Source organism: Phacochoerus africanus, chromosome 2 (genome assembly GCF_016906955.1).
Source record: "Phacochoerus africanus isolate WHEZ1 chromosome 2, ROS_Pafr_v1, whole genome shotgun sequence".
Classification (NCBI taxonomy): Eukaryota; Metazoa; Chordata; class Mammalia; order Artiodactyla; family Suidae; genus Phacochoerus; species Phacochoerus africanus.
In genome coordinates this window covers 150,132,131-150,204,219 of record NC_062545.1, presented here as the reverse complement: position 1 = coordinate 150,204,219, position 72,089 = coordinate 150,132,131, and positions in this window count along the sequence as shown.

Sequence of the window (72,089 nt, the reverse complement as noted above, 5' to 3'; positions counted from 1 at the left end):
CTCTGCTCACAGTTTAGATTCCTGGGATCTCCAGATTGGGAGCCCATGTAACCCAAACGTAGATCAAAGGCTTCTCTGTGTTCTGCAGCCCCGCGTTCTCCCTGGCCTGGACTTAATCAAGTGCAGAGTCAGAGCTCTCCCGGCCATGGAAAACAAGCTTCAACTTCAAAGTCTTTCTCTATAAAAATGTGAATCTACATTACTCCAAAACCCACCTCACTGTGATTTCCATTTATACCTTCATCCTGCGTGTCTAGCCCCCACCCCAGAGCTTGTAAAATAAGTTACATTTCCTTCGCTTGCGGTGGGATGTCCTCAAATGTGCCATCAGGATGCCTCTCAGACCTCTGCTTTCCCAGGCTGACCATGTGCAGCCCTGCAGACTGTGTGCTGTGCATTACCTTGTCCAGAGCTTCTTGCATTTTCACCTTTGACTTTCGGGAATAGTCCAGCGTGGCAAAGACCCTCTCTCATCCCCAGGGAGAGCCCTCCAGATGCCCCACTTCTATAAAGGAAGTCCCAGATCACATCCACGCTTGAATGTTGTCTGTGTTTTGGTAGTGACTTCATGAGACTTGTCAGTCACTCTAAGTGTGAAGATAAACTGCTTTCACAACAGTTGGGGCATGCAGGCTGGCTTGCACAGGCTCCCTTTTCTCACCTCTGATGCCACAGGGAGTCCAAGTGTGGAGGCTGACATTCAAAGGGCAGGATGACACCTGAGCCCTCTTGGGAAGTGGGTGAAAATCCACAGTTGTGAGCAGAGGATGTGTCGGTTAGGCTTGAGTGAGAGAAACTCAGGCTCGAATCCACGCTGCCCCTATGAGGTGAGCACATCTGGGTCCCACTTCTTCAGCTTTTTTTGGGTCTGTGCCCACAGCATGTGGAAGTTCCTGGGCCAGGGATCGAACCCAAGCCAGTAATCCGAGCCACTGCAGTGACAATGCTGGATCCTTAACCCACTGAGCCACCAGGGAATTCCCCATTTCTTCATCTTTAAAGTTGAGTCCATCTGACGTGAATACCATTTAAGGATTTTATTTATAAGACCTCCAATTTATTGAACAATGTCTCACTCAATAACTGTTACAATGATTTCCTTTGATTGAAACAAGGGTATGAGATAGGCATGTTGATACTCAAAATATTTAATAACCTGCACAGGTAAAAATGAACCAGAATAATATGGATGTGGATGGTGGATGTAGCCATAGATGCGGCAGCCACATACCAAGCGGATATCCATCAGCCTTGGAAGTTGGTATTATTGTCATTTTGCAAGCAGGGAAACACATCAGTGAGTTAAGTGTGCCAAATAAATTTCTATATACTTGAAACAAGAGGACAGCTCAAGCATTTGGGAGAGAAGAAATTTCCTTCACTGGCTGTGCGTTGGATATTTGGGTTGGAGTACCGTGTAGAAATACGTCCGCTACCAATGCACCTATCTTTTAATCTTTGAAAAGGTTCAGTGTGAAGCCTGTCTCATATCAGGCTCTAAGGAATAGCATCACATTTTCTAAATATGCAAGTGCCTTATGATTTGCAACATTTTATAACATAATAATATCAGTACTGTCATTGCTGACATGTTATTTCAGCACAGTGGGAGCTGGCCACTGTTTAGACTGAGGAAAGGAAGACGATGAGGATGGAGTGAGGCTTAATAAATGCATTCCCAAGACCGCACTTGCTGTGCTTGTGGAGAATGACCCAGAGTAAATGCTGAAAATGTGTGGTGTATCCACGAAAGTCTTGAGGGTAAATGTTGAAGCTATCACTGGAATCATACACGCTGATGTTAAATTAAAGTCAACAGCACTAGGGAATCTGCTTCAGAAATGCACAGAATCCATGAGCTACAATGTAAATCTAGAGGTTCCTACTGAACACACACCTATGCCTTTTAAAAATTTAAATATTCAAAATGTGCTGAGCCCCCAGGCATTTGTATCGAAATACATTTCAAATCCCATGACATGTATGCCCTAAAAATTAACTGTCCTGGTTCTCACTGGTGGAAACCGACTCTTTTCTTCCGGTGTAATTTCCATTCATATCATATTAAAATGTTCAAGATGCATTTTCTGTCAAAGAAAGTATCATTTAATAAAATTTTTCACTATTCGCCCATATGGAGATGTCAGACGCTGCTAATATAATCCTCAAATTATCGCACAGAGAGTCTTTAGGTTAAGAGATGTATTTCCTACGCCGTAGCACAGAATAGCTGGTTCAGTCTATTCCCAGGGAAACCAGTCTGAGTTTTGTTTTCACTCTATGTTTATATGGTGTCATCCCTAGTGAGAGACTTTTCTTTTTTCTGTTACTTGTATTTACCCTATAGGCATAGAAATGGAAAACATAATAAAAATATAGAAGATTCCTTGATTTTGTAACATCACTTATGAGTGATTTTCAGGTTTGGGAAAATGCACATTCCTAGACCCTGCTGTCCAGTTCTAATTTAGGTCTAAAGAGTCCTAGGAGTCTGCAGTTTGACAAGTGCCCTGATTTTTTTTTTTTTAACATACGTAGTGTATAGTTAATGCTTTGAGAATTATTGCTAAGTGCGTTGATACTACTTACATAACACTATAGTCAATGTAAGTTTTCTTCCCATTTTTAAGATGCCACTGAGTCAATTAAGTCTGATAGGTTTTATTCCTCCTTTAACCTGTCCCTGCTTCCATCCATGCATCCATCCATCCATCCATCCTTCTGCTCAGCCATCCATCCTTCTGTTTATCTGTTCACCCATTCGTTCGTCCATATTTTTAAGCATTTTTGAAGAGTCAAAAGAAGTTCCATGGTGGTGCAGTGGGTTAAGGATACATGGATAGATAGATGCCCAGGGACAACTTGGTAGATGATGAGCTTTCTAAGGGACGTAAAAAATTTTATTTGTAGTTTTCAAAAGAGGCCATCCTTTCATCTTTTACAAAGTTCACAAGAATTCAATCAGTACTACATAACTGGGTAAGAAAGAAAAAAATATACATACATATACCACATTGGAGCTAGTGGGGAGGTATTCCAACAGTACATTTCCTGATGCACTTTGTGATTTGGAAGAATTTGCTAAAAGCAAAGTTTTAAGAAAGTAGAAATCTTTTCCAAAATTACAAATGAAATCTGCTTTTGTGGTCAACTTCATTTAAAGTCCTGATTTAGGGGGGAAATGTAGATTTTTAGACCTCCTTAGAAATTACATGTATAAATGAATATATTTTCCTCTCTTCAGATGCACTTAAAGCAATTTAACATATCAGAAATTCCTTTGAAGAAAAAAGGTGTTATGCAGATGACATAAGTAAAATTCTATTAGACACAAATGATTTTCCATGCAATAAAGTATTAATGGATCCAGGCTTATTATTTTTGTTAAAAATAGTTTTTTTAGGAGTTCCTGTCGTGGCGCAGTGGTTAATGAATCCGACTAGGAACCATGAGGTGGCGGGTTCGGTCCCTGCCCTTGCTCAGTGGGTTAACGATCCGGTGTTGCCATGAGCTGTGGTGTAGATTGCAGACGCGGCTCGGATCCCGCGTTGCTGTGGCTCTGGCGTAGGCCGGTGGCTACAGCTTCGATTCAACCCCTAGCCTGGGAACCTCCATATGCCGCAGGAGCGGCCCAAGAAATAGCAACAACAACAATGACAACAACAACAACAAAAGACAAAAAAAAAAATAGTTTTTTTAGGCTTTATCTTTCCTAATTAAAAATGTACTCTTGTTTATCCACCTTCCTAAAAAAGATGCATATACTAGAATTTAACATTAAAATTGATACTCTGTGTAATTTATTTTGCACAAATTCCTTGCCAAACTGAATTAATCTATCCCAAGATGAGAAAACAAAGAGGGTGATGGGGAGTGAGATGTCGTGATATATTAGAGCAAGCACTAGACTGCTAGGGGGGGTCTTTCACAAATCTCTTGAACTTCCTGGTCAGTAAAAGGAAGGATCAGGTCCTTAAGATTCTCTCACCACAGCAGTGACAATGCTGGATCCTTAACCCACTGCACCGCCAGGGAACTCCTTGATTTCTTTTTTAACTATTATTTTAAATCGCTACACAAAGTGCAGCCACAGCAAATCATAACATGAGTGGATTTTGTTTGCCAAGCAAATTCTGTGTTTTTAAAATCCTCATGCATACACTCAATGGAATGGTCACATATTAGCCTTTTCAGTAATGTCCACATACACAAATAGCAGTCACAGTCACAAGGAGCATCTCTAATATAAATGAGTAGAAAGAGCCACTGTGAACACCCAGGAATGTGAAGGGAAGAATTATAATTGGTACAATCTCTCCTCTATTCAGATGGACATCTTGACTCTCTTCACTAGTAATGGAGATGTTGCCAGTATCTACGGAGAGCATCATGGTATCTAGCAGAATATTTAAATTATGTAAGTTTAAACGTCTAACCACACTTAGCAAACTCTTCTTTTTGGAAGAGAGATGGTGGAAAGAGTGAAAATAGATCTCTGATATTCACCTAGATCTCAAAGGGACACCGGTCTAGGTATACAAACCACGTATCAGACTTCCCCAGACCCTATGCTGAGAACAAAGCCCCCCACCCCCTGCCTTTTTAGGACCCTTCTAATCAATACTGACCAGGTTCAGAGAAAACCATCCTTAATTAAGGGAAGCCATGGGTGACTTGGATGACCTCCTTCAGAAAGAGCTGCAATAGTTGCCCAGGTGATGGGGCAAGAGGTGTCCTCACCCAGGACTAGAACCAAACACCTGAAACCTTATGCAGCTATGCCCCCGGGCCACTTGGCAACAGCCTCACAGACCTTAAACCACAACAGAAAGAGAAACACATTCCAGGGGGGAATACTGCCTTCTGTTGTTTATTTCCAACCATGGTGCTCATAGGGCAGAGTGGGTTTGTTTGTTTACATAAATCAATTCATTTTATACTTGAATTCTTCTAGTCAAAAAAAAGTGATCTCTTTTATGTGCATTTAACGAAATACCTAATAACTTACAGTACCATTTTAGTTTCCTTTTCTGTTTCTATTTTTTTTGTGTGTTTTTTTTTAGGGCTGCACCACAGCATATGGAGGTTCCAGGCTAGGGGTCGAATCAGAGCTGTAGCCATTGGCCTACACCACAGCCACAGCAATGCCAGATCCAAGTCTTGTCTGCAACCTGCACTACAGCTTATGGCAACACTGGATCCTTAACCCACTGAGCGAGGCCAGGGATTGATCCTGCATCTTCATGGTTTACTAGTGAGGTTCATTTCCTCTGAGCCATGATGGGAACTCCTATTTCTGTTTTTAGTTAAGCTAAAAAAAAAAAAAAAAATACTTTTTCTAAGATTTCTGGGTGGCTACTTAAAAACTTTTTTCTATTGTGGCAAGACATATAAATACAAAATATGCCATTTTACCATTTTTAAGTATACAGTTCAGGGTTAAAATAACACTCACAATGTTGTGCAACCATCATCACTACCCATTTCCAAAACTTTTTTCATCACTTGAAAGGGCAAATTTAAACTCCATAAATATGCAGTCCTCATCTTAATTAAGCAGATAAAAGAATTAGAAACTCTAATGGGTGATCAAGGTGATATGTTTACTATGAACACAAAACCCTTGGGGTTTTGAACTTATGAAGCCCACAGCTCAAAGCAATACTCAGAATTAGAGCTCAGGTCATGTCCACACTCACCTGGGCCCACCGGCTTCTGAATTGGTTCCTATTCTGGATACTTTGGTGTTCACTGGGTCAGGTCATCTGGACACCTTCAAGGCTCTCATTGCCTTGAATTCAGCTGGTCTTAACTTGCCCAGTGTTCATTTTTTGTTTTGTTCTGAAATGACTTCTTTTCCAGAAAATACGATACATCAAATACAGAACAAGATTTAGTACCATGTTACACCACCAAGGAGCATTATTTCAAGTCTTAAAAACAGCAATTGCTTTCGTCTTGCAGGATAAATGAGGGTTTGCCATTTTCCTGGATCCAGGGCTGGGAGGGCAGTGGGGCAGCCAGGTTCAAGTTGGGACCAGTTCTGTGAGCATCTGTCACTTTTGCCAACCTGTTCAAGTCCCCGTTTGTGAGTCCCCTGATGTCCAACTGTCACCCACTGAAAACAGAGAAGCTGGAAGGGTTGGTTGACTGCAGCCCCTGACCTTGCCCCTTCCCAAGCTCTTCCCGTGGACCTGGGGCTGGCACAGTGCATCTCTCTAAGAAGGACTCTGCCAGCCTCAGGGGGTCTATATCTGTGGTAACGGTGGGCGGGTTGGTGAATGACGGGGGAAAAAGGTGTTCCCATCTCCTTTTGTAAACTATCAAATCAAACGTCATTTCTGGCTTCCAAACAGTATTTTTAATGAAGACATGTTTTCACCGTGTAAGCACTCAGGAAACTCTCTTTAGGAGTGGGATGCTTCCAGGATGTGTAATGGGAGGTGTTTTGTTTCACTTACGCACTCGGGAAAAACGCTGTGAGTCAGAGGAAAGAATAAATTATGCAAGAAGAGCAGTGTGTGTGTGTAAGTGTGTGTGTGTGTTGGGGGGGGACTCTTATGGAGTTATTGGTGTCAAGATTTGGATTTTTTGCCGCTTGAGAACACTTCTAACCCAAGGTACCTGATGGTCAGGCCAACCTGTCTGAAGCTCCGCCCACCACGATGGTGGGCGGTGCTCCAAAGCATTCTTGCAACCAGGCCAGTCTCAGGCAGCTGATTATCCTGGACAAGAGCAGGCATCTGAAACGGAGTTCTTTCTTCAGTCTTGGATGAGAACATCGCGTTATTGGCAGATTTGGACCAGATTTGGGTGAAGCAAAGAGAAGAGGAAAGAAGAGAAAGGAAGGCCAAGAAGACAACCGGAGACCTGGCAGTGCACCCCCAGGAGGACGGTGAAGGCCCCACCCCCCGTGGCATTGTACCCAACCCCAGCTTGCCCCCTCCCACCCCACCCTGATTGCCCTGTGGGCCCTGAACTAGGGACCGAGGGAGACCACATCTTTTCGAATGAGGCAGGGTCTGGACACAAACATATTCCTTCATACTTAGATATTCCTGTGGGGGCAGGAGCTGCTTTGAGTGTTCCAGAACAAGAGAAATGGAGCTGTGGGCCTGAGGTTGTAGGTAAGTGCTGAGTTACATGGGGAGGAAGAGGGTGCTGTGTGGTCCGGCCCAAACATTAGGGCAGGTACTTGTGATGTACTCATTACCTGCTACCAGCAGAGCCCCTCGAGCCCATGGTAACTGCAGGGGAAGGTACAGAAGGAAGAGTGCGCTGGGCTGCACCCAGGCTGGGTGACTGGAGCAAGGTAGGAGGGGTGGGGGACCACATGGCATACAAAGGGACCTTGACAGTGGCATTTAGCCGCCAAAGCTCAGGGGAGGGGCTCCTCTATCCTGCTCTAATCAACGCTCTCCCCTGACACTCCCAGCTCCCCCCAGGAACTTGGAAAACATGTAAGTCCCTCTGGAACAGGTGCCTGGGGTGGGTATAAAAGGATTACGATACACACAGGCTGGTGGTTGGAGGCAGTGATGACAAGCTGACCTCTGGTGTCTTCTAAGTGTCCAGAAGCACCTTCAAGGCAGTGTAACCCCCTCTTCTGCCATCCAAGAAACCAAGACTTAAGGAGGAGATGTAGTGACGGTGCCCAGCCTCCGTCTTTCCACTATGTCTGGTCATAGACCAGTTCTCCAAGGTCTGCGATGAGATTCTCTCACGGCAGAAAGAAGCAGAGCAGAGTTGAGAGTGTGGAGCCCACTGCTTGGCCATCCAGGTCCAAGCCTGCCTCCCCTCTTACAGTGGGGATGTCCCAGGCAGGGTCATCCAGGCTTGTCCTCTTGGCGATAAAGTGGAGAGGAAGGTGACCGTGGTGCCCACGGGAAAGGATGCACCTGGTACATAGTGACTGGTCACTAAATTGTAGCTGCTGTGGTTACAGAAATTGTGCAGCAAAGCAGAGGTGGCTGGGGCAAGGCTGGAGAGTAGGAGCTCTGAAGACAGATTTGATTTCAAGTTTCTACCGGGCCCTGTTGCATTGAGATGGGGGCAAGCAGCCTGCCAGCCTGGGTTTCCATCTGTGACACCTGTGCCTGGCTGGGTGGGGGCACCGGACAGGAGGGCTGTCAGGAGGGAGGCCTGTGGGGGCAGGAGCTGCTTTGAGTGTTCCAGAACAAGATAAAAGAAGGCTGGAGAAGGAGCGGAAAGAAGTGTGGAAGATGTAGATGGAGTAAGGGGAGCAGCAGTGGGAGGAGAGGAACAACAAGAGAGGGGCCTGGGATTTTGTACCTGGTCGCAGGTTCAATACCAAGCATGAGTATTGGTATTGAATCCCCATGAGCTTCTAAAGGATATCATTCCCTAGAAATAAAAGGGAGGGAGTTGAGGAGCTTAAAAGCACAGGTTATGATTGGGTGTGTGTGCATCTTTGGAGTGCTCTCTTTCCCAAAGCAGATGTGTAGTCGCTATTTTGCAAAAGAGAGTCTGTGCTGCTTCCCAAAGACAAAACCGCAGCCCACTGACTGGCCCTTGCCTGCCTCTGTCTGCAGAGCCAGCCGGGGGTTCTGCCTTCCCTCCCCCCTGGATGCAAAAGCAATTTTGAGGGCTTCCGTTCATACAGGCACCTGAACTCCTGCTTCTTCATTTTTAATTTAGGAAAGATATAATAAGCAATTCACCATCAGTGAGCCAGCTCACATTCTTCTGTGTAGGAGCATAGAGAGCCTGAGCATTTTCAGGTTAAAAGAAAAGGTATCATCTGAATTTGCAGTGATGGGCCAAAGCGGCCTTGAAAAGGAGGACCTGGAAAACCAGCAACCCACTGTGACAGGGTCTAGGGACCCAAATTTTCTCTTGATTTCCCTTGAGGGTGAAGATGAAGTAAATTAACTAAGACAATTTGAAATTAATTTGATAATACTTAAACATTCGTTATGTATTCAGGTTTCTCTTCTGGTTGCATGAAGACAAAAAGGACAATTCTATGCCTCTTAGAAACAAATTTGTCCACCGTGATCTCTATGCTTGAATTTGTACCTAATCCCTCAAAATCATGTAAGATATCAATTAGCCCTGCTGAAGGCTTTCTGGTAGGAAGATGAGTAAGCAAAGACGTATCATTTCACTGCTGTTTTATCTCGTGTGGGGGGTCTCCTTTACTTTCTTTCCTCAAGTACTTGCCTTCTGCTAAGATTCTGCACACGGGCATCGGTACAAGTCAGAACCCAGTCAGTGTGAGTGTATTGAGCCTCACAGGTTCAGCAATTCATTATGAGCTGCATGGGGTTTTGAGTGGCATACGACCTCTGGGTGCATCAGACTCCATGAGACAGTGGTCGCTGTCTCACTCAGTTTGTTAGTGACACATCAGGCCAGCCTCTGGACACACCAGGATTCCAAGTTCAAGCATATTTGTTCACAGGGTATAGAAATGTGGAAATAAGATTGGGATCTGGTCATTCTCAGGGTGGGGGGGTGCTTAATGCTCCAATTGTTCCCACACTAGGGGCTCCGTGTATGGTATAAAAGTGGAGTGAGGGGAAAATGCCATTAGTCATGTGTCCAGAGCCTTGGCCCAGGGTCCCAGGGAGGAGACCCATGGGTGTGTGTGTACTAGGCCTTTTGGGAAACCCAAGGTGTTGGCTGGTGGGAGGGGTGGAGCCCCCCATATGGAGAGCTCAGGCATGGGGGCTTTGTGGCTGTCGCCAGACTCCATCATAATAGAAGAGGCCATTCGACACCACACCCCTAAAGGTCTGATTGAGGATAACCTGGCTTCTGATGGCCCTCCTTCCCAAAGACTAGATGTCGCCACTGGGTTCAGGACTTAACTTGTCACAGAGGATGATATAGCTGGGAAGACCGAGGGGTATGAGTCAGGAAGCAGAAGGGAGGGGGCTGTCCTTACCTATCTAGTGGCAGTGATGGAGAAAGGGTAGGTGCCAGGCTGTGTTTGGGAATTCCTCCACCTCCTGCTGTGGACCTATGGGGTGTTTCCTGTTCCCTGCATACAGACTTAAAAACCTGAGAGCGGTCACCAGGAGAATCAGAACTGTCCAGTAACAACATCTAAGGATGGTCAGTGGCAGGTGACATCATTGCTGAGGGTGACATCAGTAATGAAAGGGACGATAGCAGTTGTTGGAGAGAGATCCAGAGTCCGTAAGTGCCTGGCAGACAAAACACACAATATGATCATCCATGCATAGAGATGGGGGGTTGTGTGTCGGGGGGGAGGGCTCCAGAAGGAGTTTCAAAAGTGGGAAGTGTGGGGAGAGGTCCAAGTCGGGGTCCTGGACCTGTCTACCACAGTGGGCTTGCATGCCAGGAGATAATAATAAAAGTCTTTTCCATTCAGCTTTAAAAGTATTTTTTTGTGGAGTTCCTGCTATGGCATGGTGGGTTAAGAATCCAAATGCAAATTCCTGCTGTGGTGCCAACAGGATCAATAGTGTCTCTGCAGTGCCAGGACTTGGGTTCAATCCCTGGCCCAGCGCAGTGGGTTAAAGATCCAGTGTTGCTGTAGTTGTGATGTGGGGCACAGCTGCAGATAGGATTCACTTCCTGGCCTGGAAATTTCCATATGCCGTGGGTGTTGCCCCAAATATATGTGTGTGTGTGTGTGTGTGTGTGTGTGTGTGTGTGTATTGTAAAAGTAATCCATCGTATTCTGGGATTAGGTATTGGAGATGGTTGTACATCCTCGTGAGTACACTAAAAACTTTTTATCACCACACCTGCAGCATATGGAGGTTCCCAGGCCAGGGGTCTAATCAGAGCTGTAGCCGCCGGCCTACACCACAGCCACAGCAACGCCAGATCTGAGCCACATCTGTGACTTACACCACAGTTCATGGCATCATTGGATCCTTACCCCACTGAGCAAAGCCAGGGATCAAACCTGCAACCTCATGGTTCCTAGTTGGATTCGTTTCTGCTGGGCCAAGACAGGACGTCCAAAACCATTGAATTATACTTGTCACAATGGTGAATATCATGGTATATGAAGTCATTTCAATCAAAGAAAGTGAATCATCATAAAGTGGTTGAAAGCAATTTAAAAAATACTAAGTGGGAGTTCCCATTGTGGCTCAGCAGGTTACGAACCCGACTAGTGTCCATGAGGATGTGGGTTCAATTCCTGGCCTCGCTCAGTGGGTTAAGGATCTGACTTTGCCCTGAGCTGTGGTGTAGGTAACAGATCTGGTTCAGGTCCCTCGTTGCTGTGGCTGTTGCGTAGACTGGCAGCTATAGCTCCAATTCGACCCCTAGCCTGGGAACTTCCATATACCACACCTGTGGCTTTGAAAATGAAAAATAAAAACAAAAAATACTAAATGGTGTAAAGTTAAAAATGGCCACTTGCTGGGTAGTTCCCGTCGTGGCGCAGTGGTTAACGAATCTGACTAGGAACCATGAGGTTGTGGGTTCGATCCCTGACCTTGCTCAGTGGGTTAATGATCCAGCGTTGCCGTGAGCTGTGGTGTAGGTCACAGATGCGGCTCGGATCCCATGTTGCTGTGGCTGTGGTGTAGACCGGTGGCTATAGCTCTGATTAGACCCCTAGCTTGGGAACCTCCCATATGCCGTGGGAGCGGCCCAAACAATGGCAAAAAGACAAAAAAAAAAAAAACCGCAAAAAAACAAAACAAAACAAAAAACGGATCTCTTGGATCCCTTCAGTGACCTACACTTTCCTCGTTCTCACTTCCCAAAGGGAAACCATGTTACTGTCTTCCAGAAATTCTCTCTGACTGTGAAGTATACATGTGCACATATGGAGGATCAAACTATAAATGGTATTCTGCAGCTTGCTCTTTTATGTAACAATCGATCTCTCCTTTTCAGTATATATGAAAACCACTAATTTTTAAATAGGTGCCTGGTATCCTGCTGTACTGTTATTCATCTAACTGGTCCTCTATCAAAGGGCATTTAAATGTTTCCAAAATGTTGCTCTGTATCTACCTAGTTCTGCATTTATGAAAGTTTACCTGTGGGGTGGATTCTTAGCAGTAATATTGATCAAAGGACACGTGCGCTTAAATTTTAATAGATGTCACAAAACCGCCTTCCAAAAAATGTCCCTAAGTACCCAGTGCCCTGGCAGGGCCCATTTCCTCACATGCTCTGGGCCCATGTCTTTGTTCTTTGAAGAAGTTTCAAGGACCGCTTGACTGGGGTGGAGGGGTGCACAGAAAAGAAGGGAGGGCTAGGGAGGGAAACCAGCAGACTTCGTGGCTCAAACTAGAACAGCTCTATTTTAATTTTATATAAACTGCCATTCTGATATAAGGTTTTTGATAAAGGGGTTCAGCTTTAAAAAAGGGATAGCAACAAGGACCTACTGTATATCACAGGGAATGATACTCAATATTGTAAAATATACTCAATATATTAAAATATTCAATATGTTAAAATATTTTAAAATAATAAAAAATTATTTTCACTCTAAGGGAAAATAATCTGAAAAAAATATATATGTATAACTGAATCACTGTGCTGTACATATGAAACTAACACAACATTGTAAATCAACTAAACTTCAATTTAAAAAAAGAAAGATAAAGGTTTGAAAACCATTGCTGGTCCTATAAAGCCATATTCCCTCCCTCTTCCAGAGTCTCATTTCGTCCTGCTGTGGCCCCCAAATGGTCCTGCAAGCTGCCTTGCCCCAGGTATTCACCCCCTTGGTATTCCCATCCCCAGTGTGTAACCAACCAATAGCCTAATGGAGAAAAGATGTCGTGAGATGTCCAAACTGTGGCATCTGAAGACACTGCAGCTTCTGCCTTAAACTCTGATCTCGCACTCATTCTGGAGGGAGGTGGCCACCAGTAGGACAAACCAACAGCCCTGAGCAGACTTCACTCGATGTAGGTCCAGCCAGCCTGCTGTTGAGTCACCATTCTGGAAGTGGCCTGCAGGTGACCACAGCCCCAAGGGACACATCCATGCAATCTCTTTAGTGATCCTGAGCCAGAACCACCAGCTTAATCCGGTGCTAAATCCTGACCCACAGGAAAAGCAAAAACAAACAAACAAACAAACAAACCAAACAAAAAACCTAGAGAATTCCTGTTGTGGTGCAACAGAAAAAAACCCGACTAGTATCCATGAGGATGTGGGTTGAGGATCCGGCGTTGCCATGAGCTGTGGTGTAGGTTGCAGACATGGCTTGGATCTGGCGTTGCTGTGGCTCTGGTGTAGGCCAGTGGCTATAGCTCCGATTAGACCCCTAGCCTGGGAACCTCCCTATGCCGCAGGAACGGCCCTAAAAAAGATAAAAAGACAAAAACAAAAAACAAAAAACAAAAACAACAACAAAAAAACTGTTCCCTTTAAGATTTAGATGGTAAAGAAAAGGGAAGGTCCTTCAGGGTTTGCTTAGGGCTTGGAGACGATGCTCACTTTTCACTTTGTAAGAAGAGGAAGGAGGGATGAAGTTAAAAATGCCATCTATGGGGGATAATGGATAGAGAGAGGGGTAAAAAAGAGAAGTCAAGTTAAGGGTGAACTAGGGTAAGGATAGGTTTAAGCCCCAAGACAGGACAGTGAATTGTACTCTGGACTGCACTTGGTGCTCAATCCATACACATGGAGCCATCGGATGTTTGAGTGGGGTCGGTCCAAGGGGGCCAAAGTAAGCATGGAGGAAGGTCAAGGCTGGGGCTCTACAGGGCGACGGTGAGAACCCCCTGGGAATCCAGGAGGTAAACCCAGTCCTATCTGCTGAGGGATTTCGGGGGAGTAAGGGGTCTGAGAGGTAAGGAGCAGAACTGTCCCTGAGGAGAGAGCTCAGAGTCCTGTGCAGTGAGCGCCCAGGGAAGGGACAGAGAGGCCCCGGGGGCTGGGCCACCACTGACTTTTCTTAATCAAGAGCCAATGCCTTTTGTTTCCCTCTGGAAGGTCCTTGAGTCCCTGTGAGGCCTGGCTTATCTACGACAGTGGAGGCTTTGTGCTTCTCTCTGAAATAAAACTTTTATCTTAAAAAAGAAAGTGTATCCAATGCAGTCTGTCCTAATCACCATATTCAGAGCTTCCTCAACTCTGGAGGGGAGGGCGCATGGGCTCTGGTTCCCTGGGGCACAGGGGAAAGTACCAGTACTGCAGAAGCTGACTCCTAATTCTTTCTTCCCTATCTCTCTTATAATGTGTCAAAGATACACAGGAAGTTTAATTCCAAAACTTGGCTTTGATTTTTTTTCCAGCTAAACATTGGGAAAGACCAGGCCATGTGGCTAGGGAAAGTGAAACGTGGATTAAATTCCCAAACATGTGGGGCAGCGTTACAAAAGGGCCCAGGAATGCCAAGCAGGGCCGGGAGCATCCGCAGCTGGCACAGGTGTGGCCTGCTTGGGAGGAGATGCTTCCCTGTGTCTAGGGCTTGAGGGAGAGAAGCTGGCTGGCCATGACTCACAGGCCTCTTTTTGTTCTCCGAAGGCCGGAGTGAACTGAGGACTCACTAGAGGCCCTGCGCTCCCCCAGCAGGTCCAGTCAAGCTTCTTTGACCCAACTTGCACTGGAGCCTGACAGCAGTCTCGCAGGCTCAGCGTCCGGGCCCACAGGCTAGGGATACCCTTGCAGACGGAAGGGCGGGTTCTGAACCAGGTGAGATAGGGAGGAGGGCCCCGGCGGTCACGTGACCGGCAACATGAAAGCAATTTTGTTAACATTCTGGGCTCCAGGGTCGCGGAGCATGGCCGGGGCCCCTTAAAAAATCCACGGGTCGCCTGCGCCGCGTGTGCCTACAGATCGTGCAAACTCCCGGGAGCGGAAGGCGGGCTGCTCTCCCGGTCGCCCAGTCGCCTAGCCTGGAATGAGGCCACCACCCGGCAGGTCACCATGCCGGAGTACGTGCCCCGGCCGGTGGCCCAGCGGGACTCGGGTTTGTCGCCGCACAGAGCAGGGGACACTCAGGCCCTGAGGACGCCGGCCCCGGGTCCCAGGATCGCCGCCCGCTTCACAGCCGCTCTGGTGATAAGGGGACAGATGCCCGCGACATCCTAGTAAAGATGTGGGCTCAGCCCACCAGGGAGGCGTTGGGCTGGGTTTTAGGCGGCCGCTCGGCTGGGCCAGGGAGGGAACCGTTCTTCCTGGGCCCGCGGCTCCAGCGCGGCCTCCATTTCCCGGCTCTGCGCGGCGGCCTTTGTCTCGGCGGGGCCCGTGGCGCCCCCTGCTGGCCGGCCTGGGCCGCGCCTCCTCGGCCTCTTCCGGATCTTGCTAGTTTCTCTGGAGGCCGCGACCACACAGACAGATATTGTGCAGTTTTGCTCGCTGCAAAGGAGATGCTTGCATGGCTGTGCCTGTAGCCCTTCAGCGCCCGCGGTTCCCCTGTCAACTCAGAGGCGGCCAGACAGGAGCGGAAGCTTTGCTGGGAGAACCCCGTTTCCCTCTGCAGCTTCAGTGGGGCCGAGAATCCTGGGCTTGTGCCACAAAGCTTTAGAAAATGGCTCCATTGAACCTTTCCAGAGATGTTCCCCAAGCCGCAGAGGTTTGGCCATTTGAAGCCCTTTTAAGTCAATATACCAAAGAGCTTTAGTCTGGATTAACTGCACAATGCCAAAATTTCACTTTTAAAAGCACAAGGACTAAGTGCAACCTAAGCGTATTTGTAAACCAGGCAAAACAGGCACTTGGGAGAGCCCTCCTCTCCCCGCACCCCTCCCTCCATCCCATTTTGTGCCCTTTGCCCAGAGCCTCAGGAGCCAAAAATCCTGGCAACTCTCTTCTTCCCGCTGGCAACGGCGAAGTGTGGGCGCAAAGAGGTCATCTTTTAAATCTCTGAAGGATTCAAGTCAGTGTGTGTCACGGAAAAGCACACTTCCCCTCAGCTCAAGGTGGGGGGAAGCCTAGGAGGGTCCCTGGTGCAAGAGCTGGACCTAGGAGGGCCCTGGTCAGGCGACCCCACCTCTCTCCATCCCCCAGCACATCGCAGGTTCTCGATAATGAAACAAGGATTCTGCCAAAGAAATCCACTACGATGCCCCCGGCTTTCTAGGAGCAATAAATGAAAGTCTCTTATAGTAAGAAAAAAAAAAAAAAAGATTGATGAAGTCGTCAGGGAGAGGCAGAGAAAACACAGCCTAATCCAGCAACTCAAGACAACGGTGCAGAAGCAATTTGCTTCTGAAACTCTAACAGGAGATGCTTTAGCACTTCCTGGCAGCACTGCAGGAGCCAGCAAATAAATATTTCCACATGGAAGAAAATGGTCCTTCAAAACATGGCTTCTCCCATTCAAGAAAGAGATACAGCAAGGCTCCCCCACTTTAGTGGCAAAGAGCATCCTTATTTATTTGTTCCAGTTTGGAAACTGTGTGCCTTTCCATTAGGATTCTCGGATGTAAACACTGGTTCCCCAGTGAATTGAATTAGTCCGACACCCCCTCCCCCCCTTGCCACTTGGCTTCAGGGAACAATAGAGGAGCTTCTGGCTGACAAATTACGCCTTCATTTAATGCTCTGATTATCTGGCAAGTTAAAAACAGTCATATTAAAAGCCTGGACCTGCCTCATATTTAATCTGTACTTGTTACTTTCCTCCATTTCTGTTTGTTCCCCAAAGATTAAAAAAAATAATAATACTAAAGATGCCTTAGTGTCACTTGTGTCCTGAGTTTGAAACCAGTGAGCAACCAGGTTGAACATGAAACTGATGGTGGCCAAAGGCTGTCACCGGATAGCATCATCCACTGTTCACACAGACGGCAGTTCCTTCTTTAATAAAAATATTCTGGCAAGCGGCTGTGAGTTAAGGCTTCCTTCTGCCGCTTGCCCAGGTTGGAGGCGTCTCCAGGGACAACAGCACGGGGAAACTTCTCTGCTCTATGGTTTCAGAGAACACTTTTCAGCCTGGCTTCAGACCGCTGAAATGAAAGTGAATTATGCTGAGCACAGACGAATCATGTTTAATTCAAGTGAAATTCATTCACTCATTTGTTCTATAAATATTTATTGAGCTCCTCTTTTGCAGAAAAGGCGGTCCCTCCTGAAAGGCCACGGTTCCTTGGGCGGGTGGCGACCCCCACGTGGCATGGACGCCTGGGTGCCTGTGTGCTCAGCCTGGCCCCTTGGTGTCTCTACACGTTTCTACACATACTGATCCCAGAGTTGTAGGGTGGTTTGCTATGCTTTTTTCAAGAAAGAAAATCAGGCCCTTGTCTGATTGTTTAATGACGCTGCTTGTTTCATCTAAATTTTAACACTGAACCTAGATCTAGCTGAAATCGGTTAGTGGCATTTAACAGATGATAAATATAGCTTCTTGGCCGGGTCGCCGGAGTATAAAATCTGAGCCTCCTTTTTCCATTTTCAGGCCGCGTTTTCCCAGTAACCCACGGTCCCCTGCTCCTTAATGAGGAAGGACTCCCTCCCGGCTCTGTGCCCTCATTCCTATAATGTAAACAGCTACTCATGGCTCCTATTTCTCTTTGTTCAAACAAACAATAGCCTTTATAACTAAGAAGAAAATTAGTATCAGGTGAAAGCCTCATTTTAGGGCACTTAAAGCATTCTCTCTTTTCCAGAAGAACCACGTCCGTCAGCAATTTGGAGAAGAATTCACATTTAAAGTTTGGAAAGTGGCAGAAAAAAAAGGTCTGTGTTTCATGATGCATAGACGCCCTTGTGGTTGAATTTTAAATATATTTTTTTTCTTTTCTTCTCTAACTTCTTAACTGAAAAGCTGGTAGTCAGGGAATAAGGGTGGTCAAGGGTCTTGGGGTTCAGCAGCCCCCTCCCAGCTTTGGGGGCTTGTGGGAGACCCACTCTCTTCGTCACAGCCTGGGCAAAGCCTTGATGTGGGGGAGATTGGGTTTCTTCGCCAAATTAAGGGGTTACACTTATTGATGTCTGAGAAGTGCTTGGAAATGAAAGATGAGCTAAAATATGCCCCGAAGCCCCTGATTCCTCTCCAACATAAAAGGAATCTCTTCCTGCTTGACCTCAAGTGCTTAAAAAACGCATCATGTGATTCGACACTTAACTCCTTGGGTCACGTAGGAGGGACTTTGTAAACTTTTTCTGTTATTTTATGAAATACATTCAGTTGGGGGCTAAATTTCAAGTCATCCAGGGTCATGCATGTCAGTGGGTAAGCCCAAAACACTGTCTTGCTGCTCTTTTTACATCTTGCTCTTTGCGCTTTTAACAATCGTTATTCTGGAAGTCTTTGGAACAAGACCAATGAGCTGATCCTTTGCTAATCATCAGTGTTTTCAGGGTCAGAAAAAGCCTTACACTTTATTTTCACAGAGTTTTTCCAGTGATATGATATGACTTTTCTTCAGGTTTGTGGTGGAATTTGATGTCTCCATTTTGTATTCTAATATCCAATAGAAAAATAGATATTAGGAAATACTGAAGCGTTTTGGGGGGGCCTCAAAATGGCATTTCAGATCTGGGATTTAGTGAAATTAAGCAGCTCAGATGGATAAGCAATTATTCTTCATTTCTTTAAGGCACAGAAATTGAGACTAGGTTACAGCAACTTCATTGTTTTCATGGAAAATATTGACTACATGAGGAATGGAGTCACATACCTTGTAAATACTTTTGTCCATTTAGAGTGATGAGAAGCTCCACATTAAAATGAGATGGGATGAAAAGAAGAAATAAGAAGGAAGTTAGTGTGCCAAGAGAGTTCATATTGCAGGAAAATCCTTTTGACTAGAACCAAGGTGGTGATTAGATGGGCTGAATTGGGTGCATCATTTTGGGGCCAGCCGCATGTGCAGGCCTCCGTGTGTTATCTTAAAACATTACACATGTGGCTCTGGCTTCCATAAGTTTTAGGCTGCCCAAGGCAGGAGCCACTGTCTTCCCAGGTAGGGCCAATTCATTTGATTTTGTGGGGGACCAGTAGGCTGACAAAGAACACTGGGTGGGGGTCGCAGAGACATCCTCTCCCAGCGTGGAAGGGGCATTTGGAAAGGGCAGGCCAGCCCCTTCCTGCTAAGGGGGGAGACAGGCTGGGCTGCAGAGGAAGCCCTGCCCCTGTCTTTAAGAACTTGGGAATGATAAGTTAAAAATGATGGAAGCAAAGTTCCTGTTGTGGCTCAGCAGGTTAAGAACGTGACTAGTATCCATGAGGATGCAGGTTCAATCCCTGGCCTCGCTCAGTGGGTTAAGGATCCTATGTTGCTACAAGCTGCGGCATAGGTCTCATATGTGGCTTGGATCCCACATTGCTGTGACTGTGGTGTAGGCCAGTGGCTATAGCTCTGATTTGACCCCTAGCCTGGGAACCTCTGTATGCCCCACATACACAAAAAAGATGGAAGGGAACTGAGAGGAAAAAGGAAAAGAGGAAGAGACCCAGAGGCCCAGAGACGGGACATGTGATGACAGGGGCCAACCTCAGGTGATGGGTCTTAAGAACCCCCAGAGGCTAGAGGGAAGCCTGAGGCAGATACCCCCCTCACAGCAGGAAGGAACCAGCTCTGTCTACACCCTGGTTTTGGACTCTAGCCTCCAGAATAGTGAGGATGTATGTTTTTGTTGTTTTAAGCCACCCAGTTTGCATACCAGCTCTCAGAAATGGACATGGTGGGTGACCAGACCAAATGCAGAGTGGGACAAGAGCATACAGGACAGTGGGTGTTGGAGTCTGTAACCTGAGGTTAAGCCCAACCTGTCACTTGCTTTCATGCAAACTTTAGTAAATGACTGACTCATCCTGAAGACTCACTTTCTGTTTTGCACCATGGGGGTGACAGTAATTGCACCCACATCATGGGCCGTAGGATCCCTGTTTTCTTTTTGCATCAATACATACTTATGTTGGACTTTCTCAGAAACAAAAGACACAATCGCTTCACAGAAGGAAAAATGCTTCCTACTGGGAACTGCAGATAAAGATTTTGGATAAAGCCTAATCTTTACTTTTAGGGAATTTAGAGATAAGTAGACAATGATCCTTGGTCCAGTGTAGTGAATATTATTAAAAATAGAGTGAAAACCTGTCACCTGCTGCAGTGTCCCAGCTTCCTCTTGACCAAAGTCAAAAGGAAGCTGAACCTGCTCTCCTTTGCCCAGAAAGCCAGGGCTCAGGCACGGCACCAGGACCTGGCCAACTGGCCACCCACACCAGGACTTTGGAACTGGAGATTGTGAAGCAACAACAAAGGAAGAGTTGGAGTTTGTTCACAGCCATCACACCTATGTCCAGGCAGCCCATGCTCTTCTTCTCCGGCTTCCGGTGAATTTTACAAGTCTTGTTCCCCAGCCTCCCTTGAGCCCCTGTTATCATTTTAACACATTTATGTGTATCTGAAAAGCTCAGACTTATCTTCAAATTCATATGGAAGTGCAAGGGACAAAAACAGCCAAAACAGCAGTTCCTGTTGTGGCTCAGCATGTTAAGAACACAACATAGTGTCCGTGAAGATTGCAGGTTCGATCCCTGGCCTTGCTTCCTGGATTAAGGATCTGGCATTAAAAAAAAAAAAAAGTGATAATGGTTAAAAAAAAAAAAAAAGGATCTGGCATTGCCGCAAGTGGCAGCACAGGTCACAGATGCAGCTTGGATCCCAAGTTCCTGTGGGTATGGTGTAGGCCTGCAGTTCCGGTTCAACCCCTAGCCTGGGAACTTCCATGTGCTGAAGGTGCAGCCCTAAAAACCAAAAAAAAAAAAAAAAAAAGCTGTCAGAATAATCGTAACAAATTAAAACAAAGGTGGAGGACTCACAAACCTTGAATTCAAAACTTACTAGAAAACTGCAATAATCAAGACAGTGATCAAAAGAATAGACTTGGGCATTCAGAAATCACCCCATATATCTAGGGACAATTGATGGTTTTCAACAAGGACACTAAGACAATTAAATGAGGAAAGAACAGTCTTTTCAATAAATGGTGCTGGGACATCTGAAAAAGAATGAATTTGCATCCCTACCTCATACCATATACAAAAATTAACTCGAAATGAATCAAAGACCTAAAATACAAGAGGTAAAACTATAAAAGTTTTAAAAGGAAACATTGGTGTCAATTCTCATGAATTGGATTAAGCAACAGTTCCTGAGATATGACACAGAAACCACAAGGAACCAGAGGAACCACAGAAAAATAAATTGGATTTCACCAAAGTTAAATCTTTTTGTGCCTCAAAGGTAGTCTCAGAAATTGAAAAAATAAACTCACAGAATGGGAGAATATATTTGCAAATCATGCATCTGATAAGGTTATAGCATCTTACAACTCAACAACAAAAAGAGACCCCAGTTAATATGGTAACAGATCTTATAGATCCTTTTTCAAAGAAGATATACAGAGGGTCAGTAAGCCCCGAAAAGCTGCTCGCATCATTAGAGGGATTGAATTCACAAGAACAACGAGATACCCCTTCACATCCACAAGGATGGCCAGCAAAAAAGGCCAGATAGTAACACGTGTGGGTGAGGATGTCGAGACATTGCTGCTGGTGGGGATAGAACATGCTGCAGCTACTTTGGAAAACAGTTTGGTTGCGACCTCAAGAAGTTAAATGTTAAGTTACGTCCCAACTCAGCTATTTGACACCTAGACACATCTGTTAAGAGGACTGAAAACACATTCAGACAAAAACTTGCACACAGATATTCAGAGGAGATTATTCATAAAAGCCCAAAAGGGAAACAGCCCAGTTGTCAACCAACTGACGAATAGATAAGTAAAATGAGGTATGTCCCTTTGGCCCTAAAAGGCCATCAAAGGCCTAAGTACTGATCTGAGACCTCAAAAACATTTGATGAAGGAAGCCAGTCACCAAAGGAAGATCAGAGCAGCCAGGGTTCCATGGCGAGGGACAGAGCTGCCACCAGGGGCCAGGGCCACTTCAGATCTTCTTTGCATGCTTCAATCACCTGGGATACTGGTCCTAAAGTCAGCTGACCAGGGACTTCGTCACGCCTGCACAATCCCTCTGCAGCAGCAGCACTTGGGTCAACAACGGCATAAGGGTTGTAGCCTGGCAGGGATGCATCACAGAGTTGTCCAGAGCCACTCGTGTTTTCTTTCCCCAGTGGCAATGGGGCTTCCCGTTTCTGAAATTCTGAATGCTCATGGTTTAAGGATTTGTCTGTGGCCCAATGAATGGTTTCTCTGATTAGGAAACAGAGGTGGCCACCTGACCAATTCAGGTCTCTTGAGTCACTGAGAAAAACAGGAAAAATTGTCATTGGCTGGGGCACTTGGCAAGAGAAATGGGGTCCTGAGGACAGAAGGGGTATAGAATGACCCAGGGGCACTGGAGGCTGGCTCCTTCCACCCATGAGTCCAGTGGCACATCTGCTCAAAGACCAAACATAACCATTCTATGTGTCAACTGGCCTGGGCCATGTGGCCCAGATATGTGATCAAATATTCTGCTGGATGTTTCTGTGTGAGTGTTTTGGGGGTGAGATTAACATTCCAAACTGGTGGACTTCACATTAAAAAAAACCTTATAGGGAGTTCCCATTGTGGCTTACTGGGTTACGAACCTGACTAGTATCCATGAGGATGTGGGTTCAATCCTGGGCCTTGCTCAGTGGGTTAAGGATCTGGCATTGCTGTGGCTGTGGCACAGGCTGGCAGCTGCAGCTCCGATTCCACCCCTGGCCTTGGAACTTCCTTATGCCACAGGTATGGCCCTAAAAAAAGACATTAAAAAAAAAAAACTTTCACAGTGTGGGTTACCTTCCAGATTACCTTCCCAGGTGGGTGCGCGTGTGTGTGTGTGTGTGTGTCTCTTGGGGGCGGAGGGGAGAGGTGGGTGGGCCTCATCCAATCAGGCCAAGGCCCAAATAGAGCAAAACCTGACCTCCTTCTCTGAAGGGAGAATTCCTTAGCATTCAGCCTTTGGACTTGAGCCACAACCTCATCTCTCCCCTGGGTCTCTAGCTGATGGTCCACCCTGCAGATTTGGACCTGCCAGCCTCTACAATTATGTGAACCAATTCCTTAAAATAAATCTCTATATACTATATACATACACATCCTACTGGTTCTGTTTCTCTGGAAAATCCTGACCTATACTCTCCTCTATAGACAGGACCAGCAGGCTCTCAGATGGCTCAAGAATAAATATTTGGGGAGCCCTCGTGTATAAGAACCTCAAGCCATCAAGATGCTGGCTGAAGGCAAAACAAACGCTGTGGTAGAAGGAAGGTTATAAACACCAGTTCTGGCCATTGCAGAAACCGTGCTGGAGCCTCTCTGGGTATTTCCTTCCTCACTATGTCACATAGATACTTGTGAGTTATTAATTTCCATTTTCATTCCTCTCCGTCCTCTCCCTCACTGAGATATACACAGTTTGTTGGCAGCTGACCATAATTTAGTGTGCAGATCTCAGAATAGCCAGACAGCACACGGGGAACTTGAGGAGGGAGGCGCATTGAGGATGGGCAACGGGTGACTGTTGAGGCTTTGGATTGTTGCCTGTCGGTGAAGGAGTGGTCATAATTTTTGTTTGAGGAAAGGAGAGTGGCACTGCATTAGACAGAACGGGTTCGTTGTTGTTAGAAGTGAGCATCAGGGAAGAAGAGTGTGTGTGCACGTGTGCAGGTGGGCATGTGTGCAAATCTAGAAGAGTTGAAATAGTTGATTAAATGGGCATTTGTCACCTCTTTTGTCCTGGCTGAATCCCCAAGATGTGCTGTTCATGGGACGCAGGGCACAGCAGTCCCTATGTAGCTGAGACACAAGTAAAACTCTCATTCTCCCTGCCCCATGGTGACTGAACTTGGACACCAGACCTTGGCAGGACCACTGGATGCTCTCATGCGGATCCTGGACTCATTGACGGGAAGGGGTACTTAGAATCCATTCACAGTCACGGTATTGTTGTCCGGTGCTAGAATCTGGGCCAGACTTTTCATGCAAGGAGAGAACCATGCTGCTTCCTGCTCCTTGACCTCCCAGAATTCCGGAGTTCCTGGCAGCTTTCTGCGTCCTCAGTCAGTTCTGTGACCCTTTCCCCATTCAGTACCCCACAGATGAATGTCTTGTACTTAAGCTAGCCAGAGGTCATTGTTCTGGTTGCAGCCAAATATTGACAGCAGGTGGGTTTGCTCTGGGGGCTGTGGGAGCCCCCAGGAGGGAAGCACCAGAAGGACCGGGCCTGATCATGAGAGAAAGCTGCCTGGCAAGGTAAGCTTGCTTCCTGAAAGGGATCTAGCTATTCTGCTTCCTAGGACACTACTGGAAGGAGTGTGCTTTGGAGTTTCCGCTGTAGCAAAATGCACTAAGTATCTGTCATTGCCACAGCTGTGGTGTAGGTTGCAGCCGCAGCTTGGATTTGATTCCTGGCCTGGAAACTTCCATAAGCTGCAGGTGCTACCAAAAAAGAAAAAAAAAAGTGTACAATGGCAAAGATGGAAGTTGAGGTATTTTCCTAGCCTTCCTCTTTTTAAAGATTTGGGGTCAACCTTAACCCCTACCATCTTGGTTTATTCCTTGTACAAAGAGTGTGCCTTGTGGTACTGCTGCTGCTGGGACCTACTGAAAGCCTTCTCGCCTGGACCTTCAGAAGCCATGGGGTGTTCCTAGGAGGATTAGCACATAATACAGGCCCCCAATATACTGGAAGAATTGGGAGATCATAATATTAAAAGGTGCACCTCTGGAGAAAAAAAAAGCCAAGCAAGTGTCTCTCATTGCATATTGTTACAATTAGATCACAGCAGATTTGGCACACAAACCTTTGCACTTGTGAAATCTAGTTGGGAATTTTACAGGCTCACCAGAGCATTAAAACGTACCATCCCCAAAATGGAGTCGGTTCTTATGTAGCAGGTGGCCGAGATTGTGGATTGAAGATTTAGCACTTCAACCTGCATCTCTTGCCTCTGTAATCAGTGTCCTCTGTGTTAGGACAGTTGCCAGACTCCAGCGGTTTTCTGTCTCGTGGTGGTAACATCAGAGGAGGGAACAGAGGCCAGTAGGGGGCTGGCCACCTGTCTGGGAACTGGGGGCTGAGACTGAGCCCCTGGGGACTCTCTGTGTTTTGTGACCTTAAGTAAGTCTCTGTGCCTCCCTGCTGTGCCTCTGTTCCAAATCAGAGGGAAGAGGAAATTTACGCTGCTTTCTAACATCATCTTGGTCTGTTCCAAAAAAATCAGATAAAGGAAGAAAGTGCAGAAAGATCACCTACTTTATTTTGTATGATTTTGCCAACACAGTCTGTTGAAAAATTTAAGTCATTATTGTCCTGGTTCACAGTTTTTTTTTTTTAACATTAAAAACTGACATATTTGTGAATTCAGCTGCTTAGTTAGACTCATTACAGGATGGTAATAGTTGGGATGGGAATTACTTATAAACCCATTACACAAAACAGTAGAAAGTGTGGCTTCTGACCCAAGCATGTTTTTTTTTTCTCTGAAGATGCAAGAACTGGACAGCCCTGAGCCAACATCCCCCCCGCCCCAGCCACTTGACAAGAGCCAGTGCTGGAACAACCTTGCCCGGACAGGGGGACAGACCAAGGTTTGCTGATAGACAAAGAGGAGCAAGTCAGTGGCTCTCACTGTGGTTCACAAACACAAAAGAAGATATTAAAAAGGATACGTGACTTACAAGGAATACTATCACAAAGAGGACACTCAGCATTAGAACCGGACCAATATTGCTGAAGTTCATAGATTATATATTAGCATCTATCTATCTATCTGTCTGTCTATCTATCTATATCTTCTATCTCTCCCAATTTTTTGTTCCTTATTCTTTTAATGCCCTTTATAATTTCCCACATAGCAGTGTAACCTTAAGCCACATATTGCTTAGTCTTGGATAGTTTTGAAGTCTCCATAAGCGGTGTAGTATTGTAAGCACCCTGCTTTTTTCGTTCCTGTGTTTTTGGGATGGTGTCCATGGGTGATGATGTTTGTGGCTCTGGTTCATTTATTTTTACTGTGGTATAGGACGCTATTTCAGGAATATAGTAATTTGTTTACCCATAGAAGGATGTTATTTTTTCTTTTTTAATGGCTCATACTATTATGGTATTTTACTATTATTTATACATCTATAACAATTATTATATATTGTTATTTGTAACTTGTAAACAGTCTCTGAATATAGGGTCCAGTACATAAAAGGCTGAACAGTGGACTGGTTAATTTTCTATACAGTTTCTTTGGAAAGCAAAGATTTGAGAGCCAGAATCATTACCACTCTCCTCCTTCAGCCTCATTATGCTCTCTTTAAAAACAGTACTTTGCACCTGAAACTAACACAATTTTGTAAATCAACTCTTCAACAAAAAAATTCTTTTAAAAACAGTAACCTATTCGTCAAATACTATTTCCTCCCAACTGTGCCACCAGCTAGATGTCAAAGCCTCAGCACTATCAAATGATATCTTTTGGCATCAAAACATCAATTTGTGTCAACTGTAATTTAACCTAAAGCCGAGTTTCCATTATTATGATGATAATGTCATTTATCATGCTTCTTTTTTTCCACCTTCCCTGATTTTAGTTATTGAAACAACACCCCACTTTCTGGGCTCATGGCAAGATGGCCATCTCTTACTAATGGGGTCTGTTATCAGAGTGCCCTAAGAAGATGGTTTCAAAGCCCATCGTGATGAACAGAATGCTCTATAAATAGGTATTGAAAATAATCAAGACATTCATGGGCCCAAACAGGCCACAGAAATACCATAGCAACAAATGAACAGTAATTGCCGAATTACAGGCTATTTCCTCAGCTGCCCTCTCACAACATCGCTGTTTCACGCCACGTCCTGGGGAGCAGCAGTCAGGTCTGGCTGCCTCTGTCCTTGAGGAGGTGGGGGCTCGGCTGCTGGGCCCAGGAGGAAACAGGGCTATGCCCCTCCTCCCATGCTCTCTGCTTCCTGCCCACTTACGTCCAGCATGTCCTCAGCACCCAGAGAGATGTGGTGGCTCTGGGTGCCCCATACCCCAAATCTGTTAATCCAACTCACTGGCTAAGATTTTGCTTTCAAGAAGCAAAACTACCTGTTGCCCAAATGTCTCACTTGGTGGATGTGCAGCCAAGACCAGAGCAGCAGATGAGGCTGCAATGGGAAGGTGAAAACACAGCCCATCCCTCTCTGGAGTGAAGTCAGAAATGCAGGGTGAGGGCTGTGACTCCCTCTCCCCCCAAGGGAGTCTGGAAAAGCTGAAACATTTGTTTCTGCAAATGGACACAAGCAGAGGTGGCCCCAGGCCTGCTTCTCCAAGGCACAAAAGCTGGAAAGGGTTCCCAGGATCTGTTGGATCTGACTGGAGTCAGAAGCATGGCGCTCAGTCATAAATCTGGGAATGCCCAGGAAGGTGCCAACATGAGGGGGAGGATTCCACTTTCTAGGGACGTCCCTTGGCCTGGCCCATCTTTTTTATTGTTGTTGTTAAATAAATTTTACTGGAGTCTATTTAACTCAGAAAGCTGTGTTTGTTTCAGGTGTACAGCAAAGTGAATCAGTCGTACACATACACATATCCATTCCCTTTCAGATTCTTCTCCCATAGAGGTTACTACACAGTATTAAGTAGATTACCCTGTGCTATATGGTAGGTCCTTGTTACCCATCTATTTTATATATAATAGTGTGTATCTGTCAATCCCAACCCCTAATTTATCCCTCCTGCCCCACATTTCCCCTTTAGTAACCATGAATTTGGTTTCAAAATCTTTGAGTCTACTTCTGGTTTGTTAATTCTTTTGTATCATTTTTTGTTAGATTCCATGGATTAGTGATTTCATCTGATAGTTTGTCTTTTTCTGTCTGACTTTGGCCCGGCTTCTGGGAGAGATGGTCAGGTTGGTGGGGACAGCTTCTCTTGTGTGGAAAGGACTGTAGGGGACAGAGCGGCCACGAGGGTAGAGGGTGGGGGGTGTGGGGGTGGCACATCCTTCTAGAAAGAGACAGACTGAGCATAGGAGCCTCAAGGTGGTCTTGAGGAGGGGGGAGGGCTTCCTTGTTGCTCTGGCTTCCCTTGGGGGCTGGGACGGACTTATCTGTAGGTTTTAGCTCTCTTGTCTCTCAAGTCAGCCAGAATAATTGGTTTCATCAAAGTCTAGTTAGTTTAGAACTAGTTCCTATGCATGGAGTGATTTTAGAGCCTTTTTCTCCCTTTGCCATCTTTGAAGGGTAATCTGAATGCTGGAGGTTTGCTCTTGGGCTTCTCAAACTCAGTTTGTTTCCATGGTTACAAAGCACTGTGCTCTCCCTGACCCAGAATGCATCAGGAGGGGCACGCTGGCTGCCTGGTAATGGCTATATTGTTTTTCAAATTTGCAGACCTCCTTTACATTAGGAAGGTGAGTGCCTTCCTGTTGCATGCAGCAGCTGGCAATCCTCATTTTTCTTTAAGTATTTTGTAGAGAGCAAGGTAGAGGATATTTGCACTATAAATTATATATATTGAAGCGGCATCCCCTAATAAATGGAAATATCAAGGAAAAAGGTTGAGATGCAAGAAAGAGTTGGCAATTGCCATGGCATCTCGGGGGGATTTTTCTCACACCCAGGCCAAGTCCATTTGTCTAGCTCTGTGCTCAGAGAGAGGAAACCCATCAGAGAGGCCAGATGCTGCAACGGTTAAGGGCCAGGCAGCAGATCTGAAAGATCTGGATATAAATCTTTTTCTTATTGGTTGTGGATAATTTATTCTTCCTTAACTGCAGTTCCCTTATCTGTGAAAATAACTCTCAAGGGCTTGTTGAGAGGATTAAATGAGATAAGTAAAGGATTTAGTACATATTATACACTCAATAAATGATCATTGCTAGTCTTGTGACTATTATTTTGAAGGACTAAAATTCCTGTGATAACAAAAGAAGGGAGGGGAGGGGTAAATTAGGAGTTTGGGATTAACATACACCCACTACTATATGTAAAATAGATAATCAGCAAGGACCTACTGTATAGCACAGGGAACACTACTCAATATTCTGTAATACTCTATATGAAAAAGAATGGATATGTGCTTATGTATAACTAAATCACTATGAAGTACACCTGAAACTAACACAACATTGTAAATCAACTATACTTCAACAAAAAATAAAAATTCAAAGAAGATACAAATCAAGGCAAACCATGTAGGTATATGGAAAGTGTTTTGTGGGGATTTGGAATTAATGAATTAATGATGATAATGATGGTGGTGAAGCTGACTATGAGAACATTATGGAGGATAGAAAATAACTGTGGCTGTAATCGCTCCACTTAATGAGAGAGGCATAGTGGTTACAAGTGGTGGTCCTGGAGCCAGAATGCATGAATTCCGTGTTGCCTCATAGTAGATGTCTCATCTTGGGTGACATCCTTGACCTTTATGTCTCGGTTTCCTGCTCAGGAAAGTGGAGATGATGATAATTGTGTACCTGGTGGGGCTGTTTAAAGCACAGAAAACAGGAACATTTGCTCTAGCCTCAGACCAGGGCTGGGACCTCAGGAATACATAGCACCATGCAGAAGAGCAGGTGCCTAGACCAAGCAGGAAACAACCAGATTCTCATCCCTCACATGCTTCTTAATACACTTCACCATCTATTTCCTTCCTGTTTCTTGGGCTGGTCCTCAAAATTTTTCCCACCCTTCTTGAATTATACAGGCATCTGGTCACTTCTCACAGTAATAACAGCCTTATTTCAGAAATTACAGTGCCCAGTCCTACATGGTGAAGTACCTAACTTCATTTAGAATTAAACCGTCTCTCTTCACCAAGTTTATCTTGACTTCAGGGTGAATTTGTGGCTTTGACTAAGAAGGCTGATGCAATGTTCAGGGCGTACCTCTACAAAAGCATTATTCATTCTTTACCTGAAATTTGAAAGTAACTGGACATCCTATATTTTATCTGGCAACCCCATTCCAGTCATTCTTGTATCTGAGATGGTTTGGACTTTCAAAGCCTGTGGCCATTTAGGGCATTTCAGTTGCAAATAACAGGACCCCAGGTAAAAGTGCCCTGAGCAATGAGAAATTACCCCTCAGAATAAGATATCAGGAAGAGGATGTTTCCATGGCTGTTTTAATGTGTGGCTCAGTGCAGTCAGGTTCTGGGTTACCCTTTGCACAACTATCGACTTCCCTTCATCAGTCACAAGCAGCTGTAAGATCACATCCTCCTTCCCCACGTCAAGAATGAGGGCAACTCCACCCTGGGCTGTTCCCTTCTTAATTAAACTTTTTATTTTGAGATAATTATAGTTTCACATGCAGTTACCAGAAATAACACAGAAACACCCCAGATACTCTTTTCCAAGTTTCTCCCAGTGGTAACATCTTGCAAAGCGATAGTATAGTACAGTCACATTGATTCAGTTCACTAATATCATCCCAATTTCCCCAGTTTTGCTTGAACTTATTTGTGTGTGTGTGTGTGCACATGTGTTTAGATCTGTGAAACTGTATCACATGTATGGGCTCATGAAGATACAAGACAGTTCTGTCACCAAGAGGACATCTCCTTCTCCCCTTTTTTTAACTACTCTCACCTGCCTCCTGTCACCGCCCCCCCCAACCATCCCAAACCCCTGGAAACCACCATCCTGTTCTCCATTTCTCCAATTTTGTCCTTTCAAGATTGTTATGTACAAATGGAAGCACATAGCAGGTAACCTTTTGGGATTAGCTTTTTCCTCTCAGCATAATTCCCTCAAGATTCATGCAAGTTGCTGTGTGGCTCAGGGGTTTATTCCTCCTGATTGCTGAGTTTGTTTTCTGTTTTTAAGTATTATGAATAGAGCTCATTTGAGTACAGTTTTTGTGAGAATGTAAGTTTATTCTTCTGTGGTGGTCCGTTGTGATTTATTTGCAGTGTTTTGAGTGCACCTGTACAGTTTTCCTTGTGGTTGTGCTGGGTGTTACAGTACGTCTGAGACTTCCCACAGTCCGTGGTATTGACATTCATCACTCTGAGAGGAGGGTGGAAACTCACTTCCACGAGATTCCTTACCTTTGTCACTTTTAAGTGTCATCACTTTACTGATCAGATTATATTGTAAGTTTTTAATCATCAAATGTGACATAAGGAGTTCCTGCTGTGGTGCAGTAGGATTGGCAGTATCTCTGCAGTGCTGGGATACAGGTTTGATCCCGGCCTGGCATAGTGGGTTAAAGATCTGGAGTTGCTGCAGCTGGGGGTGGTGGGTAGATCACAACTGTGGCTGGGATCTAATCCCTGGCCTGGGAACTCCACATGCTGCGGGGTGGCCAAAAATGAAAAACGAATGTGGTATAAATGCATTTTTGAGGCTGACTGTCTCACTGTAACTGGGCTGCCGTGAGTTTGGCAGATTGAGAGTCACCTGCAGCCGAAGCTGAGGTTGTGCAGTGCCGGGGGCCCAGGGCTCCTGCATCATGTGGTGACCAGAGGAAGAAGAGCTCCGATTCTGACCCAGATGGGAAGGTTGGCTCCTCACTCTCAGGAAAGTGGAAAAGGATGTTGTCTCCCCTTGATGCCAGTTTCCTTTGAGAGAGGCTGGGGAAGGTTTATAAAATCCCCTAGTGAAGACCACCACCCAGACTAGCCCCCCAGTGGACCTCCTCTCCTTTCCAGCTACTTCACAGCCCTCGGTCCCCTAGATGTCCTGTGAGTTAGGCTGTGTGTCCTCATAATCTGCCAGCAGTACCTCAGTTATGATTGTAACTATCTCTTATCCTTTATGTGTAATATGATTATGCATATATAACACATATAAAATGAGCTGGCTAAAGGAAAAGTGAAAGATCTGGATTCTGGCTGGATACCCTCTCCGAGGCTCTTCTCATGGGTGACCACATCTCCCTAGTCCTGTTCCTTCCAGAATCCATCTCCTCCCCTCTATCCCCTCTCACGTTGTTGTCTGCAAGGAGGCATGGATCTTAGCTATTTGAAATGACCCAATTAATGAAGAATGTTGGAATCTACTCAACACTTAATCTACTTTACAGCTTTTCAATGTCTTTAATCTGGTGCCTCAAACTTCTTTAAAAGGAAAAGAATTTCAGCTCTGAACACAGCATCAGCAACTCTCAAGCACTTGATCCAGCCACTTCCCATCTGTAAATTCATTTTTCCAAGACCCCTGCCCATATTACCGGTACAAAAGCACTTGATATCAAACACTATTATCCATGTATTGTAATGAAGCAGAAGTTCAGACACTCCTGTTTGCCCATGTCCCAAATTATGGAATAAACGTCTTTATTTTTGGAAACAGAAAGGTGTGTCAGCCGTCTGGCTGTATCTAACGGGAAAAACTCAACCATCATGATTTCCTGAGCAAGTCAATGTTTTCCCTGGAGTAGGAGTAACAAACAATCATTGTGCTGAGTGATTTTGTACACATTCACCCACTCCATCCAAACAACAACCCCATGGGGAGGGACCAGGTTTATCTCCATTGCACACTAACATTGAGATAGAGGGTCTGCATCACATGCCCCAAGTCACACAGCCAGGACACAGTGAGGATCATGGTTTGTACTTTGGTGTCTTGCTGGAGAAACTGCGCCATTCTGCCTCCTGCTCAAATAAAGGCTCTGGGGTCCTTCCCTTCCCAGCTTGGAAAAGTCTCAATACAGAATGAGTGGGATCATCTTGAGTGAAATTTGGAACAAGTTTAATATTCATACACCTTGAATTTATGCAGTACTGAATGCCCATTATATCTCAATCAAACTGGAAGAAAAAATATTCAGCCTTAGCTATATCCAAAAAAGATGAAAGTACTAATTTGAAAAGACACATGCATCCCAATGTTCATAGCGGCACAATTCATAAAAGTCAAAACATGGAAGCCACCTAAACATTCATTGACAGGACTGAATAAAGAAGATGCAATGTATATACACAATGGAGTATTACTCAGTTGTAAAAAGAATGAAATAATGCCATTTGCAGCAACATGGATGGACCTAGAAATTATCATACTGAATGAAGTCAGACAAAGACAATTATCATATGATATCACTTATGGGTGGAATCTAAAAAATAATACAAACGAACCTATTTACAAAACAGAAACGGATTCACAGACAGAGAAAACAAACTCATGATTGTCAGAGGAGGAGGTGGGAGGGATAAATTGGGAATATGGGATTAACAGATACACGCTACCATATGTAAAACAGACAAAAACAAGGATTTACTGTACAGTGCAGGGAACTGTATTCATATCTTGTGATAAGCTTGATGGAAAAGATTCAAAGAAAAGAAATACAGATATACACATATATGTGTAAAAGCAAATCACTTTGCTGTACGCCTGAAACTAATACAATATTTTAAATCAACTATACATCAATAAGAAAACAGAAAAGATAAAGAGTAAAAAATGCCAATGACAGTTAAAAAAACAGCCCCCCCCCTTTTTTTTTTGCTTTTTAGGGCCGTACCCACGGCATATGGATGTTCCCAAGCTAGGGGATGAATCAGAGCTGCAGCCACTGGCTTATGCCACAGCCACAGCAATGCCAGATCTGAGCCTCATCTGCGACCTACACCACAGCTCATGGCAACGCCAGATCCTTAACCCACTGTGCAAGGTCCAGGATCGAACCTGAGTCCTCATGGATCCTTGTCAGATTTGTTTCTGTTGCACCATGACTGGAACTCTCAAAAAACAGTCCCTTTTCAACAGGACATTAATAATTTAGTTAAAAAAAAAAGTTTGGATATTAAAAAGGCATTGCTTTTACCTATATAATCTTTATCCACATTATAGGGAAAAATAATCCCAGATCATAGCAAGACCTACAGCTGCAAGAAAGGCACCCCTGATGATACTGTATGGCCTCCTGACACAGTTGAAACTTTTTTTTTTTTTTGTCTTTTTGCCTTTTCTAGAGCCGTACTCACGGCATATGGAGGTTCCCAGGCTAGGGGGTCTAATCGGAGCTGTAGCCGCCAGCCTACGCCAGAGCCACAGCAATGTGGGATCCGAGCAGCGTCTGCAACCTACACCACAGATCACAGCAACAATGGATCCTTAACCCAGTAAGCAAGGCCAGGGATTGAACCCACAACCTCATGGTTCCTAGTCAGATCCGCTAACCACTGCGCCACGATGGGAACTCCACACAGTTGAAAATTTTATGTTCCATTGGGCAAAATAAACTTTCTCCCTTATCTGCACACTTACAATATATCCTGTAGAGGCAATTGATTATCCACTGGGCATAAAGCTGAAATATATACTAAAAATATGACTGAGTACTGCTACTGAAACCTGTATGGGGAAATTTCTTGCTGATTGAATTGTTTGGGGTCTGGAGTTTGATAAGCCCTTAGACTTCAACTATTTCCAGAAGTGTTGAGTTGTCAGGAAAGGCTATGAAAGAGAAGTCTGCTGCACTCATGGCTGCATTCCAGCCTCTCAGCACCCAGGAAGCACAGAGTCTGTGCCAGGCCCCTGACAATGGGTGAGACCAGCATGTGGACCGTCCCACTCTTTCCACATCTCCTCTTCACCTTTCCCATTTCGTTTTTTTTTCTTTTTGTCATTTTAGGGCTTCACCCATATGGAAGTTCCCAGGCTAGGGGTTAATTTGGAGCTACAGCTGTCAGACTACACCACAGTCACAGCAACTCGGGATCCGAGCTGTGTCTGTGACCTACACCACAGCTCATAATGCTGGATTCCTGGCCCACTAAGCGAGGTCAGGAATCGAACCCACATCCTCATGGATACCAGTTGGATTTGCTTCCGCTGAGCGATGACGGGAACTCCCACCATTTCTTGTTTGAAAAACACTTCGTTCTCACTCTTCAGATTAAGCCACTGCTCTTCTAACAATGTTGTGACGGAATAGAGCCCAAACTAAATATAACAGGATGATACAGATCAACGAATCTGTAAACAAACACGCATCAATTGCTTTTTCAAACACATTCCAAATGTGTGTGGTAGAAGTAATATTTAATTTTTTATTCTGAAAGATTAAAAGTCTTACTCTCTCTTACTGCACCTTTGTTTCAGCATCTCTAGGTATTTTTTGGCCCCAATTTAGCTGCCATTTATTGTCATCGTGCCAGGCTGGGATGCTTCGCCCCAGCCGTGTTGTTATCTGGGTCTAGATCATTTGCTTTGCTGTGGGCTTTATGGATGCTCAAAGGGTGAGGCTGTGCCCTCCTGGCTCAGAGAAAACAGAGAGAATGAAATACAGTCGCCAAAGATGAGGAGGAGCTTGGCTAAGACAGAAAGTGATAACAATCTCTGCCTGGGCTTTTGAGAGTTTAAAGTACTTTAAGAAAGTCTGAATCATAGCCCAATATATGTTGAACCCTTCAGCTCAGGATAGAAAGAAAAGGACAGCGACAGTGGCGGGGGTGCTAGAGTCTGGGAGAAGCACGTGCAGAGAAACTACCAACCAAATGTTTTGGGTTTTATCAGTGTTCTCCCTGTTCCCTGAAAAAACAATGTTTAAAAACTTGTACAAAAAAAGCACCATTTATTATAGAAAAGTCATCATCTGCTGCTGTCCTCCTGGCTTTCTCAAAAGACCAGACCTGAATAATTTGACGATCATAAAAATTTCGAGTTAATGAGAAGTTCAGTTCTTTCCTTGCCGAGGAGAAAGCCCTGCACATTCTCACATTATGGCAGGAAAGCTCTGCACCAGGGGGTAAATGCCACGATCCATGAAGTGAAATCACGCAGGAAGCCTGAGGACGTGAACCAGCCGGTGCTAAGGCAAAAGAGATTAAGACTGAGGGCCCCGTCTTGGTGAAATCTATTTATAGGAAAGCACATGGAGACTAGGTTGAGGAAACCTTTTTTGGTCAACTCACCAAAGCTTTCAGTTACATCTAGTTACGATGGGGCGTTTAATTCCATTACCTTCTGGAAAAGCAATTCAGCTGACCACAGACCACCGAATAGCTTTTCAGACTACCCTGGAAAGAATTTCCTCTCTCAGGAGGTTAGAGGAATCAAATAGGACAGAGGCCGGAACTAAGTGGATCCTTAACAGGGAAGAAATCGAGGGAGATTGAAAGATAAAGCAGGTAGATGGTTGAGAGAAATCAGTCACAAATATAATGAGATGTAATCTTGAAAAGGAAGAAAAAAGTGAAATCAGAAAAAGAAAGAAAAAGAACTTTAGGAAGCAAACAAATGTTCTATGTAATGTGATTTCACATGGCGGACTAGACACATGTATTTATCTTTTCTTTACCCCACCACCTGCATAAGAATTGTAAAGGTTTTATTCACAGTAGCAAAGAAAATGGGAGGAAAGGCAGCAGCAGGTGTGTGGAAGTTAGGGGACAGATGGAAAATGGGGACTTTGCGGAGCACAGGAAGTGCCTATAGATGGGGACATTGATGGAAAGGAGGTAGCCGGCCTCCAGGAACCAGCTGAGGAGGATGCTCTCCCGCATCTGCGTTGAGGTGAGGCCGATGTTCCTTCCTTCTCCATCTTGCAGGAGACTGAAGGTTTATTTAGTGGAGAAAGTGAAGCATGGTTGTTTTGGTCACGGGGTCCCAGGCACCGCCAAAGGGCAGCATGGGGAGTGGTCTCCAGGCAGGATCTATTGGAAATGCCCCTTTGCTACATGAACTCCTTCCCAAGCTCCTTCCAGACCTTCAGAAACCAGGTGTGGGCAACTCTTACCAGTCCACCAGCCTCACTACATATGCAACCAACCTGGGTTTAGCAACTTAGTCATCAATATGAGAGGATAGTTAAGCATTGTTAGAAATTTGCTCAGAAAAAATAAAACAGAAAAAAAAATTAACCTACAGAAAATAGAAAAAATGAAGGGAGCAGAAATAAAAATTTTAAAAGTCAATATTAATATTAGACAGATAAGCAAATGCTGCTTATCTGTCTAATTCATTAAAAAAAATCAGATGAATACATACACCCATACACATATGTATGGACAAGGAATAAATAAAAGGTCTTGGAATTTGTAAGAATGGTAAGTAAAGTAAGACAATTTCTATATACAGTTTGAAGGATAAAGTGAAGGAAAATTTCTCAGCACTAAAAGATGTCCAAGGAGTTCCTGTCGTGGCTCAGCAGTAATGAACACGACTAGTATCCATGAGGATGTGTGGGTTCGATCCCTGGCCTTGCTCTGTGGGTTAAAGATCCAGCATTGTCGTGAGCTGTAGTGTAGGTCACAGACATAGTTCAGATCTGGGTGCTGCTGTAGCTGTGGTGTAGGCTGGCAGCTGTAGCTCCAATTCGACTCCTAGCCTGGGAGCTTCTATATGACCTGAGTGTGGATCTAAAAAAAAAAAAAAAAAGATGTCCAGATGTTAAAAACCTACTGGGTGCCAGCGGAATGTGACAAAATGACCACATTTAGGTAACTAAATGTGAGGACACCATCACCAAATAAAAGCTCTTAAGGGCTATGAAACGGAAACAACAAGCAAACTTGGTTCACACAGAAAAACCCTAGAATGGACCAGACATCTCAGTGCAAGGATGGGAGAAGACAAGGCCTTCAAAATCCTGAGTGAAACACAAGATGGTCCATGTACTGGTCATGGTCCAAACTGGGTGATGGTACAATTGTGGGTCCACTATACTCTATCTTTTTTTAAATGCATCTTTAGAATTTTCTGAAACAGAAACTCTAGTACCTTCCATGAAAACCAACCAACAAGACAATAATAAGAACAAGCAGATGAGCCAAGAGTTACCAATACGCATATATCATTGAAAAGTGTGTTATCTATGGTCAATGCCAGAGGAACAGCTTAAAAGTGAGGGCTGGGACACAGGGTTGGTTGGACCAGGACCCTGGTGGATTATGTTATCAGGCCATTTGAAAGTTCCCTCTACAAAAACAAAAAGACAAAAATTGTGAGTGGAAAATTACATTCAACCTATCATTTTATACCCAACCAAACCATAAAATATGAGGGTAAATAAAGACACTGTTAGGCATGCTAGGGCCTAAAATCTGTGCCTGCCCACCCCTAACGTGGTGGCCTAGAGTCCCCCAAAGAAACCAACCCTTTGCAAGGTGATGGTCCGTTATTCCTCTTCCTCTACTAATTTTCCTTTCCTCCACCATCCATCTCACATGGGGAGTGAGCAAGACTATTCACAGAAGCCTTCATTAGCAAAAATAATGAACTCAAATGTGAAAAATACATATTCTGGTTTAGGAAAATTTTTACTTTTACTTTTTCTTTCATTTAATATATTTGAAAAGGGTTGAGATTTCTAATTTCTTCTGTGCTGTGGAATCTTCTTAAGCTTGTCGCTACATAATTATTGTCCACCAAGGCCTGTCTTTGTGATCTGGCTTGTCTGTGACTTTGTGAGGAAGCAATTATAATATCCAGTTGTGCGTTGCTGTTCTTCCAGATAACATGAGGGTATAGTTAGGTGTCTGAACGCTGGCCTCCTGGGTGCAGTATGAAAGCCTCAGTGTCTGTGCTGGGGGAGGGGCAGGTCCACCACTCATTGCCCTGAGAGGAAGCCCATGCCCTGGGGCCCATCCAGCTCCACCTCTGGTCCCTTCTGGCCCTGGGGGCTCTTTGAAAGGAACTATATGACCACCATTTTTTTTTTGTCTTTTTGTCTTTTTTAGGGCCACACCTGTGGCATATGGAGGTTCTGAGGCTAGGGGTCCAATTGGAGCCAGGGATTGAACCTGCGTCCTCATGGATGCTTGTCAGGTTCACTAACTGCTGAGCCACATTGGAAACTCCAGTATCCCCACCTTTTAAAAGAGATGGCCTAGGAGTTAGTGACTGTCCATCCTGGAATCAAAATCTGGGAAGGAGTTAGAGACTGTCCATCTTGGAATCAAAATCTGGGAAGATACTGGAACAAATCATGACGTAACCAATGTGCCATCCACTGGGAGGTCAGACGATGCTAGGAGGGAACCAACAAATGTTTTTGGAAGAGCAAATGTAATTGGCATAATTCAAAGCCCCCCTCCATGTCTTCAGGGTGCAAAGGGACCAGGAGATGGGTTCCTGGGGCATCTGCTAATATAACTATGGCAGGGTATTGTGATAGGTACTTGAATCGGTGCAAATAGTGTATTTAGACAACACCAGTTTCAACAAATCTTTCCAAATGTGAAAGATAAACGTCAGGTGTGTAATGAGGTATAAAATTTATAGAGCAACATTGGGCAAGCCTGCCCAACAACTGGAGCAAGGGACTCCGAGGGCCGCGAAGGGGGCACCAGGGTCCAGACAGGAAGCTATCTACCTGTCTATTTGTTTTCTACCCAAATCAAACCCCATATCAATCAAGAGGAGGGGAGGTAAGTTTCTTTCTTTTCTACTTTTTATTTTTTTTTTACAGCCACATCTGAAGGATATGGAAGTTCCCAGGCCAGGATTGGTTCTGAGCCACAGCTGCAGCAACGCCATATCTTTTAACCCATTGTGCTGAGCCAAGGATTGAACCTGTGCCTCTGCAGCAACCCAAGCAGCTGCAGATGGATTCCTAGCCCATGGCACCATAGTGGGAACTCTGGGAAGGCAAATTGCAAAGTGAAAGTTGGAGAAGAATTGCCCTTAGCACTTTATTATTCACCTTACTCACAACAGAAAAATAGCTGTAATATGAAGTTTGTATCTGCTAAACCATGTTTTAAGGACTCTAATCTTTTAGCTCATATAATCCAGACAACAACCCTCTGCAGGTGGGACTCTTATTATCTCCATTTCCCAGCTCTGTAAACTGATGCCTTGAGAAGTAAGCAACTGGTCCAAGATCACACAGTTAAAACCCAGCCAACAGGAACACTGTTATTGAAAACTCAAGAACACAATGGAAGTTTCTGTTCCTTAAATTTTCTCCAACTTGTACCCATGGACTGTTATCACATCCCACGAAATATCATTAAATAGAACTTTCTGTGCCAGATCAAGTAGTCCATGTACTTGTGTTGGTTTCTGGCATAAAAAGGCAACAGGTATCAGAGAAAAGCAAGAGGCATTTTTAGAGGAGAGAGACCCCAAAACGAAAGACACTCAAATAATTCCCGTCGTGTTTTTCCTACACGTGGGAATGTCAGCCAGCTCCAATCCCAACTGAAGCATGATGGCCACAAAGCCAGGCTTGGTGCCACCGAAGCAGAGCCTGAAAGTGAGGCTTTGCAGATCTGGATCTGAGACCTGAGACAGACATGGCTCTGCAGCTCACAGCCCCTCTTGTGGTGAGGGAAGCAGGGGTCGGGGCAGGCTGCTGCTGGTAGAACACACAGAGGCAGGTGCAAGAAGCAGAGGAGAGGGGCCAGGCCAAGCATTCCCCACCCCATCCAGTGCAGGGTCCTCCGTGGACCTGGCGTGTCACTGTGTGCCTCCACTTCTGCTGAAGTCACTAAGACAACCACCCAGCCGGGCCCTGACCCCACAGCCATCACTGTCCGCAGTCTTTCATGTCACCAGGTAAGCACCTTGTGCATGTCCCCCAGGCCGGGAGGGGCAGCCACGGAAGGACACAACACCCACAGGGGATGTCGAGTCCCACGGTGAAGACCACAAGGGAACAAGACTTGGCTCCTTTGTGATTGTCACATTTTACAAGAAAACTTGATGTAAAATGAGGAAGGCACCCTCAATGTTACACCTTCACGAGGTTCTGGTCACAGAGGGAAGCTTCCAGAACATGCAGAACAGTTAACATGAGAAGAAGGCAATGCCTGCTATTGGCTACTGTTAAGATCCTGCCATGTTAGCACTGCCCATGGCTGGCCCACTGTGCCTGGGATGGGCAGGTGGCTGGGTGCATGGGTCCACTGGTGAAGTGGGGGCTGTGTGTGAAATGTTTATTAGAAATGCCAAGCCACTAGTAATTGTGCACTGCTGGGTGCACACTCCTAGCCCGGTAACATGGGCGGCATCATGCCTGTTTACAGAGGAAGCTGCTGAGATGCAGGGCTCTGCGGTTTACCCAGATCACACAGCACATGTCCCAGAGATGGAGTGAAATGTGAACCTAACTCTAAAATGCACAATCATCTTGATATGCTCTGCTCCAGAAGATCTCAGACAGGATTTGCTGAGCTGTGGAAAAATGGGAAAAAACAGGGAAAGTGCAATTTTTGACAGAGTCAAAGAAAATGATGTGATAAGACATTTCAGCGTTTGCAATTCAGGACTAGTATGGAACAGACACATGTTCCCCTGCCCCCTGCCCCACTAAGTACAGCCAAAATCCCTGTACGTGACCATGAAACAAACATACAAAGGCTGAGAAATGGAGCTCATAGGCACACTGGCCAGGTGAGGTGCTATGTCCTAGATTCTGAACTGGATTCAGGGGCCAGGAGCCCAGAAACTCTAGTGGGCACAGGCCAGAATGTCCCATGAAGAACCTTCCCTCTCTGGCCAGAGGGCAGCCTAGTAGGACAGAGAAGTTTTTTGTTCTTTGTTATTTTGGTGGGTTTTTTTCTTTCTGTGACCACACCTGCAGCACATGGAAGTTCCCGGGCTAGGGGTTGAATCAGAGCTGCAGCTTCAGGCCTACATCGCAGCCAAGGTAACACCAGATCTGAGCTGCATCTGCTAGTACACTGCAGCTTGCTGCAATGCCAGACCCTTAACTCACAGAGCAAGGCCAGGGATCAAACCTGCATCCTCACAGAGACTACGTTGAGTCCTTAACCTGCTGAGCCACGCTGAGAACTCTAAGACAGAGAAGTCTGGCTCAGTCATTCCTCTGCACCGTGTGAGCTCCATGGAGAAGTGCATGGCCTTTGCTCCCTGTAAAGACTGAATGTTTAGCATCATCCACTGGGAGGAAGGCTGAGACCAGCACCACCAGGTGGTCAGAGGAGACCCAGAGGGAGCTTGAGTACCACCCTCGCACTCCCTCCTCAAGGAAGCCAGTTGTTCTGTCCCCACTGCCCACCCCCCCCGCCACCCCGCAGCAGTGACAGCGCCCCCACCACCCCATCCGTGTGGTATCAAACTGTGGTTGTGGGAGCAGAAGTTGTTGAGGAGATCCAGAGTCCCAAAACAGCACAGTCAGAATATCTAGGTTATAGCAGAAAGATTGCTCGTCAGACCATGAACCAGGAAAATCTCAGCTTGAAAGAGAAAAGATGCCACTGCCAAGATGACACAGATGTCAGTATCTGACAAGGATTTTAAAGCAGCCATCAAAATAAACTGCTTCAATGAACAATCACAAACACACGTGAAACAACAACAAAGAAACTGGAACTGTCTGCAGAGAAATAAAAGTCACAAAGAAGAACCAAATGGAAATTTTATAACTAAAAAATACAGTCACTGAAATGAAGAACTCAGTGGGTGGGCTCAAAAGCAGAATGGAGAGGACAGAGGAAAGAGCCAGTGAACTTGAGGACGAAGAACAGAAATGTCCCAATTTGAGCCACAGAAGGAAAGCAGAGAGAAAAAATTAGGCAGAGGAGGAGAAGGAGGTGGGGCTGAAACGATGCTGCAAGCAATGTGGATGAAAATTTCCCAAATGCAGCAGAAGACATAAACCTACAAATCCAAGAAGCAGAGTGAAACCTTAACAGGATAAACCCCAAAACCGCATGCCAGGTCACATCACACTCCTGCTCCCCAGCAAGGGTGTTCACAGTGCTAAGTGGAAAGAATTAAATAATGCTATAAATGGTACCATTTAAGATAGATTACTTGCTTATCGTGTATCTAAAAATGTATTAACTAAATATGTGTGACACTTAGTGGACATATGAAAATATAAATAGTATAAGAACAAATCAGTTGGATTTTAAATAACAAAATGCAAGAATTCCAGATAGACTATGACTGTGCTTTTTGACCTGTTTTTGATATTATAACACGAAGGTAAATGTCCACCTACATTTAAGTATATGTAATGAGCCAACACCAAACTGGCATATAATATCTCATTAGAAAATGCATTTGTTAACAAATCGTGCTTTTACCATATAATTATTTTACTATAAATTAAATGGAGAATATCACTATTTCCATGGGGACCGTGGAAATGTCTTCATGTATAATCAAAATGATCAACATTTGTGTTGAAAGTTACAGTGCAACCTTGAGTGACATACCAACCAAAAACTATTTTAAAAAAACATGTGTGTAACTTAAAATTGCTTCTTCCTTATGTACCAGGCAAAAATGAATTAAAAATATTTCCCCAGGTCTCCCGAAATTAGATATCCCTATGTAGGAAGCTGGTGGGGCCAAAAGGGGTAGGGAGATTGCACACATCTCCTTAACCCCAGGCTCCCTCATTATCCAATTGCACATGTGCCTTCACTTCTTCCTCACCTCACTGGGAGGCAGACAGATGCTGCTCAGCTGGGCTGGTGCTCTAACTACATGAAGATGCTCACTGGAGATTTCAGGCCAGTTTTGTCTCTAGCCCAGGGTTCCTGAGAAAAGGGTGCAGTCCACTTGGCCCTGGAGGTGATGAGCTGCACGATGGGGAAAGGGGACACAGGGAAAGGAGAGGGAGAGTCACTAGCCTTGATCCAGGGAGTCCAAATTGCCACATCTTAGAGAAACGTGAATGTGTGAGGCAGATAGTACAGCATCCACACCAACAGCACCAGGGTTTGCTCTAGGCTCCAGGAGACACTGAGGTCACAGTGCCACCCTGCCCGCTGTGCGGACACACAGGACCTGCCCGTGCTCAAGCTGGCCATGGCTGTGAGGTTGTTTCCATTTCTGCCCACATTTATGCAGACAGACTTGATGCTTTACATCAGCACGGGAAGCAGGAGAGCAGGGGAGGTTGGTCATTGGTCTTTTCTGCTTCCTAGATACTCGGTTCTGGGTGAACTGTCTTTCCAGGCTCTTCCCGACTTCTTTATCTGTAAGGTGGGCTTGGCAACGGCACTTGCCTTTAGCCCAAGAGCAGAAAACGAGTATCTAGGAGTGCTGAGAACTGTGCCATCATGTGCTCCACACCACAAAGGCTCTATGCCATAAACTAAGAGCGACAGACACAGGTTCAGGCACCTTCGGAGAGGCTGGGATTGGGAGGAGGTGGGGAATCTGAGTTCCTCCCAGTGACATTGTCCAAAGGGTTTTCTGTAGACTTCCCTCTCCCCCAATTCTATTCTTTGCAAATGTTCTAGACTTAACTCCTTTTTACTGTCTCCTGCTCCTGTTCTGCAGACTGAATTAGCAGCGTGAGCTGAGCATGTCACAGGGGAAACGGGAGGTGTCTGAAGAAGAAGCAGCCCCCAAACTGGGAGTTTGGGGACAGGCTGCAGTGACGCCCCCGTGTGACCTCCTGATTCCAGGAGGAGCTGCCTGGAGGGAGCCCAAGGTCTGCGTCCTGTCGGGTGGGACCTACTGAGGAATGTGCAGACAGGGCGAGGGGGGCCAGAGAAGCAGGAACCCAGACCCCTCAGGTCACTGTTATCCATGGGGCCCAAGAAGGGATGGCAGGCAGCGTCTGCCCTAAGAGTACCTCTTCATGTTCCAGAAAGGAGCCACCATCTCCCACCTCCCCCAGCCTCTCTCCCCTCCAGATGAAACAATCTTCCTTTGATGTTTTCTCAGCTGTTCTCGTCTCAAAACTTCAGTGGAACACAGTGAGGAACACGCTAGGCATTATTATTTTTCTGCTCAAGACTTTGAATGCTGAACTTCTTTAGCCTTTGAACATCATTATTAATTTTGTTCATCATCAGAATTTCTAGTTACCAAAAGGTTAACGCTAAAAGCAGGGTCAAGTGGGAATAGGGAGGGCCCCACAGGGCCCCACCCTCTTCAGAAACGCTGTGTCTTCAAAGGAACGTTTCCCACTGGTTTTGCCAACATTCCCTTGGATGTGGTGGCCTCTCCCCATTACTTGGGGTGGTTCTGGAACTGAAATGGGGTTTCCACAGTTTTCTACCCACCCCGTCCCCCGGGGGAAGGGGCGGGGACATTTCGCTGAACATCCAATGAGCTGAAACTGCGTTTTGTACTGCTAAGCTTTGAACTGCAATGTAAAATCTTTTTATTAACTTTGAAAACACATGCCACTTATGTTTTTGAAAAATATCCAAGTAATCCAAGTTGAAAGAAAAGCCATCATCCTGCCGACAGCTAAATCCAAACCATACCTACTATAGGGGCGATCCATCCAAAAAGGAACCCCTGTCTTCAAGTTCTTCACTGGAATTTACAATCTAATGCCATTGCCAATGAATATGCAACTGTGTGTAGGACATACCTGTACATGGAGAGTCTATAGGTTTTAAACAGAGCTGACTCATTTAGGATCGATAAAAATGAGGAAGATGCATTTATTTGCTTGCTTGGGGAAAATGAATTCTTAAAAGCACTCCTCTTTGTTTTTACTACTTTAAGGAAATAAATTTCAGTTAATGCTGTAAATGGCATGTGAGTTTTGAGGTGTCTTCCTTACTCTGCAAAGAACCCCCACGTTCCCCTTCATTTCCTCATCACAGCCCTGGGGGTTTGGCAGAGCAGGGGTCCCCACTGCACAGGCTCCATGTGTGAGGGACGCAGGGCCCAGGCTCTGACTCAAGCCCTCCAGGCTCTTCCCTCTCATTTTGAATTCTCATATGGTGGCTTTTACTCGCTATTAAGCAAGCCATCACATCACATTCTGTCCAACTTGTAGTCAGTCTCTTTTATCTAGAGATGCAGCCACTCAGCCTGCAGAGGCAACGCTCCTGCCCCATGTCACCCGACTGGCTGTGTGTCCTGTGTGGTGCCCACTGTCCCCCCATCCCCAACCCCACACAACTGTGCTTACTGGGTGGGAACTGCTTTTCTTTTAAAATATGATGTAGGGTGATGAAAAAAATTTGCTTTTGGGGGGGCATGTTTTGGGAGGTTTAATTTTTTAATCAGAGTGTAGTTGATTTACAATGTTGTGCCAGCGTTTGCTTTTAAGGAGTATAAGAGCATTTGTAATCCCACAAGTAGAGGAGAGTTTTGCATGTTTCACTCCTTGGGCAGACACACCGATTTTACATTCTTTGAATGGTGAAGCAAAGCACCATATGGGTTAGTCCTTCAGGGCTGCCATAACCGCGTGCCACCACCTGGGTGGCTTAGGACAGCGGAGGTTTGGTCTCCTGCTACTTCTGGAGCCGGCACTTCTGGAGAAGCCATCCACAGGCTCCTTCTGGAGTCACTAGTGGAGGCTTGTCCTGGCTCTTCCAGCCTTGGAGGCCCACAGCCCTCAGCGGTGATTCCCTGTAGCCTCTGCTCCATCTCCCGGCAGTGGTACCTTTGTGGTTCTGTGTCTGAGTTTCTCTCTTCTTATGAGGACACCAGACACCAGGTGAGAGCCCACTTCACTCCATTAGGACCTCATCTTGCCTCGATTTCCTCTACAGAGCCCCCTTTTCTAAGTCAGGTTATTTCCACAGGTGTGGGGAGTTAGGACTCGGACACAGCTCTTTGGTGGACCCTGTTCGCCCTACAATACTGTCCTCTGAGCTCCTTACCTATGGAGGGGATGGGCTGGCAGCATCTCTTAGGAACAAACAGGAGAGCTCTGGAAGGGTCATCTGACATCCCTCAAGCAGAGGAAATTGGAGGTCAGAGCCAACAGCACCCAAGCCCCCTCCAGGCCCCACGCAGGTGTCCAAAACGCCAGGGTCATTACTCCGATTGACTGGCTCGTGCTGACCATCCACGATTCCAAAGCCAGGACGGCACCATGGCTGGGCCCTTGTTCATTACAGAAACAAGGCAGAGTGAGCTAAGAGAATTTGACAAGGATCCGGTGCAGTGAGAGCCAGGAACGCCAGAAAAAAACAAATCTATTGAAGTACACTTGGCTAGTGGGTTCATCACTGTTTTCCCCAAAGGCTGTTGTGGGAAATGTGCCTAAATGCCCTCTTCACTGGGAACCTGGGAGGCGCTGGGCCGCAGTCTTCTTGCTGCTGGCTGTGACTTTGCAGACAAGACAACATCACCCTGGACAAGCTGTCCACGTGGTGAGTGGATGGGTGTCTCCTCAGAGGCAGAGACCTGGATGAGGAGAGATACAGCAGTTAGGGTGGTGACCCAGCCCTCCAGACCTGCTGCCCAGTTCTGGTCTGAGGGTCCACAGCCATGCGGCTGACTCTGGGGTCCCTCCCAGAGCAGAGGGAAGCGTGTACCCACACTCCTGGGGTCTGACTTCCTATGGAGATGCTAGTTCCTGCCGAGGGACCCTTGCCCATGACCACCCAGCATCTGGAATTCATCTCCACTGGATAGGCTGATGATGGGTTTGACTTCACCCTCCAGGACCCAAGCCAAATATGTCCTTCTCTAGCCCTCCCTCCCTTGCACCCTAGCTGTCCATCTCCCCCCCTCCCCCCACGTGTCGTGTCTGCTCCACTGGAACGTTCCCTCCCCTGTCCCCACCGCTCAGCACTGCCCATCCAGTGCCCAGGACAGTGCCCAATGCACAACTCCCGGGAGCAGCTGCCAGTCTGATGCCTCCACTGTCAGTTCTCAGGTCAAACACAAGTCAGCTGCACCGCCTCAGGCCCAGTGCCTCGTGACCCTGGGCTGACCAGCCCACCTGCTGCTGGCCCAGTCCCCCAAGGTGGGCATTTGCTGTTTTGGGACCCAGCTTCATTGCCACTACCTATAACACTTCCATTCCCCTCCCCGGGGTTCATCTCCCCATCCTCACTCCTGGTCTCTGGGTGGAACTGACCATCCCCAGGTTGGGACCCATGCTGGTTACTCACTTCCCACCCATAGACCTGACCGCCTCAGTGTAGACACAAAACCCAGGGGAGCCCATGACAGGCAAGAAGCTGCCAAACTGTTAGATGTTTGGTGAGATAATAAAGTAGGAATAATAAGGATAGTCATGGCAGCTTACCTGTATCAAGTGAGTTTTGTACTCCAGACACCATCCTAAGGAACTATTCCCGAATCAGCTACGAATTGGGCTGGTGTTCTCCTGGGGACTGTGGTGGGGACACAGGTGGAGGGGAGCATCTGAAACAGGCCTTATATGTCCAGGCCCTGCAGTCCCAGGACTGGAACGAGAGCTTCCACGTTTGTCTCCTTGGAGCTCACCTCTGAGTTGTACGTAGAAAAACATTCCTTTCACCATGCAGAGTTCAAAGAAGCAATTGTCATGATGTGGCAACGTGACTTGCAGCATAATGCAGACCTTTTCCTCCCTCGCATTTTACATTTTGTGTCCAGATTGCTCAAAGTCAAGGCAAATGTTGCATCTGTGAAACTTAAGAGCAAGGGATCCTGCTACCTGACATCTAAAATGTTCACAATGACTATATCTGCCTACCTATCAATATCCACCTACTGATGTCAACACCATCCTCCCACAGAGCCACAAATAACGTTTCCTAATTTAGGAGAAGTTTAAAAAGAGTTGTCAGTGTAGTAGCATAATTTTTATAACTGCCGGTAAGGATAAAAAGTGGGAGAAGAAAGTGAAGGAAGTGAAGGCAGCTGTCAGGTTCTTATCTCAGCAAGACTCTTCCTGAAACGTGAAATACTTTTTCATTTAAACCATAGTAGAGGTTGTCTGAATTTGCAAAAAAAAAAAAAAAGAAAGAAAGAAAGAAAGAAAAGAAAAGGAAAAAAGTCCTCAATTGTTAGAGTCCCAGACCCAATAATTTGGATAAATATCAGGTTAAAAAAAAAAAAAAAACATGGAATATCTTAAAGGGAAAAAATACTTGAATGCAGAGATTCTGAGCTCTTTGCAGGTAGGCACTAGGGTGAAAAACGTAATGGCTTTCATATACCATTGAGTTCACCCACTTAAAGGGCACAATTCAGTGTTTTTTAAAATATATTCACAGGGTTGTGCAATTGTCGCCACTCTCTGATTTTCATCTTGTCTTGCCTAAAAGAAACCCTGGAACCATTAGCAGGTGTGTGTCCTTCTCTCGCACCAAACCATCCCCACCAATGCACTTTCTGTCTCTATGGAGTTGCCTGTTCTAGACCTTTCATGCAAGTGGAACCATATAATACCCGGTCTTTTGTGACTGGCTTCTCTCACTCAACATAGCTTTGTTCAGGTTCATGTTTTAATATGTATCATCACTTTATTCCTTTTGATAGCCACTTTATTCCTTTTTGATATATTCCATTGTATGGATATACCACAGTCTGTTTATCCATTTATCCCCCTTAATGGCTGTTTGGGTAGTTTCTATCTTCTCACCATTATGACTAATGATTCTATGAAGATATTTTCATTTCTTTTGAATATATACCTGGAGTCAAGAATTATAATTAGAGAGAAAAATCTTCATCTAATTACTCTTGGAAACTTATATATTAGCCACAAGCTAACTCATTCTTCACAAAATGCTTATTTCTTTGTGGAGAACTGGAAGAAATAAAAAGGCATTGAAGTATTGAATAAAGATCTCAGTTGACATGTGCTCTCCTTCACTGGAAACAGGACAAATGGGTTCTTTGCTTGCAGACAAATGCACATGCACTCAAAGAGATGCTTTTAAGCAACTTTTAATTTACCTGATATTCTCAAGAATGTTCTAATGAATTTTTCTTGATGAACTCAAGAATGTTCTAATGAAGTCCTCCCCTTTTAAAATTTTTTACCATTTTTTCATGAAAATAATGAACAAATATTTCTTTTTTAGAGGAACATTGCCCTAAACTTCTGTTGTTTTGAACACTAATATTTATTTATATCATCATCACACACCCATAGCCCAGGAGCCATGGGGACTCATTTGGGGTCTGCCTAGTTCAGGGACACCTCCCCTTTCCCAGATCAGACCTTGTCTGAATTCTTTTCATTTTGGAGGGTCTCTCGGGAGCTCGGCAAAGAGCTCAGGTCTCTCACCCTATCAAGGGGTCTCACATGTCCTGCATTCCCAGCAAATTTAATTCTTTACTGAAACCACGTTCCATCCTCTGCCAGAGGTAGGAATCTCCAATTGCCCCAAAGGCCCTGGGCTCTGTGTTTAACTGCCCTGCACCCTGCACCCTGCACCCTTGGGTGACAGGCAAATGACAGATGGCTTGGTCATGCAACCAAGTGCCTTTTAAATCAACTTTTCCCGAAGCAGAAAAGTTCCTGTTGTCCCATTGGGAGAATGGAGGGGCCAGCTTCTCCTCCCTGGGCCCACAGGGGAAGGCCTACACACTATAAAGGGAAGGGTGGATGGGCCACCTCAAGCACAGCAATCGCCGGGGGCACGGGGCACTGTTGGGAAGCAGCTCCGCTGGACCTGTGGGAGCCCAGTGGTTCCGCCCCAGGCTGATGTCACATTATTTGTGAACCAATGGCACCAGCGTCTGGGGCTTCCTTGTCCCACTCAAAGTCAGTGGGGGTGTTTCCTCTGTCACTGGCTGTGCTCTATTTGGCTGAAAACATCCCAGAAGCAGGAGAATGTGGGGGTGGGTGTTTCTCCAAAGAAAAAGTAGGGAGCTGGTAAGAAGGAGAAGGGGGATGGGTAAAGGATGAATGGGCTGGATCACATGGGGTCCCCCCAGTTCATACCTTCCCAGAACCTCTGAACGTGACCTGATTTGGAAATAGGATCTGTGCAGATGTAATTAGTTAAGATGAGGCCAGGGTGGGCCAATGTCTGGTGTCTTATAGGAGGTGGGAATCTGAGCAGAGAGAACAGCACATGGAGAGGGAGGCAAGGATCAGAGTGATAGGCCACAAACCCAGGGCTGCTGGAACCACCAGGAGGATGAGGCCAGAAGTATACTTCTCATGAGCCTTCAGAGAGGAACCATGACCTTGAGTTTGCACTTCTGGCCTCCAAATGGGAAAAGGGTAGGTTCCTGGTGTTTTCAGCCATCCAGGTGTTGGTTCTCACCACAGGCGCCCCAGGACACTCAACCTGAGGAAGCCCGATGTCCACCCCCAGTGCATGTCAGGGCCAGAACAGGGCCCCTCAACTTGTCTTCCGGAAAAGGCACCATGAAGTGGGAACACCCCCCCATGGAGCAAATATCCTTAAGTTAATCTTCACCACCATGGCTCTAATGAGAAGGAAAATTCGTTCCATTGTGGGCCACCACTCCCGATTTTCTCTTGGGTCCCCCATCATGGTGCATGATGTCATCTGCTGTAGTGAGTGACTTGGATGACATAGCATGAAAAGCTCTGTCCCTCCTTTGCTGGCAGGGTTGAGGTGCTGTTCTCACCGGTCTCAGGCAGCCTCCCTCAATTCCTCTGAGAATTTTCCATTTCTAATAGACCGTGAGCTGAAAAATCAAGTAGCTAGACTTGAGTGAATTGTCTGTAAGAGTAAGTAGGTCGTAAGTGACAGTCCAGGGGCTCTATTAGCAGCAAAAGTCATGAGATTTAGTGCATGGACTTTGTAGTATTTAATTTGACTTCTCAGAGATCTCTAAGAAACCACTTCCTGATTCTGATGCTAGTCCTGCTGAAGAGGTTGCCGGAGAATTAGCCCTGGTTGGAGGGCTGTCGCCACCTCCCTGGGCTGTTACAGTGACCCCAGCCTCTGGAACAGACTGCTGACCTTCCATTTCCAGGCCCATGTTGTTCACCACCATGCTGTGTGCCCCAGAATCTATGGTCTTTTTCTCTAGTTCATTCACCCCCCCCCAGGAGAGAGAAGTCTGGGGACCCCAGAAATTCTGTTCATTCCTTTAGGTCAGTGGGTTTCAACAACCATACATTTCTAATTAGGGCAGTTAGCCCCTATTGGATCCTGGTTCCTTCATTCCTAACATTGGTAAAAATGACCGCCTGCACTCCATAGGACCGATCTGAGAATCAAAGGCAGATAATCCATAGATGACACTAAATACAGTGTCTACAAATAGCAAGGGCTCAGTGAGCAGGACCCAAGATTAATGTTATTAAAATCATAATTTAAGGGGGAAAAAATTTAAAGTGGAGTCCATCCATATATTTCAATTTCATGCAACCGTTAAAACTGTGTTTTTATTTCGTGTTTACAAAATTGTTTAATGCATGAAGAAATTTTTATGCTATGTTAAATTTTTTAAAGTTTCCAAAATTATAGATACTGTACAATTTCAATTATGCTTAAAAAAACAGTAATAAAGACCCTAGAGGAGATAGGAAAATATTAACTGTGGGTTTATCTGGCTAATGAGATTGTACATCACTATTTTTCTACTTCTTTCTGCTTTGATATACTTCCCATAAAGCAGATAACTATCTCCGTAATTATACATACAATAAATCAAAAATGCACGGAAATGCAAACATATGCTCTTTAAGCTTCACTTTTCCATTTCATGGAGGTCCCTGGCTGGGGCTGCCCCTGAGCTACTCGGGAGCCTTTCGCGCCGGTGTCCAAACTGCAGGGTGACAGGTAACATCAGGGGTTGAGAACCACCGCTTCACAGCCTCAGATACAAATATCAACTGGCAGTTTTTGTTTGTCTGTTTGTTTGTTTTGTCTTTTTAGGGCTGCACCCACGGCATATGGAGGTTCCCAGGCTAGGGGTCTAATTGGAGGTACAGCTGCCGGCCTACACCACACAGCAATATGGGATCTGAGCCAAGTCTGCGACCTACACCACAGCTCACGGCAATGCCAGATACCCAACCCGCTGAGAAATGCCAGGGATCAAACCTGAAACCTCATGGTTCCTAGTCAGATTTGTTTCCACTGCTCCACGAAGAGAACTCCAACAACCGGCAGTTTTTAAAATCAGAATCTGAAAGTGACTCACTAGTGTTACCTGCAGACAAATGTGGTCATTCCTACTTTTTTTTTTTTTTGTCTTTTTGCCTTTTCTACGGCTGCTCCTGCGGCATATGGAGATTACCAGGCTAGGGGTCTAATTGGAGCCGTAGCCACTGGCCTACTCCAGAGCCACAGCAAAAACGCAGGATCAGAGCCATGTCTGGAAACTATACCATAGCTCACGGCAACGCCAGATCCTCAACCCACTGAGCAAGGCCAGGGATCAAACCTGAAACCTCATGGTTCCTAGTCGGATTCGTTAACCACTGAGCCACAACGGGAACTCCTGTCATTCCTACTTTAAATCTGAAATGGAAATTAAGCCCAGCTTGGGGGGGGGTAGCACTCACTTTTCATACATTTTTTGGGTATGAATTGTTGAGACTTGGATAAGCAGGAGGCTGTGGGAACAATCATTGGTCCCAGTGCTGGAAGCCGTTTATCCCAGAGTCATGCTGTTTCACCCTTTCTCTTCTCAGCCACATCATTTTCCTAAGAAGCAGGGCCTCAGAGGACCTGAATGAAGCCCCAGTAGATTCTGGGCCAGCCGAGCAAGGCCTTGGGTTCTGGCAGGGCAGGAGCCGGTGTCCGAATATCCTGACCAGCCAAGGGGAGAGCCATGGGGTCCAAGACGTCTTCACTGCTAAATCTCTGTGAGCTAATGGTGAGCCTTCATCTGCACCCGCTGCTGAGGCAGCCCACATGATGCCCGCCTGGTACCTGCCTGCCTGCCCTGCCCTGCTCCTGCTTCAGCCCTGCCCTCCCTTCTTGCCGATTATCTTTTCCCAGGATCCATGTTTACACTCCTGACTTTGAAGACATGAGGTGGGTGAAGCTTACATACCATAACTTTTTTTTTCTTTTTGTCTTTTCTAGGGCCACTTCCGCGGCATATGGAGGTTTCCAGGCTACTGGTCCAATCAGAGCTGTAGCCGCCAGCCTATGCCAGAGCCACAGCAATGCCAGATCCCCAACCCACTGAGCAAGGCCAGGGATTGAACCCGAAACTTCATGATTCCTAGTTGGATTCATTAACCACTGAGCCACAATGGGAACTCCCATACCTTAATGTTTAAAAAAAAATTTCACTCTATTTTGTTTATTTTATTGAACTTTGGTTGATTTACAGTGTGTTAATGTCAGGTGTACAGCAAAGTAATTCAGTTATATATATGTGTGTGTATATATATGTTTAGTTTGTTTGGTTTTTGTCTTTTTAGGGCTGCACCCGTGGCATATGGAAGTTCTCAGGCTAGGGGTCGAATCAGCTATAGCCGCCAGCCTATACCACAGCCACAGCAACATGGGATCCCAGCCATATTTGCCACTTATACCACAGCTCATGGCAGCGCTGGATCCTTAATCCAAGTGAGGCCAGGGATTGAATTTACATCCTCATGGATACTAGTTGGGTTCTTAACCCGCTGAGCCACAACAGGAACTCCCTCCATGGATTAGTTCTTGATTCCATAAGTGCTAGGTCATGGCATTTTACTGAATCACTTACACAGAGAGAAAGCATTTGCTCTGTGTCAACTCGGCAGTGATTTGCAGGGTAGTAATTCCTTCTGATGCTGTACTTTTAAAAACAGTTTTCAGTGAATTATGGAAGTGTGTGGAACTGGCAGGCTTGTCTTTTTCTATGACTCTGTGGGTTTTGCCAGGATTGTCCCCAACCCTCTGGGAAAATGAATATCAGCATGTTGTCTTGTCCCACATCCATCTGACTCCACTTTACCAACCCTCCTACCAGGGGTCCCCCACGGCCCCCTGGCCCTTACACAGCTCTGTGTTCGCCTGCATCCTGTGATGCTCTGGGAGGGGCCATCCCTATGGGGCTAAAGGAGAATCACAGACAGCAGCCCACCTCTGGTTTTCCGGAGTTAAACCAGGTTCTGGTCCTAGAACCACTGCCAACTTTGACAGTCAACACTGGGCTGTTTTCTCTATTTGAAATAAAACTGGAGGGAGTGAGATTTCAAACTCCAAAGGGTTTTGCTAATTTTCCAAAAGGTTGCTGCTGAGGAAGCAGAGTGGTGAGATGGAAACCCTGGCCTATCTTGGTTGCAGGCGGGGGTGGGGGGGTGCTTTGCCCTCACTTTCCAGAGAAACACGTGGATAGGTCTCAGGGCACTGACTGGGGGGACCCTGTGCAGGGGCCTCACTTGGTGCTCAGGTGGCAGAACGACCCCTGGCTTCCGGCTCCTCCCTGACACTCGCTGGCAGTGACTTGGTGAGACTTGGTTTCTTCACCCATGGAAGAGGATAACAGCTGCATACGCAGCCTCCCAGTTAGGGTTATGTGACATAAGCCTGACCAAGGTAGACTGTCTGGCCCATCACAAGCACTCAGGAACTTGACCTAGGACCTCACAGGTGATCAGGGGTGAGGAGCACCTCCAGACGACATGCCAGGCACCCAGACACTCCGAGCATCTTTAGTGTTTATTTTTTAAATCTGGTCCTTTGAGTTGTTGGCTTTTGCTTTTGCGGTGACAAAAGAAGGTTAAATATTGCTTTTAGAGTCTGGGCATTCCCAATATGGTTTCAAAAGAATATGATGATCCCTACTGGTATGTGAGATGACTTATTAAAATTACACCCTGTTTTCCAGCGGACCTTGTACAGTGTGGCCGCCTGTTAGAGATGTTCCAGTCTCCTCTTAGGACAACTGTCATTCCTGCCCTGGAGGGTGGGGGTGGGGGCGGGGGTCCACGAACAACACTCTGCTTTTAGGGAAAGACCGGGCTTAGCCAAAACATTTCCAACTTCCTACTCGCCCCCACCCCCCAAATCCCCCAGAGGTTGCAAGCTGCCCCTTCTGTGTGCCTCGGGAGAGCAAAACAGGAATATCTTGAAGATTGCAGTCAAAAAGCCATGTCCTGGGAGCCAGGAGCCACGCAAGCCCTTAGTAACTGCATGTTTTGTTTCCTCCTCTTCAGAGCACCCAGGTAACCCCAGGGCCACCTATCAGCATGGAGGTCAGACTGACCCAGATCCCACACTTCAAAACAATTATGCGGAGTGTCTCTCCTTTGCCAGCAGCTAAGTGTCAGAAAAGACATTGACGTCATAGATCTCTGCTCTGATAAGTTGTGTTGTTGGGAGGCAAGGTTTACGGGTTACAGATTGTGTCAAAGTGGTTTATAAACTCAAACTCTAGGGGTTGCAACTGGGATTGCATTGTCTCAAAATCATGGAAACACCAAGAAGTCTAGGAAAAGATACTTTTGAAAACTTGATGTAGGTCAAGTCTATTGAAATTCAGCTTTTTGTGCGGCCCTGGTGCCCATGGGGGGCTCTGGACACCAGACAGTCTTTTCTCTCATTAACCTCAGGCTGCTCTCCCCCCGCCCCACCCCCAGGTACCAACACGGCAGTGCTGGAAAGGGAGGCAAAGCAGGTAGGAATGACTCATTTCTCATTTGAATAGACCCTTTATAAATCAGAGTCATCTTTCCGAGAATAAGTCCTTGAAATGAAATTGTACAATCCAGTGTTTCTCAACATCTCGGGTTTAAAGGCAGCAGGAGAACTTCAGAGTGTGGGTTGGAACAGGTGATCAGAAGGGGCAAAGTGGGGAGGGGACTGTGGGTCCGCTTGGGATTTCTGAATAATGAAACATGATGTTTAATAAGTCATTTTTAATTAGCTCCCATCCGCTGAGGTGCTCCTCTGGTGGTTATTTGTGCTACCTTGCCGACTTTCCAGGAGAGGCCCTGCTTTATGGCCCTGGCTACCATGTCTGCTCAGAGCTATTACTAGAAAATATGGTGGGTGTTACACTAACATGCAGTGACTCTCCTTACACACACACACACACACACTCTCACACTCACACACACACAAGCAGCACTGATGGCCCAGAACACCTGCTCGGCGGGTGACACGGGAGTGGCCTTGCCTTTGGTCCAGAGCAGGCCCTGTCCTCCTGGAGGGCAGAGCGCATGCCCACCTTCAGGACTCAGCTCCTTTTCCACCTGAAGTTTCTGATTGTGAGGAGGATGCCAGGTGCAAGACTCCTGGCACGGGCTCTTGGGTGCTAGCCATGCTCAGGAAGAGCCTTCTGAGTGGCACTGCTCCAAACTGGGGTTGGCCAGACAAAGGGGACAGAGCCCGTGGGATCAGGAGCGATAGCTGGAGCTCGGTTTCTCTGTGTGTTTCTCAGATAAAGGCGCAGGGTGCAGGGAGAGCAGCAGGGGCCCAGGAGGCCTGTGAGGGAAGCCCGCTGTCACCAGATGTCCCCGAGGCCCATTTCTCCTTGCTGGGTCCCCAGGGGACCGGAGGCCGGGGAAATTTGGGGTTTTCATGGATAATGCTCTAGAGGAAGTGTCTGCTCCCTGCAACCCTCAGCCCAGAGCTGAATGTGACCCTCTGGTCTGTCCACTCCCCTCTGGCCACCAGCAGGCAGTGCAGGCTGGCACTGCAGAAACAGGGGCTCTGGCCCATCACACCCAAACCCACTCTGTGTGGAGCCCTGTGTCCTCCGGGTTTCACTTCAATCTGGGAGTTTGGGCTGGGCATGGGTGGGAGCGCAGAAGGAGGGAGCGGCCAGGTGGAAACTGCATCTCACGTGGATACACACCTTCTGGCAGCACCTGCTGGAGGGCATTTGGGGTGTGGGGGTGGGGCGGCTGTCAGTGTCTGGGGGGTGAATCACCCGGGAGGCTGGGAGGGCTGCAGGCTGTGGGATAGCGGATGCGGGAGGATGTAGAAGTCTCTAGAGATGGGGTAAATCGAGGAGCATCTAACTCTGATATTCCCATCCTCTTGGCTGCCTTTCTGCTCTGGCTCCAAGCTGGTGGGTGTGAGCAGAGACTGTCGGGACCCCAGGGAGGTGCATCCACCCTGGTGTTGATGGATTGCAGGGGAAGGTTGCCTCGAGCCCCAAGTTCTCTTCCCTGGGAGTGTGTGTGTGTGTGTGTGTGTGAGTGTGTGCACACACAACAAGTAGTTCCTAGTCCTCGTCCCACCCTCCCCCTACATGAGATCAGGCACCCCCCCGCCACCCTGCCCCGCAATGACTGGAAAAGACTTTCCCTTCCCTCTCAAGGAAGCCCTAACGCCCAGCCCCTCCCTCTGGAGGGGGCTTCCCCTCCTCATACGAGCGTCTCAGATGGGAGTCATCTGCGTTTTTGCTCAGTCAAGGGTCTGGTCAAGTAAACAAACACGACCGTGTGTTACACACAAGAGAAGAATTCGATTCCAAATCCCTGTTACCAAGGGCACACTTCACAGCAGCACAGGTGAGAAAAACGTGATCAGGAGTTACTCTGCTATGTCATGACATACCTAGGTCACTGGATCAGTCCCTGGAGGGTCTCCATGTGCTTGAGGGTTTTATAGACAGTAGTGAAGAAAGAAGAGAAAACCCCAGCCTAGGTCACTGGAGGGGCTTCCAGCAAGCTACCAACACCTCCTCTATAGAAATCCCTGTTAAGTAGGGTGCTGTGAAGAAATGGCAGAAATAGTGGGGCTCACACAGGCGGTGAGGGGAACATGTTCATTTATAAAACTAAACCTTGGGTCTCATGCAGGTCATACTTGATCCCACAGTGCCCCCAAAGTGCTGACTCATTTGTAGAGAAAAAAAATCAATCCATGTTTAAAGTGGACTCTTTTGAAAGGATGTGTTAAAATTACTCTCCAATCTTTTCCAAACCCTGACTGACAAACAGGTGTTTTCAGCGTAGAGGCTGGAGCTGCCCCTCCAGAGGCCGATGAGAGGTTTGTGAAAGCTGAGAGGTGGACCCTCAGATGGCTTCAGAAACTCAGATGCTTGGTGTCCTAGCACCTGATGCAAATGATGGGTAAGTTGCTCACTCACCTGCAGCGCCACCTGCTTGTCCCTCCCTGGAATACACCTGTTAGTCAAGCTCCATGGAAACAGGCTGGAGGAAATTAAAGATGGAGGGAGGATTTTGTGAGCTGTTTCTGCATGATCAGCACGACCTTCTTCAGAAGGGCCACAGACACCTGCAGTTGTGCAGGGCTCGCCTCCATGTGACTCCTCAATGTCAGCTGGCCTGAAGTGGGTGCTTCTGTTTATAAACGAATTCCTGTGCACAGCAAGTCTGGTGCAGCCTGGGTGAGCCTGCTCTCAGTGCCAGCAGCACAGTCCACAAGGCATGGCAACCCGTGACAACAGCAGATGGGATGTGTGATATCTCATTTTCATCTTTCATCATTAGTTTCCCACACTCGAATCACACCTGGGCAAGTGCTCTGTCCACGGAAAACTGTTGGATGACACCCATCAAACAGGCCACATGTCACCACCAATGGGAAAGGATGGGCAGACTGAAGGTATCCCAGTGGGCTAAGTCTCTGCCAGCATGTCACGTCTATGCTCAGGTGTCACCGACAGAGGGCCTCCCTTGTGTGCCCCCACCGTGGGACTCAGGCCCATTGGTCATGCTCTTTCAAAGCATCCCTGACTTTTCCTTCTGGCACCCAGGGCAAATTCCAAGGAGGATGCTTGGCAAGACCCTCTCCCTGGTAGATGCCTGCCTCCCCCACTTGTTGCCAAACTCCAGGAGCTGGGGTTTTCTGTTCTTTCTTCACTACTGTCTATAAAAGCCTCAAGCACATGGAGACCCTCCAAGGACTGATCCTGGATGAAGGGCCCAGGGCCTTCTGGACAGACCACAGAGTCGAGAAACACTGGTCTTGCAAGGGCAGCTTCTGAGCCCTGAATGGCGGGATCCTGTTCTAACTGAAACTTTTGGTCAGCAAGTTCCTTTCTGTAGTTGACCATCAAAATAGACTTTGTGTCATTTGCTTCTGACCTGACCCTGTGCTTTGTGTATCTGACTCACAGGTGGGTGACCCACAGCTCATTCAGACAGTTGTCACAGCCGCTGGGCACCGTTTCCAGTGAATGATGTTGACAGTAATTTTCTTATTTGTGTTAAGAGTTTGACCTCTTAAAAAAATGTAGTTTTACTCACACTGCTAACATCAAAACACACACACAGCACGTTTCATAGGGGTTACTTTGAATCCGATACCTGTTTTCTACAGACTGTCACTCTGGCAGCTTCTGGACCTGCCAGCTCTCAAACTCACCTCCTGGCTGGGAAGACGCTCCTTCTAGTAACTAATGTTCTTTCCTAGTGAAATTCAGAACCAGCTTTTCCATTGACCCAGATATTTCACATGCAGAAAAATGGACCATTCACAGTCGGAGGATGATGAGGACAGACTTGAATAAAGGCAACACTTCTCAACTCTTTTGGATTGTTTTCATTGTTTTGAGAATGTACTTTCTAGGGGAAAATTTTCTAATCCTGGTCACAAACCATCCCCCAAACAATAAGTGTTCTTAAGTATGGTTTTAATGAGTGATTTCTGAGGCTTTGCTTTCATGGCAGGAATTCATTCCTATAGCAATTGTCATGGTGCCCTGACGCGCACATTGATGAAATATATGTATAAAATATTAAAACAAGAGAGCCAGGATCAACGCTCGAATAAGCAAGAGTGACGTGACTGAGGGACAAGTTACAACATTAGGGGGGGAAAAAAGCAACCCTAGACGTCTGCCTTTTATTCCTGGGAAATTACACACTGATGACTCTTGAACCCACAGACCTGGCAGCTACTCAGTCACGCAGGGGAATAAGGGAGCAAACAAGTGTCCAAACTTGATCCAATGGCTTCAAGTCTTGAAATGATGTGTTTTGCACTTGGAATGTTTTCAAGGTGCTAACACTTGGGATGGGTCTAAGTAGAATAAACCACGATTTTTTTTCCCAAGAGTAAAATAAACAAACAAAAAATCGTAATGCACTAAATTGGACTGTAGATGCATGTTATTCTTTATAGGATCTGCCAAAGACTAAGGAATAGGTTTTCAACTTCAACAATATAATAGCCAGTTATTTTTATCAGCAAAAGTGAGCTTACTTGTGAATAGCCAGAAGAACTGCAATTCAGGATATATGAGCTATGGCGGACCACAGGCAAGTCAGGGAACGAGGAAGGGGAACTTGCTTTTATAGGGTAAAGGGGGAGTTAAGAGGAGCTGGTATAACCACAGAGTCCATTGGGGGGTCCAAAGTGTGGAGGCTTTCCATTGGTTAGGCTGCTACAGTCTCTGATTGGCTGGGCTGTGATGCAGTGGAGAGATGTCTTCTTCCTCTGGATGGTAAAGGGAGGCGCCTTCCTGTCCCAGGCTAGACTTTGTGCCTCCTCCTATCTGGAGTAATTGATGATGATGGCAGGCGTGAGAGCTCCTCCTACAGGCCTGTTCTGACTCCGGCTTTAGCTGAGGTTCTCTAAATTAATTCCGAGGCCAGACAGGGAAAGGCAATGAGTGGTGCATTTTGCCTGAGGGCTAGGTGCTCCCAGAAATGTTCCTTTTCATTATAACTTGTCCTGCAGCTGGTGCAGCCAAAATATCAGGGAGTTTCCTGTCCAGGTACTCAATCTTTGTGGAAGTTCCAGGCTCTAGGAGAGTTGCTTGGTGGCTGGCTCTTAGACAGAGGAGGGCAGAAGCTGCGACGGAGAGAGGTTGGCCACCTTTCAGCCCTCCTCCTGCGCACTTGAATGAAGTTACGTTCATTCTCAATCTGTGCTAAATCTTTAATCTTAATTAGAAATCCTTGTTTTGTCCAGGGTCCTTTAAGCTTGATATTTTCATGAAAAACATCTATCCAAGTACCAATGCACCCTCAGAAGGTAAAAATTTCTTCTTTTAATTTACAAAATTTACAGTAAAAAGAAACATAACATCTTTCTCTGATCAAGGTTTCCCTGTTTGAAATATCAAAAACCACACTGACTCACTGGGAAATAAGCTGGTGATCTTTGAAGGGGGTGGATTAGAAAAAGGTTGTATGGGCCCATCTGACTTGAGCAAGACAATGTCATCCTACACAGCAGCCTTTCCTGAGGATGTTAAAGCACTTTATGGATATTAATTATATCATTCGTTCTCATCACTTTGTATGAGCCAAAGGCATTTGAGATCGCCAGTCACCCATCTCCCTAAACTAAGTATCTCAAGCCTCCATTTCCAGTTCAAAGTACTCTCAGCTCCTTGGAGTGCCCATCGTGGTGCAGTGGTTAACAAATCCGACTAGGAACCATGAGGTTGCAGGTTCGATCCCTGGCCTTGCTCAGTGGGTCGAGGATCTGGCGTTGCTGTGAGCTGTGCTGTAGGTCGAAGACTTGGCTCGGATCCCGAGTTGCTGTGGCTCTGGTGTAGGCCGGTGGCTACAGCTCAGATTAGACCCCTAGCCTGAGAACCTCCATATGCCTTGGGAGCGGCCCTAGAAAAGGCAAAAAGACAAAAAAAAAAAAAACCCAAAAAACAAAAAAACGAAAAACAAAGTTCTCTCAGCTCCCTATTATTCAGAGATGTCATTGAGTTTATGAAGGATCCAGTCTCCTCTGGTTCTTTCTGTCTGTTTTACTCAACCCTTTTTTTTTGTCTTTTTAGGGCCGCACCCGTGGCATATGAAGGTTCCCAGGCTAGGCATTGAATTGGAGCTTTTGCTGCTGGCCTACACCACAGCCACTGCAACTCGAGATCCAAGGCATGTCTGTGACCTACAACACAGCTCACAGCAATGCCAGATCTTTAACTCATCGAGAGAGGCCAGGGATCAAAACCGAGTCCTCATGTATACTAGTTGGGTTTTTTAATCACTGAGCCAGGATGGGAACTTACTCAACTCTTTTGAATTGCTAAACATCTCTGCCTCTGCCCAATCTCTTCCCCCTTTTATACATGTTAATTTAGAAAAATTTGAAGGCTCATAGGCTCATGAACATTAAAAATTACTGGTGGATATTTGGTGTGTATCTATCTTAAAGAGTTTCATATTGCATGAGATCATGCATTTTATTTCCCTTGGTATTATGTCGTGTTTATTAATATTATTTTTAATACATGATATATAATTATTTTCATGTATTTTATACCGCTATTATTAACAGCTGAGTACTATTTCAGCATAGGCAGAGCCTGTTTTATTGTGCTTTGCATTATTGCCCTCAGCAGATATCCTGTTTTTAACAGACTGAAGGTTTGCAGCAACCTTGTGTCCACTAAGTCTATCAATGCTATTTTTAACAGCATTTGCTCATTTTGTATCTCTGTGCCACATTTTGGTAATTCTCACAATATTTCAAACTTTTTCACTATTATTATGATTGTTGTGGTGATCTGGCATTAATGAGTCATGTTTGATATTACTATTCAAAAAGACAATACACTGAAGGCTGAGGTGACAGAAATTTTTAGCAATAAAGTATTTTTAAATTAAGGTATGTACATTGCTTTTAAAATAGTGCTATTGCACACTAAATGGACCACAGTACAGTGCTAACATAACCTTTACATGCACTGGGAAGCCAAAAAAAATCATGTGAATTACTTAATTGCAATATTTGCTTTATTAGGGTATCAAGAACTAAACCCACAGTACATCTTCAAGGTCTGCCTGTATATGAATGTGCCAGAATTAAATTAACTAAACTCTTAAATCTAAACCCTGAGGTCATTTCAACATTTTTGCCGTTATAAAGTGCTGCCTCCAATCTAGACAATCAGCCTGGTCTGTACCCTTCTGAACCATTCCTGGTGGCCGAACAATTATATAAAAACTACATACTCATAAAGTTTTTAAAATTTTATTTTAAAAATGGTACAGGAGTTCCCGTCGTGGCGCAGTGGTTAACGAATCCGACTAGGAACCATGAGGTTGCAGGTTCGGTCCCTGCCCTTGCTCAGTGGGTTAACGATCCGGCATTGCCGTGAGCTGTGGTGTAGGTTGCAGACGCGGCTCGGATCCCACGTTGCTGTGGCTCTGGCGTAGGCCGGTGGCTACAGCTCCGATTCAACCCCTAGCCTGGGAACCTCCATATGCCGCGGGAGCGGCCCAAGAAATAGCAACAACAACAACAACAACAAAAGAAAGACAAAAGACAAAAAAAAAATGGTACAAATGGTATTATACCCCAAAACTCACTTATCTTACTTTAAAAAATGTCATGAAAGATTCTTCCAGAGAGTTCTTTAAATAGCTGCATAATACATTATGGTATGAATATACTCCTATTTGCCCAGCCATTTTCCTTGATAGGCATGCAAGTTATTTCTTGATTTTTGCAATGCAAATAATCCTATACTAGACACCCTTGAACATAAATACTAGTATATCCATGTGTTTACTTCCATAGCAGGACAAAGAATTGAAATTGCTGAGTGAAGTGGCATATTTGTAAGGTTACTAGATTTATTAGATGCACCTCTTATAGGCATTCACACCAAAGTGTATGAGAATTAAGTTTCTCTGTTTCTTTCAAACAGATGTTCCAGCTAGAAGTATCTTGCATGCAAAATATCACCAAAGAAATTGATGCCCAGAAAAGTAATGGGATTGTTGAAGGTCATATGGCTAAAAATCTCAGAGTCAGGACCAGGATCCAGGTCTCCCGATTCTCTGACTAGGGTTTTTTGCATAACAGTAGGGATGAGGGTGTTGCTATTGCTGGGTAACAAAGTAGTCACACACTCAGTAGCTTAAAAAAGAGTCATATATATTGCTATATTTCTGTGGATCAGCAATTTAGACTGGGCTCTAAGAAGATGATTTTCTGAGTTGGGTTCTCTTGTGTCTCTGTGGTCAGCTATGGGTCAGCTCTCCTGTGCCCGCACCCTGCAGCATACACTCTGAGGCTTGTTTTCATGGCAGAGGCCCCAAGAGAGTGGAAATATCTAAGACCTCATGAGGCTTATATACTCAGAGCTATCAGATCATCACTACTCCATATTCGATGGTCAGAGAGAGCTGAAGGGCCAGCCCAGATTTGAAGGGTGAAGATCGACTCTGCCTCCTAAGGGGAGGAGCTGCAGTGTCACAGTGGAAAGGGCAAAGATGAAGGAAGACCTGGAGGATGGGAACCCTGTTTGCAAGCACGCCACCAAGTTGTGATGTTATGTTTTCCCCACTTTCCAAACAACTACTTTGGTATCATTTTGACCTGGTTGTTTGGAATATCGCTGCACTCTTAGAGCATAAAGATAAAAAAAGGAATGTTTGTCATGAAACCTTAAAAAGTTTTCCCAAGATATGTGCAGCACATTTGGAGCCCAACCATATTAGGTCAGAACTTATCCCATTAAAAAATAAATTTGTCACATCACAGAAATTAATCACCATGACCATTTTACTCTCATTTGAAGTATGTTACACACAGAGGGTTGGTGGTTTTCTCTTCTTTACTGCTCTTTTGGAAAGTTCTGCAGCTGTGTCCGGCACCGTTCGGAGTATGTGTCACTGGTGTCTTTTTTTTTTTTTTTTTACTTATTTTGTATGTGTGCCTTTTCCCCCTTTTATTATGTCTGTAATTTTTCCATCTCACACAATAAACAAATGAAGAGGAGGGATTTACAGGTCATAAAAATAGCGGGCCATAAATAAAGTTAAACATGGTAAACTTCCTCCTGATATTTCCACAAGAGTGTGTCCTTGGAGATGAAGGGTGGTCTGTGGTACAGGGCTGATGTGCCTCTTTGCTGTGACTACAGCCTGTGGCTGCAGAGACAGCCCAGCAGGGGCACTTGTGAGTGCTGGGGAGAGAGCAGCTTCTATATTTAGCAACTTCTGGCTTCAGCCAAATATAAAATGGATTTAGGATGTGGGTTGAGGACAAGGAAGGGAGCACGCACATGTTAATATTTCATTTGTTCTTTCCTGAATCAGCAGCTTTGTGTGGAAAATGACCTTCTGTGACTTTCCTGTTTGTCTGTAGTCAAAGATCGGCATGGAGAGAAAAGACACTAATGTGGAACTCTGCTGACTTATTACACCAGGCATCTCATGCAGTCTATGTGGGCATGCTGGCCCAGCCTCTGCCTCCTGCAGCAAAGTCTCCACCTCTGAGCAATGGCGAGGGAGTGCCTGCCAAGGGGGGCCAGGATTCTGAGGGATGAAGCTGAGCATCCTGGGCGCCTTCCATGGTAGAAATCCATGATGTGGCTGAGAATGTTTATAATAACTAAAATAAGCATGGAGTTCAGAACTATAGGTTTCAGTAAAAAGTACTTTAGAAACATCCTGTACCAGAAACTCCTGTCCAAAGGGAACAGGATACGAAGAAAAGTGGAAACCCTATTGTTTACTTGGGGGTATGAAAAGAAATAGGTCAGTGATTTGTTTCCATAGCGACTATTATTGAAGTAAGACAAACTGACACCAGTACTGAGTTATTCTGCTATTCAAGCCCTTTTAAAAGATCACTTTAATCCGAGTTAGTTCTTGAATATAAACAAGAAGATCAAGTTATCTTGCACAATAATTATCCTTTGCCACCTGCAAATGAGACTTAAAAAATAATAAAGTTAAAATAATCCACATTCATGCCATACCCAATTATGGGTTTAAATATAACATGGGTTTTAGATATAGGAATCATGTCCCTGGTATTTGCAATTTAATTCTAGTTCTTTTTTTTTTTTTGTCTTTTTGCCATTTCTTGGGCCACTCCCGTGGCATATGGAGGTTCCCAGGCTAGGGGTCTAATCGGAGCTGTAGCCACCAGCCTACGCCAGAGCCACAGCAACTCGGGATCTGAGCCGTGTCTGTGACCTACACCACAGCTCACGGCAATGCCGGATTGTTAACCCACTGAGCAAGGCCAGGGATCGAACCCGCAATCTCATGGTTCCTAGTCGGATTCGTTAACCACTGCGCCACGACGGGAACTCCTAATTCTAGTTCTTAAAGTAATATTTATTCTTGCTTTTCCTCCAAACTACAGAGCACTTATTTGCTGTTGTTGACCTCTGCAACCATGTGACAGGAGTCTGGGTTGTAAACCTGGGCCGTGAAGCTGACTCCTGGATGACCAGTTTTAATTTGACCTTCCAATCTGAGAGCAAGGAATGCGCTTTGCACACAGGAATCCAATCGCTTCAGCCTTTTTGACCATTGAGTTGAATTACTGCCTGGTGATGCCTTCTGACATGATCAATATCCATTTTCAAGAAAATTGAGGTGTCCTCGGTGGCCAGGTTCAGCCTGTGCTTGTGGAGACACTTCCCAGTTAGGGGGGACAGAGAAAGAAACTGCTGTTTGGCCCCCTCCCTGCTCCTCTTCTCCTGCGAAATCTGGGTCGGAAGGATCCTGTTCCCTGTGGTAGGTTTTCTGTCTGGACCATTTCCTTGGCTCAGCTCTTAACTTTTGTAAACACAGCTTAAGTGGGTCCGTTCTCAACCATGAGATGTGGAAATCAAGTCTTATCCTTTGTTCCAGACTCTTGGGGCCGAGGACGGAGGGGCTATGCGTGCAAGCGTGAGTGTGCTTACGTGTGTGCGGGAGAGTGTGTGAATGTGCATGAGTGTGAATGAATGTGAGACTGGATGTGTGTGAATGCAGGAGTGTGAGTGTGTGCACGTGGATGTGAATGTGAGATGGGATGTGTGTGGATTCAAGAGTGTGTTTGAGTGTGCACAATTTGGTGTGCCTGAACGATCTCCAGCAGGGAGAACACAGCAGGGGACGTGGACCTTCCCCAAGAGGGGTTCCTGGGCACAGGGACACCTTGGGGATGGTCCAGCACCTACCCTCAGATTTCTGGGTCTGGACCCCAGCCCCTCCCTGTCAGCAAGACAATCCAGGTCATTCTCCCCAGGCTTTCAGCAATTTTCCTTCTATTGGACCTCCTCACAGGGATGTGGAGGGAGAAATGATTTCTTGAGTAAGAAGGGGGGGGCGGTGGTTGTGGAGGCTGAACCTTTCAGCTAAAATTAGGTGAGAAGATTACTTGTGGATCAGTAAGGAGCTTAGTGACTGGCTTCCTTCCTGCACTAGGTCAAGGCTCCTATCTTTCTTGTTCTTCTAGCACCAATATCTGTCAGATAAATATACTGTCTCTATATAAGCAATGATTCTTTACTCCTAACATGAGACAACAATGGAGTTATGAGACAGTGAGCACGCTGCAAAGAGAATGGAGCCGGTTGTGTCCCTGCGAGGAGCCCTGCCCCCGTCCCCTACATGATGCTCCAGAGGGAAGGCACTGTGCCCTCGCTGCAGTGTTCCCAAGGCAGGGCCACTCTCTGAGGATGGCCTGCTGCCCCTTCTACATGGAGAGACAGAGCAGACACAGTTTAGGTTATTTGAAACTTGTAAGCTAGTGCAGTTCATTTGTTTTCTCAAATTGCTGATCTTGAAAAATGAAATCAATCATAACCCAAGGAAGCAAGAGAAGGATATTTCTTATACTTGTTTGCTTTCTCAGAGCCTGCCAAGTTAGAAATCCACACGAATGAAATATAAATGACTACTAACTTGAAGCACTACGCAAATCCTAAAAGTTCTTATAAACATGTAAGGTACAACTAAAACACCAAGGGACAAAATATTAGCTTATTTGTTGGTTTGTATGATATTTCTAGGTTTGTAAATAAAAGCATCTCTGTTAAAAAGAATTCCTTAAAAGAAGTGAAGACAGGGAGGAAGGGAGGAAGAGAAGGAGGGAGGCTCGCTAGCTCTGAGAATCTGAACTTTTTTTCCCCCTCCTTTTAGGGCTGCACCCATGGCATATGGAAGTTCCCAGGCTAGGGGTCAAATTGGAGCTGTGTCTGTGACCTACACCACAGCTCATGGCAACTGCAGATCCTTAACCCACTGAGTGAGGCCATGGATTTAACTTGCATCCTCATGGATACTAGCTGGAGTTCTTAATCCACTGAGCCTCAACAGAAACTCAATCCTGAAACTTTTTTTTTTTTTTCCTGGCTGCATCCTCGGCATATGGAAGTTCCCAGGCCAGGGATTGAATCCAAGCCACAGCTGCATCCTAGGCCACATCTGAGGCAATGCTGGATCCCTTAACCCACTGCACCAGGTGGGGATCAAACCCTCATCTCTGCAGCAACCTGAGCAGTCGGATTTTTAACCCACTGTATCACAGGAGGAACTCGGAGAATCAGAATTTATAAACTGGTGAAAATATATTATGCCTATTTACAAAAGAATCCTTATTTTTGAAAAAATTAATAGGATTCCTTTCATATTTTCTTTCATTTTCTTTCAAAATTTGTTGTGATATTTTGGAATTTTATTATAAAATATTATAGACATACCCAAAGGCACAAAGAATTATGTAACAAGACTGTATATCCACCACTCAGCTTTCAAAAACAAAGCCCCCATTTCTTTCTTTAATCACATCCCCTCCCCCAACGAAAGCAACCATTCTTGTGAATTTAGAGCTCTTTGCCTCCATAATATTTATAAATATATTTTTTCATGTAACTCTTTATTTTTTTAATTTTTAATTTTTTTTTTTTTGTCCTTTTGCCTTTTCTAGGGCCGCTCCAATATATGGAGGTTCCCAGGCTAGGGGTCGAATCATAGCTGTAGCCACCGGCCTACACCAAAGCCACAGCAACGTGGGATCCGAGCCACGTCTGCGACCTACACCACAGCTCACGGCAACGCCAGGTCCTTAACCCAATGAGAAAGGGCAGGGATCGAACCTGCAACCTCATGGTTCCTAGTCGGATTCGTTAACCACTGCGCCACGACGGGAACTCCTATTTTTTTTTTTATTATAGTTTATTTACAGTGTTTTGTCAATTTCTGCTGTACAGCATAGTGACCCAGTCATACATGTATATACACATACTTTTCCTCATACTATTTTCCATCATGTTCTATCCCAAGAGATTTCATATCTTTATTATATACTCATGTGGCTCAAGCAATAAATATTATTTTCTTTTTAATTTCTTTTCTTTAGTCCTCTCCCCAACTCCCTGCCTCTGGTAATCACATATCTGATCTCTTTTTCCCTGAGTCTGTTTGTTTGCTTTTTGGGTTTTTTTGTTTGTTTGTTTTAATTTTTATTTATTTATTTTTCCACTGTACTGCATGGGGACCAAGTTACACACGTCCCTTGCTCATTTGGTTTTAAAGAAGAGTTGACCTACAGCACTATGTTAGTTCCTGGTGCATGACATAGTGATTTGATATTTCTGTACATTTCAAACTAACGATCATGGTAAGTCTGGTTACCATCCATCACCACACAAAGATATTACACGATCATTGACTGCATTTCTCACTCTGTCCATTTCATACCCGTGACTCATTTTGTCATTGGAAGTTGTACCTCTCTACTTCCCTCACCTATTTCCCTTCTCTTCCCATATATATTTTATGTGTTTTAAATCTTACAGAAGTCATATTATATATTGACTTTATTTTATGAATGGTGTATATTTTCACCTCAATATTTTCCTGCAGGTTTTATCCCTATGAATATACGTTTCTTTCCTTCATCTGTTTCTCTCTTGGATGTGGTCCATTGGATAGATATGTCACTATTTACTACCCATTCACCTGATCACAATTCTCTTTAAACAAACATTTAAAATGTTATTTTATTGAAATCCTTGTTTTTAAACCCAGTTTTGTTTCTCAGAGGTACTTTTTCCAGTAACTTAACCATAAGTATTCTGAAACAACTTAAAAAGAAAACAAACACTATTTTTTCTGATTCTAAAATGAATTCATGCTCATTTTAAGTAAACATCAAACTATAACTCTCCACTCCAGCAATAACTTCTGTGAACATCTTGGTGTATTTCTTTTTAGCATTTTGCCTATACCTTTATATTACTTTTGATTTGCACAAACCTAAAGCTATCAAAAGGAGCAATTTTCTTGGCCCTTAAAAATCTTTGAAAATAAACTTTGGAAAATGATTGAATGATTGAAATGCTTGAATTGTTAGGCATTCAATTCAAATGCTTCCTTGAAATGCTCCAATTGTTAGGTATCTAGGTGGTTCCAGTATTTCAAGCTATTTCATTGAGCGAATGTTCAGGAGCACCTACTCTTTGCTCATATTAGGGGTGGAAAGTGCCAAAACAAAATGAAACCCACAACAGGAAAAGAAAGTGTCACAGTAACAAAGACAGGACTGTATCCTTCACAGAACATTAATCAAAATGCAAAAAAAGTCTATGAATGATTATGTGATTGCCATTGTGATATATCCAGCAGAATACACAACCAAATGTAACATGAATGACATTTACCTGTACTGCTAAAGTTGTTTTAAGTAAGCTTACTAAACTCCAAACAAAAACAAAAAAAGGCACACCTAAAGAAATGTAGCACTATTGCAACAAAAGACCAAAACATGAGCCATATTTAAAGCTGTGGGTGTCTGTTCCAATAGTAGTTGCATTGGCTCTGGAGGGTGGACTCCAGCAGCCTCACTTGGAAGGCAGGGCCCTCTGAGCACCAGCCAGGTGTGGAGGTGTGATTCCACTGCTGCGGGCTTCACCATGCCCCCGGTATAGCTGGCATTCTCTGCAAGCACAGTACAGCTCTGTTTCCTTATAAACCCAGCAACTTATAAGAATGCGGTCTGGCTTAAAGGGCCAACTTTAGATAGATTTGTCTCTTATTCCAAAGTCTTTAAATATCAGCAATTTATAAAAGGAGAAACTAGGGGGTTCCCGTTGTGGCTCTGTGTGTTAAGGACCTGACGTTGTCTCTTTGAGGATGCAGGTTTGATCCCTGGACACTATCAGTGGGTTAAAGATCTGGTGTTGCTGTGGCTGTGGCGTAGGCTGTAGCTGTAGCTCTGATTCGACCCTTAGCCCAGGAATTTCCATATGCCATGGGTGCAGCCATAAAACAAACAAAAAAATAAATAAATAAAAAAGGAGAAACTAAAGGTTACATATTTCTGCTTCTAAGGAAAGAATAGGAGACCACTTTTATTACAAGGAGATTCTATAATAAGCACAAATAGGCTTGTACACTCTATGCCACTTTTAGGATCAGGATGGCACCCAATCAGCTCACAATTTGGGCCAAAGATTAGGAGCAGAAGCATTTATTCAGTGCTAATATGATTATGTTCAGGGGGCAAGTGTTTGCACATGCGTTTTCCCAAATGATACATGTAATCCAGAAACAGAAATCTTGGGAAGTTAAGGCTCCCTATTGAGGGCCCTGGAGAGCAGCAGAGGATGACACGGGGACTCAGAAAGTCCTGCACCAGGCCCTCCTTCACCTTGGGCAGTCTTCCTGAGCCAAATTCCGTGACTGTGAAATATGGCTTCACACTGTCTCTGAATGCTTTTAAGGCTCTCACGTTCTAGAGATTTCTAATTCAGATGTGTACCTCATCAGAACCCCCAAAATCCCCATGAGTGGGGGAGCTATGTTTCCAAACTCAGAGTCAAGGTGTGCAGTCTGATGTAGGACTTCTGTGCTGCTTCTGGGAGCCCACATTTATCTGGAAGGCAGAGCCCAAGTATCAATGTTTATGGAGGTAACTGAAACAGAATATTACATAATGAGACCCCCAGATGGTCTGGGCGCAGGCTGGATGGGTCAGTATAGCGTGGGCACCAGGGAAGACTGCGAAGAAACTTGGTCTTCAGAGCTCTTGCTCTTCTTCCTCTTCTGCAATTCTCTTCCTCCGCCAGCCCCCCAGCGTTGTATCCAGTGGAATTTGCACTTTCAGATCAAATCCCCACCATCCAAAATCAACAAATTGATTCCTTTTCTTTCATTCTTCTCA